Source organism: Macaca thibetana, chromosome X (genome assembly GCF_024542745.1).
Source record: "Macaca thibetana thibetana isolate TM-01 chromosome X, ASM2454274v1, whole genome shotgun sequence".
Classification (NCBI taxonomy): domain Eukaryota; kingdom Metazoa; phylum Chordata; class Mammalia; order Primates; family Cercopithecidae; genus Macaca; species Macaca thibetana.
Window position 1 is genome coordinate 111,610,801 of NC_065598.1, and position 72,089 is coordinate 111,682,889.

The 72,089-nt window shown below is 35.7% G+C and overlaps 2 protein-coding genes across 2 annotated transcripts; one reads left to right on the plus strand and one right to left on the minus strand.

Annotated features, from left to right (window-relative positions):
- Positions 1–14,976: 14,976 nt before the first annotated feature.
- Positions 14,977–39,806, plus strand: SLC6A14 (solute carrier family 6 member 14). The gene is made up of 14 exons (XM_050777175.1): positions 14,977–15,240; positions 16,273–16,438; positions 19,449–19,580; positions 21,182–21,343; positions 22,138–22,285; positions 23,416–23,548; positions 25,258–25,398; positions 29,807–30,035; positions 31,384–31,509; positions 32,689–32,807; positions 33,345–33,444; positions 33,721–33,830; positions 35,979–36,146; positions 37,170–39,806. The coding sequence occupies exons 1-14, from the start codon at positions 15,193–15,195 to the stop codon at positions 37,314–37,316; spliced, it is 1,929 nt and encodes a 642-aa protein (XP_050633132.1). The 5' UTR covers positions 14,977–15,192; the 3' UTR covers positions 37,317–39,806.
- Positions 39,807–40,036: 230 nt separating this feature from the next.
- On the minus strand, positions 40,037–41,400 carry CT83 (cancer/testis antigen 83). The gene is made up of 2 exons (XM_050777190.1): positions 41,135–41,400; positions 40,037–40,359 (listed from the first exon to the last, which is right to left on the minus strand). The coding sequence occupies exons 1-2, from the start codon at positions 41,210–41,212 to the stop codon at positions 40,093–40,095; spliced, it is 345 nt and encodes a 114-aa protein (XP_050633147.1). The 5' UTR covers positions 41,213–41,400; the 3' UTR covers positions 40,037–40,092.
- Positions 41,401–72,089: the final 30,689 nt, after the last annotated feature.

The window sequence follows — 72,089 nt, forward strand, 5'->3', positions numbered from 1 at the left end:
CTCCCACCCTCTATCCTCAAGTAGTCCCCAGTGTCTATTGTTTCCTTCTTTGTGTCCATGCGTACACAATGTTTAGCTCCCACTTATAGGTTTTCTGTTCCTGTGTTAATTCGTGTGGAATAATGGCCTCCAGCTCCAACCACGTTGGGACCACTGGGTATAAGTCATTTTGCCTTACAATAAAACTTTAATATAATATATTTTATATAGGTGCATAGGGTCATCAGGTGGTTTTTATTTAGACTTCTAATGTGCTCTGCGGTTACATATTGGTTTATTTTCAGAATGTTCCTGGGGTATTAGTGGTTCATGGCAGGTTGTTGGCTGGCTATAGAATCAAACATAGTATGAGGTGTTGGGGGAAAATGAAAATGATTGATCATAAGAGATGATATCTCTGTTTCAATTTAATCTTTCAAAATTTCATGTTGTGAAGTGGAAAGAGCTCTAGCTGTGGTGCCAGATAAACCTCAATCTCCCCTGTGGCTCTGCAGTTTTCTAGTCATTGCAGTAAAGTTACTTAGCCTTCCTAAGCCACGCTTTCCTCATCAGTAAAACAACATATTGAGAATTTCCACCTAAGAGCTTTGTGAGGACTAAATGGGACTCTGCATGTAAAGTGAGAAGCACACATTCTCTTGCACATGTTAACATTCAAGAAGTGTTAGTTTTCTCCCACATAATCTTCACAGGAGTTGCTGGAAGTTATGAAACCTAATGCAAAACATTATGGAATTAACTTTAAGTTTATTTGGTGGTCTCTGTGACTATCTGAAATAACAAGAGCAGCTTGTAAAGACTTTCACATAGATACTTGTTCTGTAATTTTTATTACTTTCTGATGAGATTTACAATATAGGTAGAATTATAGGGTTATGTACCTAAGAGATATCAGAAAACAAAGCCACTAATTTGACTTAATGGCTGTATCAAAAAGTCATTTTCAATAAAGGTCTGTAGAAACGCACAGAGAATCTTTCTGATAACAGGTAGTAAATTACGGTAAATGTAGGATGCGAATAAATAGGTAAGACCCTTGTATATTTGGGACAGGGTTAGAGTTTCTAAGCCATACTGAAAATACTGCCCCACAGTTGTCACATACCAAGAATTGCTCAGCCAGTTTGAGGTAGAGTAAATTGGCATAATTTTGGATGGTAATTTAGCAATGTTTCTTAAATATTAAAATAATCATTCCTTTTTTTCTCTAATCACACATATAGAAATCCAACCTGAAGAAATAATTCTTGGCAATTTTTAGACAAAGATGCTCATTTAACCATGACTTATAACAATGAAAACCTAAAAAAATTATAAATCACCAAGAATAGGTCAAATAAATTGTGCTATACCTGTGTGATAAGATGCTATGTGGCCATTTTTAAAGACGTTGGCAAGAGAAAATGTTTAAAATATAATATCACATACAAAAGAAGGGATCAAAAAATCATTTACAACATAAATTCAATTTGATTTTGTTCATATATTTAAAGCATATATTCAAGCAGCAGCAGTTGTATCTGGGTGGAAGAATTGTAAGGGACTTTTGTTTTTACTTTATAATTTTATTTTATAAAAAAATTTAACAGAAACACTTTTTATTAGTAGTAGAAAAAATAAATACTGTATGCTATATAGTTTTGGAATACTTAAAAAGGTACAGTTTTATATTAGCCCTGAGTAGTGGGCTACCTTGTCTGTCAGGACAGGGGAGAGCCAAATGTGTGAGCTGTCCAGCATTGGAGAAAAATCTAAAGCAACAGCATCTTTAAGAGCCTAATTAATAAGTCAGTTGTGTCTAGCTAATTTAAACAATAAGCTGTGTACCTGCAATTTAACTAATCTGTGTATAGTTTATACCCTGAAATTGCTACACTCTGTTGCAATTTTGCAGTCCAACTAGTTAACAGAGCACTAGTGAGCAGTAGACATAGAGCAGAGAGGGAGACAAGGGAGAAAGAAAGGGAAAAGGCTACGGGCCGTAGGTCATGGAGTTCAGCAAAGAACCGCCCTTCTCTCTGCTACCCAGCCATTACCTTAGATGACATCAGCAGGAAACTGCCTGCTTGAGGTTAGTAGCCCTATTTTCTAATACTCCCAATTATTGAGAAGTATGGAGGAAGTATATAATAATGCACAAAGTTTCTAGATTCTTTGTTTCATTTGTTGCTTTAAAGTTTGGACCAACTTTAAGGGTAGGACACAGAAGAATAAAAGTTTAGACTGGGATTCCGGGAGATTCTCAGGCTTACAGGTGCATACACCATCCTCTTTCCTCCCTGTAACATTAGAAAACACAGAGCCATATGATTTGAACATTTTCTTTCTTTATTTTTTGTGTTTGCCTGTTTTTTTTTTTGTTTGTTTGTTTGTTTTTTTCTGTTGTTATTTGCATGGACAGCCCAATGGAGGCAAGAACATTAATATGAAGGAGGAATTTGTCAGACTACTACAGGAATAGGCTTAAATACCCAGACATGGTCCTTAAATACCTACTGATATATTCCTCAATTACACTAACTTCTTTATCAATCATTTCCATTTCTCTGTCTGCTTTCATTTTTTGCCTGTATGGAAAGGATGAGAAGATAAGATCAAATGTAGACTAAAAAAATAAACTCAAAGTTTCTCTCTGACTATAAAACACATACATGATGATTGGAAATATAAATTACTAAATATCTCACCACCTGAAGAAAACTGTTTCATATTTTGGCATAATTTCTTCTAGACTTTTTCCAAAGTATTTATATATGGGTTTGCATTTTTTTCCATATCATTATGTATTCTTCTACAACAGACATTTTATCGGGTGAAAAATACAAAGTTTACTTAAACATTCACAAAATGTGTAGACATTCAGAGTGTTACTAGTTTTTATTGATTCCAAATACCACTATAATGAATAGCCTTCCAGCTAATTTTTTGTCAACATCTTTGTTTATTTAGGGATAGATTCCTAACATTACGATGTACCAGGTCAAATGGTATAAACATTCTTCAGGTTTTAAATTTACGTTGTCAAATTGCCCTCCAGAAGTGTATGCTGACTTGAGGTCCCATCAACTATGCAAATAAATACAAATCAGGATTTTCAAACCACAAGAAATAACACAAATACTGGAATAAAATTCAATTCTGACAGCCAAATAAATAGAAATGAGTTTCACTTTTGTCATTCTTCAGCCTTATTTCATGTGCTGGGACTGCAATTTAACCCTTACCTATTATGAGATATCCTCAGATAGAATAAGGGTGTGGAATGAACACTGAATAAAAAATAAAATTCAAAATAATGCCAAATGTACCTTGGAAAATTCTCAAATGATTGTGTTTGTGATAGCTCTGAAGGCTCCCTCCTACCTACAGCATGATGTTTAGATTCAGGTGTTTCTAGTCTCAGGCTCAGCAAGCAACAAATATGTATTGAGCCTGCTATGCTCCAGAACTTTTTCAAGGCAATGATGATACTGTGTTGTACAAGACAAAGTCCTTCCTATCTGAAGTTGCAGTCTGGTAATTCTACTGCAATGAGCCAACCATTTCTTTTATTCCCACTCCCACCACAAAATCTTGTGCTCTAATCAGATCTGTATTGTGCTGCTTTATAATCATTCTTACTTAATTACAGTTATCTTGTCCCATAAGCCCTAATCCTTTCAGTCAGGGCTTATCTGAAGTCTCCTGTGAAGCTCCCCCCCAGCTATTACAATAGTCTAAACACTTAAATCTGTACTTACACTTTAGAACTTGATTATTCAATGTCCTGAATAATAGCAAAGACTTGGAACCAACCCAAATGCCCATCAATGATAGACTGTGTCAAGAAAATGTGGCACATATACACAATGGAATACTATGCAGCCATAAAAAAGGATGAGTTCATGTCCTTTGCACGGACATGGATGAAGCTGGAAACCATCATTCTCAGCAAAATAACAGAGGAACAGTAAACCAAACACCACATGTTCTCACTCATACGTGAGAGTTGAACAATGGGAACCCATGGACACAGGGAGGGGAACATCACATACTGTGGCCTGTAGGGGGCTGGGGGGCTAGGGGAGGGATAGCATTAGGAGAAAAATCTAATGTAGATGCAGATTGATGGGTGCAGTAAATCACCATGGCACGTGTATACCTATGTAACAGAACTGCACGTTCTGCACATGTACCCCAGAACTTAAAGCATAAAAAAACAAGTTACACTCATGAAGTGTTATAGATTCCCACTTTCCTCTTAAAGAGGGAGAGGACTTATTAAGGGTAAAGAGTAAAGGTAAAAGGGACTCCAAGATAACTGCTTGCCATAAATTGCAGGGCCTGGCAAAAAGGGGGCACTGGCTTTTTGTTTTGCTTTGTTTTAACTTCTGCTTATCTGGTGGACCATCTTATTTGTCCTTTATGACTGAGCACCAGGAGAAAACAGCAGAAAAGAGATATTAGTGGAACAGTCTGAACTCCCAGGTTGTCACAGAAAGTACATAGGTGTTTCCCTTTGATCAAAAGGATGACACCAGAGGTAGCCAGGCTTGAGTCTTTCTTCCAATATGCTACCCAAGTTGGCTATCAATTGATGAAGCTGTCCCCAACAGCCAAAGGCTTTGAGGTGTCCTGCCAGAGGCAGGAGCTGAGGGAAGCTTTGAAGAGGTTGAAACTCATTGTCAGATTAACAGTGTGAGGGGGGAGTCACTCATTTACATAGCTCCAGAAGACCTCACATTCACCCATTATTTGGATACCTGACATGCAGAGGGCATTGATGACCAACCATTCATAGCCAGAGAAGCAGTGACAGCTGAGTTTAGATTATACCAGTGGTGCCTTCTAACTCCAACCCTGCAGAGTAGAAAGGAACTCTGAAGAAAGAGGAGGAAAGTTCAGGTGGTATTCAATCACCACCCCAAGTCTCTTGCGTTGAAGTTTGGCCATTACTGAGAGAAGGGAAGAAGTAAACTGGCAATGAATTGAAATTTTACAATGGGTTACAATTTTTAAAATGGGTTGGACTTTTTAATAACTAAAAGTGATAAAAAAAAAAAAAAAAAAAAAGCTAGGGGATATGCCTGAGGTGTTTTTAGGGGTCAGGAAATGCAGATTGAACACATCATGGTTAAAGGTAGTAATCAGAAAAAAATAACATATTTGTACCTATCACAATTCAACAAACTGAGTATCAATACATATATATATTTTTTTAATTCCTAAAGGTACCCTAGTCAGAATAGGCAATAGGATTTAGTACCTATGTCACAAAACGTTGCTATTTTTTGTCTGTATCTACACCTTTTTTTTTTTTTTTTGCATCAAGAAGTTATGTAACAACAATGTGTGTTTTCTTCTGAACTACTTAACAAAAAGGACTAGGACACACTGTACCTATTTCACTTGTTATACCTGATTATAAGTAGCAATTCAAGCTGGTAAAATGATTAAATGGAAAGGTACTAGGTAAGAGGTACTGTTTAAATTTTTTTCTACATTTTTCATTACTTCCTAGTACGTTTTAATCACATAGCTCCCTTCATTTCTAGACAAAAATGATCTAAACAAATGAGTCAGACTGTAACCCACACTGAGGCATTAGCTGGTGTTGTGTAATTACAAGACAGGTGTATCACCACTCCTAAGCCTGAAAACAACAGTATTCCAATAACACAGGTCATGGGCCTGACCACCTGTAACTGATTGCTGCACCCCACTGATGTTAACAACTATAATAATACTGATTATACAGCTGGACTCCACTTCATTGTTTATGAGTCCTCCCTTCCATGGATATTGGTGGAGGTCCTGGTGCTGGTTTCATAAACTGATTTCTGATTGTCAGTTGAAAAGTCTATGTAACTGATCCAATTGACTTATGCACAGAATCGACCCTCCTTTCTTCAGCAGTCTCCTGAGAGGGATCCTCAGTTTGGAGCAGTGAGATATCTATCCGGTGTTAAGGTGTTATCTGTTCAGGCTGGTAATTAATACTAATTAGCCCTTTGTTTGTGTTTTGTTTGTTTGTTTGTTTGTGTTTTAAGGAGAAACCGGATAAGAGGGGAAAGGTGGAAGGAAGGAAGACTTCCAACAAAAAGGAAAAGAGTTTGGAAGGACTGGGTGAAGCATGACATGGGGTAGAGGAAGGAGAAATAGAAGTAACCAAGAGGGAGGAATACTAAGAGGGAAGACAATTTAATGTAATAATTGAGAAAGGCTGAGGTGGAAAGGAGAAGCTCTGTAGCAAAATTACTGGGAAAAACTCAGGTTTTGTTAATACATCTGGGTTTGAATACCAGCCCCTATATAGTCCAGCCCTATGACCTTGGACAAGTTATTTCACCTATCTCTGTCTATTTGTTAATATGTAAAAATGGCGATAGCAGTAGTACTTGCTTGGTAGAGTTGTGAAGATTAGAAATAACAAACATAAAGTACACGGCATATGGTAGCTACTCAAAGAAAAGGGTAGCTGATATTGTGGTAATAGTGGTTATTGTTATTGGTAGAGGCAGTCACATTATTATTGTTACTGACAATATTAATTGTCAGTATGAAAGCACAAATTAATTAGTTGCCATGACATTCAGCAAAAAAAAAAGAAAGTGCGTCAATGAAGGATGCCTCAGATAGCCCTCCATATGTCAGTTTTAGAAAGAAGCTAGAACGTTGCTATGTATGGTGAAGGAAAAAAGAATTGCATTGTATTATTCACATATTAGACATCACTTTTACATTAAAGAACTTCAGGCAAGCAAGAAAAAGTAAATGTTATACTTTATGACTAGTTCTGCTTGCAGCACCTCCTTTTTCAGTTCTTTAGAATATGTAGTGATGCAATTTAAACTTTATTAATTAGAAAAACATATTGAAAATGCCTGCACATGAACACAGATAATATTAATATAACTATTCTTTAATTTTTTTTATCTCTTCAAAGAACTCAGGTAGGTTAGGGTTCATAATAAATTATACTTTATGTTTGTTTTTATTTAATAAGTTAACAAGAACAATTATTCTGGAGATCTTGTGAAGCAAATAATTTCCTGAGGTAAGAAAGTAAGAGTAGGCATTTGGCTGTTTGAAAGGCCTTGGATTTAAGAACTAAGATACATAGTTTTGATAAAGTTTATTTTTGTAAATGAAAACCGGCAGCAAGCATACCTTGCAGCAATGCATTTAAAAGGAGGAATACCAGTATACCAAAGGTGAAGTCTAAGTACAGGCATAGCTCATTTTATTGAACTTCACTTTTATTGTGCTTTGCAGATACTGCACTTTTTTACAAATTAAGCGTTTATGGCAACCCTGGTTTGAGCAAGTCTATTGGTGCCATTTTTCCAACAGCATGTGTTCACTTTGTGTCTGTGTGTCACATGTGGCTAATTCTCACAATATTTCAAACTTTTTCATTATTCTTATGTCTTATGGTAATCTATGGTCATGTTTGATGTTGACATTTTAATTATTTTGAGGTGCCATGAACTATGTTCATATAAGATGGCAAACTGTTGTGTGTATTCTGACTGCTCCATTGGCCAGCTGTTTCCCATCTCTTTCCTTCTCCTTGGGCCTCCCTATTTCCTGAAACACAACAGTATTGAAATTTGGCCAATTAGTAACCCCGAAATGGCCTACAAATGTTCAAGTGAAAGGAGCAGTCTCACGTCTCTCACTTTAAATTTAAAAAGCCAGTAATGATTGAGCTCACTGAGGAAGGATTGTCGAAAGCTGAGAGAGGCTGAATGCTAGGCATCTTGTGCCAAATAGCCAAGTTGTGAATGCAAAAGAAAAGTTCTTGAAGGAAATTAAAAGTGTTATTCCAATGAACACATGAATGATAAGAAAGTGAAACAGCCTTATGACTGACATGGAGAAAGTTTTAGTGGTCTGGATAGCAGACAAAACAAACCACAACACTCCCAATAACGCTCCCAATAACGCTGATGTACAAGGAGATTAATGTTCTCTTCATGCCTGCTAACACAGCATCCATTCTGCAGCTCATAAATCAAGGAGTGATTTTGACTTTCAAGTCTTATTATTTAAGAAATATATTTTGTAAAATTATAAGTGCCATAGATAGTGATTCCTCTGATGAATCTAGACAAATTAAAGTGAAAAACTTCAGGGAAGGATTCACCATTCTAGATGACATTAAGAACAGTCATGATTCATGGGATAAGTTCAAAATGCCAACATTAACAGGAGTCTGAAAGAAGTTGATTCCAACCCTCATGGATGACTTTGAAGGATTCAAGATGGCAGGGATGGAAGAAACTGCAAATATGGTGGAAATAGCAAGAGAACTCGAATAAGAAGTACAGCCTGAAGAGGTAACTGAATTGTTGCAATCTCATGATAAAACTTGAATGAATAAGGAGTTATGTCTTATGCATGAACAAGGAGGGTTTTTTTGTTTGTTTTTTGTTTGTTTGTTTGTTTTTAGATGGAGTTTTGCTCTTGTTACCCAGGCTGAAGTGCAGTGGCACGATCTCGGCTCACTGCAACCTCCACCTCCCAGGTTCAAGCAATACTCTTGCCTCAGCCTCCCAAGTAGTTGGGATGACAGGCATTTGCCACCACGCCTGGCTAATTTTTAGTAGAGACGGGGTTTTGCCATGTTGGCCAGGCTGGTCTTGAACTCCTGATCTCAGGTGATCCACCTGCATCGGCCTCCCAAAGTGCTGGGATTACAGGCGTGAGCCACCACGCATGGCCAGAATTTTCTTAAGATGGCATCTACTCCTGGTGAAGATGCTGTGAATATTGTGGAAATGACAACAAATTATTTAGAATATGACATAAATTTAGTTGATAAAACAGTGACAGGATTTGAGAAGACTGACTCCGATTTTGAAAGTTTTGCTGTCAAACAGCATCACATGCTACAGAAAAATCTTTCGTGAAAGGAAGAGTCCGTTTATGTGGCAAGTTTCATTGTTATCTTAAGAAATTGCCAAAACCACCACAACCTTCAGCAACAACCACCTCTATCAGCCAGCAGCCATCAATATCAAGGCAAGGCCGTCCAGTAGCAAAAAGATTGTGACTTGCTGAAAACTCAGATGATTGTTACCATTTTTAGCAATAAAGAATTTTTAAATTCAGACATACACATTGTTTTCTAAACAATCCTATTGCACACTTAATGGACTATAGTATGGTGCAAACATAACTTTTATATGCATTAGGAAACCAAAAAATATGTGTAACTTGCTTTATTGCAATATTTGCTTTGTCGTGGTGGTCTGGAACTGAGACTGCAGTATCTCTAAAGTATCTCTGTACCTCCCTCCTTTAATGCATCGTTACAATAGTATCAGGTAACTAGGTCATGTTAAAATGTTTATTCATTGTTTGTTTAAAAAGATAGTCAAACAGCCACACTAGCTCCATTGCCCAGCTGATTTAGGTGTGCTTTATATTAAGGATTTGGCTTGGTTAAATGTATTTAGGAAAAAGGGTGCATTGCATGGGTTGGTTAGTGAAGCACCCAAGTGTTCCAGAGTCTCCGAACCTATTTGCTTGTTATACCTTAGAGAACAATATATGTCTATATTTGTTTCTGAGCCATAGCTACTGAAATCCAGCCCTCACCTTGAGCACCTAGCACTGATTGTCCTCACTGTGGATCCAAACTTCTTGCAGGTGACACTTGTAAATTGACAATGTGAGACTCAGCTGGAAAGGAGGCACAAATGTTTAAGTTGTGACCTCTTCAAGGAGGAAATATAAATAAATGTGTTCAGTCTAACTGAAGTGGATATTAAACAGAGTTTCATCTATGTGTGGTGCTCTATTAGATATGGAGGGTCAAGTGATGCCTAATTATTCCATGTTATCTTAAATGTTGGTGGATTACAGCAGGGATTCAACAAACAGAATTTTCTAACATGTTACCGTATTTTCTTATAGTAAAATAGTTTGAGAACATAGGCTGTAGAGTCAGATCATTTGGGCTCGAATATCAGATCTTTCACTTACTAGTTGTGTTATTTTGAGCAAGTCACTTAACTTCTCTGAGCCTTAGTTTCTTCATTAGTAAAATGAGAATTATACTTTTTCCTACCTCAAAGGGGTTCTGTGAGAATTAAATTAGAGAATAAATGTAGATCGCTTAACACAGTACCTGGCTCAGTAAATAATGGTTTTCTTTTCTCATCAGGCACTCACTTTCTTCTACCTTCTTTCTTCTCTTGCCACAGCCCATTCCATGCCATGGGGCCTTTAAAGGTTTATGTTATAGTGCTGATGCTGATGGAAACATACATTGGAAAACTATTGGGTAACATATATTAAAGCTGAATTTATTATACCCCGTGATCAGAAATTCTACTCCAGGTCTATACCTAACAGAAATACATAAAGAAGAAATGTTAAAAGAAAGTTCATAGCAGGAATATTCAAAATAGCTCTAATCTGGAAACAGCTCAACTGTTCATCAGTGAAATGGTTAAGTGAATTTAGTATGTATTGTATAGTAGCATATTCATACATTGTAATGTGATACAGAATGATAATAGATGAACTACAGGTCCATGTAACAGTATGAAAGACCCTCTAAAACATAAGGTTGAGTCAAAGATGTCAGACACAAAAGTGTATATACTACAATATTCCATTTGTTAAAAGTTCAAACACTGGCAAAACTAACTTACGGTGGTCAAACTCAAGATAGTGGCTAATCTTGGGGAGGGTAATAAGAGGCCTTTTGAGGTTCTGCTAATGTTGTTTCTTGAACTTACTGCTAGTTGCATGGGAGTGTTAAGTTTGTGAAAACTCATCAAGCTTTATATCTATAATTTGTCCAATTTTGGTATACATGTTACACTTCAATATAAAGTTTATACTAAAAGCTCTATGTTATGCTAAAGGCAATGTAACAAAAACATGAAATTTAACAAATTCACCTTCCCTATTTGGAAAGAACCAATATGAAATTACACATCAGGAGCTATTATTTTCTTTAAAGATTCTATGGCATGTTATCCTTTATATTCTGTAGAAAGCAAGATTCATGTTCTCTGTCAATTCACTAGTTGTTAATACTGCTAGAGAATCATTACTTCTTTGGCTGACAACAAAATTTTCTTTCTTAAATAAGTCTTGCTTCTTAGAATTATAGGAACCTTTTCTAGAAAAACTTACTAATGTTTTGACTATGGGTAGAGTCTGATTTTTAGTAAAGTGGTTAATGTCTGAAACCATAAACTTCAAATGCTTAATTCATGTATACACATTTACTAAAATAGGAATTTATATTATTTATTTTTACTGTAGACCAGCTAGTCTTTCTTCTTCATTCTTTCACACTTTCAGATGGTGAAGTTTAAAAGAGTTCTTTCAGGAGACGTCTAAAAAACAATGTGGTTGCTCAATAAGGCATTGGGTTTCATGAAAGTGTTCAAATGCCTTCTTTTTTATTTTTATTTTTTAAATTATATATTTGATGTATATATTTTGGAGGTACTTGTGATGGATAATTTGATATATTCATATAATCAAATCAGGGTAATTGGGATATCCGTCATCTTAAATAAGAGACTGAAGACAACTTCCATGGTTAATGACATAATCTTAGTGAGAAAGAAGAAGAATATGGGATGTAACTATTGGATCAATTTTTATTTTAACTTGTTTCCTGGACAAAATCACAATTATAAGCTGATTTTTAGTTGCTAGGGACTTATTACTAACTAAATATTTTGGTTGCTCTATTAGTCTGTTTTCACACTGCTATAAAGATACTACCTGAGACTGGGTAATTCATAACTAAAAGATGTTTAATTGACTCACAGTTCCACATGGCTGGGGAGGTCGCAGGAAACTTATGGAGGTAGGAGAAGGATAAACAAGCACCTTCTTCACAAAGTGGCAAGAGAGAAAGAGTGCAGGGGAAACTGCCTCTTTTTTAAACCATCAGACCTCATGAGAACTCCCTATCACCAGAACAGCATTGGGGAAACTGCCTCCATGATCTAATCACCTCCCATCAGGTCCCTCCATTGACATGCAGGGATCACAATTAGAGATGAGATTTGGGTGGGAACACAGAGGCAAACCATCTCAATTGCTGACGGTGCTTTTTGTGTGTATGTGTGTGAAAAAAAAAAAAATAGCAAATCAGATTCATGGCTATTGTGTATGTCCTAGCTGGGATGGCCCATGTTTAAAAATCCCCCACTGAACAACATAGTGCATGTGGGTCATTAATTATAATGTTGAGGTGTTTTTGCACAACTAAAACAGAGCTTGCCATGTGTCATGCCCAAGTTAACAATCACTTTACTACTGCCTTTCAGACTGTGGCTTAGGCCTAGATTGCAAGGCAGATGAGTGGTTACACTTTCTCTCTTTCTACTTATTTTTTGTTACTCCAATAATGAAGTCTTCTCCTGTTTTCCCACACCATGCTCATTCATATCCCTGTGATTGAGTTTACGTAGTTCCCTCTTTCTTTCACACATTCAACTTCCATGCTTCTTTCAAATTCCAAATCAATAATTCATAAACATGATTTGTTCATTAGTTAATAAATCAGGACCCAAAGAAAAGAAAATATGCTCTTGGATCTCTTGAGTCTTCGAAAGTGAATTATAGACCAGGTGTCCTTTCCCTTTTTTGGCAACAAAGTCATTAAATTACTTGTCTGAGTCAATTTTTCTAACAAATATTTACTGAGTGACTACTCTGCATCAGGTTTTGTGCTAGATGTGTGGAATACAAGAAGAATTAACACAGTCTCCCTGCCTTCAAAGAACTGGTAGTCTAGTGGATGATAAACAAGTAATTTCACACAATATAAAAAGAATACAGGGTGCATAGGAACACAGAGGAGAGACATCTAAATCTAGTTCCCTGTAATAGAGGAGGAAATATTGTGAAAATACCTGAAGGAGGACACCTAAGCAGAGTTTTAAAGGATGAGTAGTAGCCAAATGAAGAGGAGGGTGGGAATTTCCAGAAGAAGCAATAGCATGAGCAAAGGCACTGAGGTGAGAAACATCATATTTGTGCATCTACAGAAAAGGACATACACACTAAGCATTTGAGACAATAAATGGAAAGAGATGATACTAAAAAGGTAGGCAGGAGCCAGGTCATGAAAAGCAAAGCATGGTAATGGGAATAATCCTACCCCCCCCCCAACAAACAGAAGTATATTATCTAAAATCAATCTCACATGTTATGTGTTAAATGCTCCAACTCTCAAAGGTAATAGAAACCTTACTGTGTAACAGGCAGGGAGAGTTGGTCTCCCTGTATAACAGATACCCTTTCCTTGTGATATGGTTGGGCTTTGTGTCCCTACCCAAATTTTATCATAAAATGTAGTTCCCATGATCCCCACGCGTGGTGGAAGGGACCCGGTGGGATGCCATTGAAACATGAGGTGGTTACCCCCACGTTGTTCTCGTGATAGTGAGTAAATTCTCAGAAGATCTGATGGTTATATAAGGGACTTTTCTCCCTTTGCTTGGCACTTCTTTCTCCTGCTGCCATGTGAAGAAGGACGTGTTTGCTTTCCCTTCCACCATGATTGTAAGTTTCCCAAGGCCTCTCCAGCCACGTGGAACTGTGAATCAATTAAACCTCTTTCCTTTATAAATTACCTAGTCTCAAGTAGTTCTTCATAGCAGCATGAGAATGAACTAACACACCTTGTGAGTCCCATAATCTCTCTATCCTTAGGATTCTTGTTTTCTGTCTATTCCTTTGGTTACCAATTGTTTGAAGGGCCCCACGGTTGGCTCCTTTCATTTATATGGGACTTTGATAGTTTAGTAAATGCTATTGGATTTGCTTTTTAGCTCATCCTCTTATAAGGAGGTTTATAAGCCCTTCTTGCTCCTCTCCCTTCTATGTTTCATCTTAACCTTTAGGTCATACCAGTAGTGTATAGTACTAATAGGCACACACTCATGCATTAGCACTCTCCCTCCCCTAATGTCCCATTGATACATGCACATGTGCACACACACACACACACACACTAGCCTTTGTTACGTTCAAGACAAAGTTAAATAAAACTTATTGATACTTTCCTTACTACCACCCTACATCTTTCATGGACTTTTCTCTACCTTACCTGCCAAGATTCCCCAGGGCATATTTCTATTGCAAATGGAAAATTCTTTCAGTCAGTGGAGACAAAGGAGCTGTACATAGGGTACAGAATTTGCCTATTTGTTCATTCCTCTGTGTGCATGAATTTGTGCTTTGCTTCATAGAACCACCGTCACTATCTCTTACCTGGGCAGACTGAGTTTAAATCCTTTGAGTTTCCTGATGAAAAGGCATTCCACTGGTAAACAGCATTATAATAATTATTTCCTCCCTGGTCAAGCTGGGATGTTTCCTCATAGTTTACTTTCTAGGCCTCATCTTTCTTACAGAGAGTGCTCCTTTGTTAAGGTTAGAATTTCCCATAAACCTGCTCAATAATTTGTTTGTGTTTGGCTTCTTTGAAATACTATACAAAGCAATCCCTGTAAAAGGCAAAGCTGTCCTGAAGGCTGAGAAAGGAGCCTGAGACATAGGCTCCAGGTTGCTTTTTTCAGGCAGAGCCAGGTGGGTAATCTTATCTCAGATGGCTGCTTTTCAAGGTGCCCAATTCAGGGGCTTTTCCTCTGGGAGCAGCATTTGCCCCAGGGAATCAAGTGCTTTCTAGTCAGGGGCAAAAATTTGGGAAATCTGAGGACCCAGGGTGGTATGGTCTGTTAGGGAGAATTTTGGGGAACAGAATGGCCCCCTTCTCCCTCCAGCACATGTGCAGATCAGCACTTGGCCCCAGAACAGAGACCAGATTGAGAGGCGAGGTTAGGAGGAAACAGGGGACCCAGGAAAGGAGGCTAGATTGCAAACGCACCTACACAGCTCTGAGTCAAAGGCTGTCAGTCATCTCGACTCAGACTGCTCTGCTCTCCAGCAGCCCAGCCCTTTCCCAGGGCTGGGGCAGGAGATTGCTACATGTAGGCTTATCTGGGGAAAAAACAGAGCCTCACTTTAGTCCCTTCCGGTAATTGACACTACTGGACACCCAGGAGGGGGAGGAGAGAGCTTCTCTTCATAAATGGTCCCACCCCTGGGCAAGGTGGCTCACTCACTCTGGCAGGTAGGAACAGGGGAGTGTGCACCTGCCACCAGTCAAGCTCAGCCAGACTGCAAGAGGAGGCGAGGCGGAGCCAGCCGAGGGAGTGAACCATGGACAAGTTGAAATGCTCGAGTTTCTTCAAGTGCAGGGGGAAGGAGGTAGGGGTCTGGGAGCTGCGGGAGGTGTAGAGGACCTGAGAGTGGAAAACTTAAGGGGGGTTGCTAGTCTGTTTTTGCTTTCTGTGGCTGTTCTTTGTGCTCCACATTTCTGTTCAACTATTAGGTGTGCCTGAGACATACCTATAGAGTAGAGAAGAAAGAAAAGCTCTTACTCTCATAGCTAGAAGACTTAGGGCCACCTCATCCTCTGCCTTGGGGGTACCCACAAAATCCTGTTCTCTGTCCGTCTCCTAACTGTGTCCATATGCTAGAGGAAAGTACAAAAGTACACACGGTTCTTAATTGACCCAAGGAACCCTCCATACCCCAGAGAAGTGAGCAGGTTGGGAGAGAACCCCTGTCCCTTCTCTCCCTCCCAAGTGGAGACAGAGCTACTTCCTCTGCTGAGACAGGACTATTTGTCTCTGCATATTATTCTGTGGCTTTTAGAAAGGCACTGATTTTAATCTGTAAGACAGAGAAAAGTTAAACTACCCTTAACTTGATACATCCAATACTATCAAACCATAAGAAAAGTTTATAGATTCTTGCTTTTTCTTCCAGCAGACACTACATTTGATCCTGCTCAAAGATCTGCTACAATATCAATAGTAATGACTTTATCTAATTCATCTTTAAGACTTTTGTATTTGAAACCTGATTTGTCTAGTTTCATTTTCCCCTCACACTGGTGTGACAAACACCTTTGTATTTCAAACCTGATTTGTCTGCTTTCATTTGTGTCTCACACTGGTGTCACATTTAACATTTTTACCAAAATTTGGATAATCTCAACTGATGGAGTATTAAACATATCTACTTACAGAACTTTGCTCATTTTAAGGGGTAAATGGTGTAAAGTACAAGCAGCTATCAGCAGAAATCTTCCCAACTTTGTAAAGCATTCCCCTGAGCTATGGTTTTCAGGGTTTCTTCCCCCCATTTTCTGTTGCTCTATGGATTTGTGAAATTATGCTTCTGTGGAATTTGTAATGGTAGAAAGGCAAGCTGTTGATATTTTTTCTTCCCCAGAAAGTGTCGGCTTCATCAGAGAATTTCCATGTTGGTGAAAATGATGAGAATCAGGACCGTGGTAACTGGTCCAAAAAATCGGATTATCTTCTATCTATGGTTGGATATGCAGTGGGATTAGGAAATGTGTGGAGATTTCCATATCTGACGTACAACAATGGTGGAGGTATTCTATTTCACCCCCACCCCCACCCCCGCTTTTCCCTTCAGTTTTAAGTGTGGTGCTGTATGGCCTCTGAGGATGTTTTACGAGTTGAAGGAAGGCATATGATAGTTGATGGTCTGGGTTAGTGGGAGAATGAGAAATAAGCATATTGAATTTATTATTAGTCTGAGCTACTAGCTCAAGTTAGAAAGCTAGTTTCACAAAATCCTCAGACATAAACTTGATAAAAGCTTTATTTTTAGCACTTCTAAGCTTCTGATTTGAGATCTCACGTAATCTTCAACTATGACATACTTTTCCAAATTTATGCATGTTTCTGTGATAATCTGTTCAAACTCAAGTTGTGCTTTGCTTAATTTATAGCTGAATCAGAAAGAAACAGAAAAATAAGTTCTATTAAGAAGCTCAAATAAATTATTTGCTTAACTAAATGCATTACATTTTGGTGATTTAAGTGTGGAAAAAGATGATTAAAAAGTAATTAAAGTTTTAGTATTTTAAGCTGCAATATTGAGTTACATGTATTCCAAATTGGACTGACTATGTGGAAGATCCTTCTAAAATGAAATAACTTAGTTCAAGAATTGATGTTTTAGTCCTGAAAAAAAAAAAAAAAAAAACATTGTGTATACCTTGTAGATCATTAGAGTAGACTCAATTAGAAAAAGGAGAGAAAAATAACTTTGAGGTGACACACAAAGGGAAATAAAATGAATTGCACAATTCTCTAGTAATGTCCAAACAACTTTTCACTTACACCATATTTTATTTACTTGTAATTACAGGTTCTATTAGAAGTATAGAGGTGGCATGCCCTTATATTTCATAACTGGGTACCAGTGAGACTGTGCCACTATAATTATTTTTCTTAGTATAATAGGATTTTGTGTGGTGATATTTCAATCACATTTCATGTTAACTGATTACATTCAAATATTCACAGTGGTCTTCAGAGACTTAAGAAAGGAACTCCGTTTATTAAACACTTTAAGTGTCAGTAGCATGAATTCCCCTATCTAGAAGCTGGGTCATTTAGTCGTCTTGGTATCGAATATTAGCTGGAAAATGCATCAGAAATCACAATTTTATTTCTGTCTGTGTCGTAAGGTCCAGTGTGATAAAGAGAAGCATTCTGGATCATTTTGAGCCTCTTGTAACTCATGTTTAGAATAAGAAATTCCCTGTGCCTTGACATCATACATAAGCCCAGTAATTGCCATGAATTTTTAGGAACTATATTAAACTAGTTTTAATAGAAACTTTGAAAATATAGTCAAAAATAATATTAATTGTATGCTATTATATTTTTCACTATTTCCTCTGAAATTTAATATGCCATATTGGCTTTCAATTTTTTATAATAACATCATTTGGGTAATAGATGATCTAGACACTCTCAGTCCTTCTTCTTTTATCCAAGAGTGGAAGAGGAAAATGAAATTAAAATTTGTTAAATGCGAATTAGGTTTAAAAATATAGTCAGGTTTGAAAAGTTATTTCTAAAGTCTGGAAATATTTTTATCTGTATATTCTTTTTAACAGTTTATTAAAGAGAAATGTCATACCACTTTAAGGTCTAGGTCTGTAGTATTGACAATTTGTGGCCACTATATTAACAATTTATCATCTATGGATAGTATTAATAATAAAATAATATAATAGGTGAAAAGTCAGGTATAACACTGAAGAAAATAATCTTTTTTAAAGAAAAATACCTGTTCACACTCAGCTGGTAAAGCTTGTTTATTGTTGTAGTTAAATAGGGATATTCCGAATTTTTTTTCTTCATATTTGTCATTCATAGGACTTAAACTTCTATTAGTCGTAGTAAAGATGGTATGTGCATTGCAACATCTATACAAACATATTTTTCCCTGTGGTCTAGTGACTTCCAGGGTTAGTGTTAAAGTAAACCACTTACCTATGAATAAATAACAAGTACTTTATAGACTCATTTTTAGTAGAATGCATTTTGAGAGTTGAAAAAATGTTATTCCTAGGTATGATGTTACAGTATCATAATATGAAAAATACTTGAGGCAAAACTGTAACGTGAGTAAATAAAATGTATATAATCTGAAAACCCATTTTTATCCACTGATCCCCACATTCTTTATTAAACTTTGCCAATACTTCTGGAATGTTTTATTAGTAAGCTTAATATTCTGCCCTTGCTTCAACCCATAATTTGGCATGGTTTCTAATGAAAAATACCATGCCCCAAAAGTGGAAAGAAAGAAAAAGGAAAATGATAAATGGTTAAAAGTATGGGCGAGGTGAATTGTCTAGTGTGGGAGAATTATTCCTTATGAAATTGAAAGTTAACTACAAGTATTTCTCAAAAGTTCAGAGTCTTCAAACAAAACCAATACATTTTGTACTAATACTGAGTGAAGAACCTTGTGACTCTTTGGAGAATAATAAACTTAATTGCAGTAACTTATACTCTGAGCCACATTAGCAGTTTTACCCCAAGTCTTAAAAATATACCGTTTATCTTTAAAGGAGAAAGGAGGAAAACCAATGTTGAACATGGGCCATGTGCCTGGCATTTTAGCAAGTGTTTTCACATAGACCCTGTATTTGAACCCTTACCACAAAGTGAGTTGGCATTGTTCTCCCCTTTTATAAGGAATCGAAGGTTCAGACATTAGACAAATTGCTGGAGGTCACATAACTGGTAAATGGTCTAGCCAGGATTTCAACCTAGGTCTATCTGGTTCCAATGCCTGGGATCGCTCAATTCCTCTGGCTTACTTTTTATACTCTACACTTTTTAGTAATCACAACAGCCTCATTTGGTAATACTAGCATCCCCATTTCGTAGACGAGAAATCCAAGGTTTAAAAAATCAACTACTTATTCATAGAAAGTAGTGAATTTTAGGCCCAAACCCAGCACTCTCTGATTCCACTGTATCAGGATGCTTTTAAAATGTTATGCTGGTTGTCAAAGTGCCATCAAGACTCTGAGCTATAATAGTGCTTTGATTCTTTCTCATCCTTTTTAGGCGCCTTCTTGATACCTTATGCAATTATGCTAGCATTGGCTGGTTTACCTTTGTTCTTTCTTGAGTGTTCACTGGGACAATTTGCTAGCTTAGGTCCAGTTTCAGTTTGGAGGATTCTTCCATTGTTTCAAGGTTGGTAATAAAGCATTTTCTTCACCATGGTTATTTGTATATTTGTGCATATAGCTACCTTCACTGTGAGGAACAAAAAATTGCTTAAAATTCTGACAATTTAAGGCAAAGAAAACATACATTATTGTTGTTTCGCTGTACAGTATGCCACTGCAGAATTTAAAAAATCAAATGTTTTTATTTCTGTTTATCATGGGCTGCAGAAATGGGAAGGGTTAGAAAGCACACCAAGAACGGTTAGAAGGGTGTCATTATTTTACCATTTTCACCTGGTGAATTCTTTTACCACATAGTCTTGTGCTCTAGTTTAAAGGCTCTAACTTTTTTCTACTTCATATGTAGTCTGTGTCTTACTGCCTTTGCATATCTTTTACAATGCCTCATTCAGAAAAGTTGAAGGGTAGGTCACTATTTTTTCTTGGATGCTCTTAATAGAATAGGACGCTGATAAAGCTTAAAAATGCCTTGTTATTAAACATCAAACTACCTCTTTTGACTGAAGATTAAATATCATTTTGGTATGTGCTAGCTGCTGAAAATTATTTGTTTTCAATGCAACATCAAAAATAAATTCATAGTGAGGTAAATAGAATATTGTTCTGGAAGAGCGGAGAAACTACCTTAAAAGCTAGTTTTAAGCATAGGCGTTATATTCAGCATGCTAAACTGCATTTTGAAACTGCTTAGTTAAGGAAACTTTGGATATTTAAATTCAGATTGTTACTGAATTATTTAATTTTCTTTACACATGGTTGTAGATATATGTACACCATCCCTCCAGGTCATTATTTTAGAGGCTTCATTTTCTACTTTTCAAAATGTTGATGTCTAGATGAATATTGTATTGGTCAGTGAGTAAATAAGATATGAGCTTTGAATTTTTTTTTTTTTTTTTGTCTAAAGATGTCGACTTTGCATGATCTGACAAGAATTTGCAGGCTTAATAAGAAAATGTAATAGACATGGGTTTTTGTTTATGTGAATTTGATGTGCTTACAACAAGTCTTCTGGCCTTGGCCTTAATACGCTTTCTAATCAACTGAGAAACTGCATCAGAAAGCCAATCATAAAAATAAATTTAAATTTAGAAGAAAATTACTCAGATAACATTAGCCCCTACTCTCCCAGAAAGAAAAAGGAAAAAAGTCATTTAAAACAGTCTTTATTTATTTATCTATCTATCTATCTATTTATTTATTTATTTTTGAGACACAGTCTCACTCTGATGCCCAGGGAGGAGTGCAGTGGTGGATCTCGGCTCACAGCAACCTCCACCTCCCAAGGTCAAGCAATTCACCTGCCTCAGCCTCCCGAGTAGCTGGAACTACAGGCATGCACCACCACGCCTGGCTGATTTTTGTATTTTCAGTAGAGACAGGGTTTCACCATGTTAACCGTCTTGAACTCCTGACCTCAAGTGATCTGCCCTCCTCAGCCTTGAAAAGTACTAGGATTATAGGCATGAGTCACCGCACCCTGCCTGAAATAGTCTTTTTTATTTTAAAATAGATTTTGTGGTAATTGAGATCAGCTTTTTTATAAATTAGCAAAATAAATTTCACTTGAGTTTGGTTTTTATTTTAATTGTTCTTTCTTTCCAGGTGTGGGAATTACAATGGTCCTGATATCCATTTTTGTGACAATCTATTACAATGTCATAATTGCCTATAGTCTTTACTACATGTTTGCTTCTTTTCAAAGTGAACTACCATGGAAAAATTGTTCTTCGTGGTCAGATAAAAACTGTAGCAGATCACCAATAGGTAAAATTTGTCAACCACCAAATAGTTCTTTTATATATTTTTTATAAGCTTGAAGGGTCAAATCATTCTCTAAGCAACTTAGGTACGATTTTAAATGGTCCAAAGGTCACTGGTGAAAGCAGAAGATAGCATATATAATCGGAAAAATGATTAATACAATGTGTTAATCCCTGAGAGCAGCCAGGAAGGCTAAATCATGCCTAAGAGTACTTCTTCCAGGCCTATGTCCTGGGCAGGAGAGGAGAAACTGAGAAAATGATAAAGGGAGAAAAGTACTATCCAGGATAGTTGTGTGTGTCTCAGGAGACAGTAGGTGTTGTTCATGTCATATGTTGCTAATCTTTGGGATAATGTACCATCCATGTCGTAGGCTATTACCATTTTAATTCCCTATGTACATCAGAGGATAAATTTATAAATATTTAATGCTACTGAGAAGTTTAAAGGCCTTAATTTGTCTATATGCATAGGTTGGATAGGTAAATCTACACACAAAAGTTTGTTAGCGCACTAAACCTCAACTGAAACAATTGTTACTCTATACCTGTTGTTACTGTAAATACAATCACAGCTTAAAAGGGTAGACAGTTTTGTAATCCCTCCTAGTTTAGTAGAAAAGATTTTAAGATGCTGAATGTACATAGCTTATTCCATCTGTAAGGTTTCTACTCCACTTTTTTCAAGTAACAATTTTGATGATAATTTAAATATTTTACCATTAAAACTTTTTTTCTAGGAAAGCAATCTTCTAAAACTAAGTACATGTCTGTGTCTATATTTTTTATTATCTTTAGTAACTCACTGTAATGTGAGTACAGTGAATAAAGGAATACAGGAGATCGTCCAAATGAATAAAAGCTGGGTAGACATCAACAATTTTATCTGCATCAATGGCAGTGAAATTTATCAGCCAGGGCAGCTTCCCAGTGAACAATATTGGAAGTAAGTATACTAGATGATTTACTTTTAAGCAGATGTTATCTTAAAATTTATATAAAACAACAAAATATTAATCAAACCCCCTTGCTTAACACATAAAAAGGAAAATCAGGACAAATTATATTTCATTTAACTCAAATGTCTACCTATCCCAGGTGACTAGTAGCTACCTGCAAAATTAGCTCATAGTCAGCAATGTGTCTTTTATAAATTAGTTATTAAATGGTCACAACACTGTAATGATTTATTAAGCACTTATTAGCTATGAGTTAGGAAATTGCTTTGAAGAAAACACATACAAAGTTTAGACTACAATGATCAAGTTGTAATGATAAATCGTTGGGTGATGAATAATATTGCTTTTTAAAAAAGTGTAATTCTTCAGTAGTTTTGTTTACTGTTGTCATTATATGGTAAGAATAGATATGTAGTGTTATATTTACTTTCATTAATTTCAAATGATCTCTCTTTACTTACTCTATATCTATCCATTACCCTTACCTAATATTGTTGACTCTACTGCTAAATGACCTCTTCTTCATTCACTGTTAATGACCTTTGTAACTCTGTTAAACTTTGGATCTTCAAATGTTCTCAAATTTCAAGCTTAGAAATAAGATCCTAGATTCATGCATGTACCTGGTGAGAATCTTGGAATTTTACAGAAAGTCTGTGGAAAAAGTGTGAATAACAGGATCATTTGAGTTTGATGATATCTATAAGTATGGAATGAGGAAATATTTAATATAATTTTAAATGTTTTCCTCATTATTTTAACATGAGAAAATACTATAATAGTAAAATAAAATAATCTGACATAAAGTCAATTTCTTTATATAAAAGATCTTGAAATAGAGGAAAGTAATAGCTAAAAGAATCAGTAGATCTTTTATTCTATGGTTTGAAACTTTGGATTGGCTGTGGTTAACTGAATTCAGAGCTTGGCCATTTAATGAACTATCTGTGCCTCTTCATATTGATAGTATCTATCAATAAAGGCTCACCGAACTTCGACATATTAATAAGATACAATATTCATGAAACTTCCACCTGGGTAAATGGTATTACAAAATTCAATGTATTTTCTTTAAGTCAAGTGATTCTGTGATCATAAAATGACTTATGTATTTCAGTAAAGTGGCGCTCCAACGGTCAAGTGGAATGAATGAGACTGGAGTAATTGTGTGGTATTTAGCACTTTGTCTTCTTCTGGCTTGGCTCATAGTTGGAGCAGCACTATTTAAAGGAATCAAGTCTTCTGGCAAGGTAACTGGAAAAACACATTAGATAGTGATATAGCAGCTTTCCAATGTCATTGTAGTTCAATATCAAACATTATCAAAAACATGTTTTTTTCCTTCTATAATGGAGCATTCAAATGTGTGAAAAGCTTTCTAAATAGTTATTTTAAGCTCTAAGTAAACACATAGGATCTCTGTTATTGCTAAATACAAAACAAACAAACAAAATAAAAACTAGTACTAGAGGTGCACATTTCCTAAAAACATGGACTCTTTTAGCTGATAGAGCATTCTGAGGTTTAAGAGTATATTATTAAATTTTCTATCCTACTATATAAAGAAGCATCTTGAATGGAATCATATATTGCAATATATGGTTTGGAAAGTCTAGATTCTTGTTCTGTATAGAGTAATAGTATCAGGAATCCCCCAGTTGGTGGGGGGGGGGGAGAGAGAGAGAGAGAGAGAGAAATGTGTGTGTTTGTGTGCATGTGTGTGTGTCTGTGTGTCTGTGTGTGTGTATATATATATGTATATGTATATATACACACACAAACTATGTATTCATTCTCTTAAAGATTGCCAAAATGGACACAGAACTTTTTCTCTCAGTGAAAGGGCCTCTTCTGAAAAACATTCTGTTATATTTTCTCACTTCATTGTTTACTTTTATAAACTTTCAGAGAGAATAATGGTAATTTAAGAGAACAACATGAAATTTTCTCTGTGAACAGTTACACAATACCCAGAAAAAAAAATGTTTATGTGTTTTTAACTAGTCAATGGATATTTCCTCAAAGGTGGAGGACAGGAATCACTGGGGATATTGTCTTTGTATTCTCAGTACAATATTTAGCACATTCAGTTAATGTTAAGTTGTGATGAGACATGCTGTTACATTACAAAAATACTGTGAATATCACAAATCAAGTGAAAACTTTCCAAAATGTTTTAGTTCCACATTTTTTAAACCCTTGGTTTCCTTTTGATGCTAATATTGAAAGAGTCCATTAAAGTCCATTTACCCAGGTAATTAATTTTTATTGGTCTCTGGATGACTTGTTTAAATCGTCTCCTTGGATGTATTATAAAACACAGGACATCTACGGATCAAGGAAATCATCCACATTAAGGCAAAGCTGGTCTCAAAGGCAATCTGCTCATCTGGAACCATGTGTTATCTAGTACAGAAGCAGTGCACTTGTATGTGTGTTATCAAACTTTCTTAATGGGAGCTGTAAGGATAACAGTAACAGGTGTCCAGTATTCACTTCAATATGCTTTTCTGGGATTTGAACATCTGCTAGGAAATATTTTCCTTTTCTTTGAAGACTGAATATATATTAATCAATGCAGGGTTTAAATCATTTCTCTCCTCACCTCAATGCAGTAATTTACTGAGAGAAGACATTCAGTCTCCTCAGACATGTATAAGGATGTATTTATGAGAGCAGTCCATTTAGATCCCAAGTTATCACTGCTGATGTATTAAATATTTACAGCATAAACCTGGGAAATGTGGATTAATACATCAAAGTATTTTTGAAATGAATCACTTGAGAGTAGTGAGGACTAAAATAAGAAATTATGCTAACTTTGGTATATCATCAGACCCTATGAAATCCCCTGTATTTTATTTAATTAATCTCAACTGGCTAATAATTTTACTTGTATAAAATTATACATCATGATTTAAAAAATAATTTACTAATTTTTGGTTACTTTTCTTGGTAGGTGGTATATTTTACAGCTCTTTTCCCCTATGTGGTCCTACTCATCCTGTTAGTACGAGGTGCAACTCTGGAGGGTGCTTCAAAAGGCATTTCATACTATATTGGAGCACAGTCAAATTTTACAAAACTTAGGGAAGCTGAGGTGAGTCTTAATTTGGATTTCAAATTATCTGAGGAGGTAAATCTTAAAAGCAAATGCCAAACATTTTTGGCTCCATATGAATATAGTAATGTAATAGCTTGCAAAAGAATGTACAGTTAAATTTGTTAGTTTGTATCCACTAGGATGTCTGACTTAGCTAATATTTAACATGCCATTAATATTCTTTTATTGATAGTGAGATAATTTTTAGAAATAGGATTTTAAAAGTAATTTTTATTCATATAAACTGATTCTACTTGACCAATAAAATTCCAGGCTTATTAATCTGAAAAACAATATTTCATGCATAAATATCTGCAAGTTGATTACTAGGGCTATGTGATTTATTGGATAAGCTCAGAGTAGCTTTAGAGATTACTGTTGAAAGTTTAATGGTCTAATATACATTTTAATTTTCTTCAAAATTTAATATCCCCAAAATATTATCAAATTTTGTCTAGTGAATTGTGAAGTTAAAACATAAATTTGACATGGAGTAAGCATTCCATAACCAAAATTGTTACTTATACGAAAAACTTAAACATGTGCGATGAATAAGAATTGGGTAACCCTGTTTCAACTTTACCTTCAGATAATGGCTGAATGTATCACTGGCATATAACATCTTTTAAAATTTGACTGCTGAGAGTATTAACAGTAAGTGTACTACAGATAGTATGCTTCTATTAGTATGGCCTAGAATACTTTCCCCCTTTTTTTTTTTTTTTTTTTTTTAAGACAGAGTCTTGCTCTGTTGCCCAGGCTGGAGTGCAATGGCATAATCTCTGCTCACTGCAACCTCTGCCTCCCAGGTTCAAGCAATTCTCCTGACTCAGCCGCCCAAGTAGCTGGGATTACAGGCGTGTGCCACCACGCCTGGCTAATTTTTTTGTATTTTTAGTAGAGATGGGGTTTCATCATGTTGGCCAGCCTGGTCTCAAACTCCTGACCTCAGGCGATCCAGCCGCATTGGCCTCCCAAAGTGCTGGGATTCGAGGTGTGAGCCACCGCACCCGGCCCTTTCACTTTTTTACTAGTCACATCACATTCTTAGCACACATTAAGCTTCTGTTCAACTAAAAACCTGTAATTTTATGTTGAAGTCAAGAGAGATTATGTTAATATTATCTGCCATGCTAGTAGTACTATTCAAAATGGATATTAGTTTTACTTTGCTATAGTATTCTTCATGGAACTCATGCTAATTTCCAACCATTGCCATCTTCTCTAAATGCTTACAAGAAGATGTGTAATTATTTCTTGTAAATTTGTTTTGTAAGCTGTGCCAAATGTATTAGCTTTTAGTTGTGGAAATCTGTCCTTAATTTACAATTACCGTTCTGAAAACTGAAATGCCAATCTTTGGTCTTTGATTACCTTTTTTGGTGCTCAACAATTTCCACTCAATGATTAATCACATAGCTTTAACTTATTTTAGATCTATGGAATTTTATTATTGTTGTCTTGGAGATTAGTATACGTTGATGTGTCCACAGGACATCTAATTTGCTTCTTCATTTATCTTGGGCCTCACTCTTTTTATCCCTGTTGGTTAATCTCTTCCTAATTTGAAGACCATTTTGGATGGTGAATAAGAAACAAATAAAATGGAACTTAGCATTCATCACCTTCTCCACGCTAGGCTATTGAACAAGATAAATTATGTTAATGCACTTGGAAATAGTAAGCTTTTATATAAATATGAGCTAATGTACAATTGTTTCAATTATTTCTGTTATATTATACTATCTTGTTAGAGTTGCAGCATTTTCCCTAAGAATTAGATTCACCATTTTCTTTGAAACTCATGACTTTGAGCCTAGTTAAAAATCCCCTTTGATATTCTTTTAGTGGCTTTTGCAAGCCTAAGATATCTGGGTTTTGTAGTTTCTTGAAATCATTCTGAAAAATTTATATGACACTTTTATATTGGTCTGTGTTTCAGTGACTCTAACATCTTTAAAAAATCAGAGTGAAACCTAAAGCTCCTTGTGAGACAAACAATTTAATCTTCTCACCCCTCTACTCTCCAACACAACATGACCCAACTCCTTCTTTTTGGGGTTTGCTGGCAATGACAATTGTTTTTCTTAGATTTCTTAAAATTCCTCACAATATATATTCTAAACATGGAATCATAATCAGGTGTCTTTCCTTTCCTTTAAATATCTGAACTTCATTTAGATCTCCAGGAGAGTAGAGAACCACACAAATTTATAGATAGAGGAGTCTTCAGCAATGCGAAGATTATTTTTCTAACTCCCTCATTTTACAGTGATGAAACTAAGACTTACATAGATTCAATTTTAGCCAATTGAACACAACCAATTCATAAAATTTGAATTACGATTTCCTGATCCCTAATGTAATAATCTTGTATATTGGTATGAGATTAATAGATACGGAGATTAAAACTATGTTTGGAATTTCTCTTCACTTTTGTCTACAACCTAGGTACACATCATGGTATTCAGTAGCATTTTTACACAACACAAGACTGCCACACCCACTTCCAGCTCCCCCTGTCTATCCCAAAAGGGTTTTCTATGGAACTTGAAAACTGATCTAAATTTTATTTGAAAAAGAAAAAGGCCAAAACCCCAAGGTGTATCTGAAGTGAAGAGGACTTGTCCTATCAGATATGAAACAATATTTAAAATGCTATACTAATTAAAATTGTGAGGTGTTAGCATAGGTAAAAACATATAGACCAGTGGAACAGGATAATAGTCTCAGAAATAAATTCAAAAACAAATGGAACTTGGTATGTGGCAGAGGTGGCAATGCAGATCAATAAGTGATGATAATCCAATTGATAGAATTGATATCTAATTGATTTAATTGATAATATCAATTATCCTTGAAAAATTGATATCCCACTTAGGAAACAACATCAGTTGGAAATTTCACATATCATTCACATATCACACATATTGATATGCACAATATCAATACTGGGTGAATTGAAAAGTTAACAATATAGGCAAAACTTGAATTCCTTTAGAAGAAAATGTAGAATAGTACCTTTATAACCTTGGGCTAAGCTGTTTTTTAAAAGTAATAGAGATCAAAGATAATACATATAGTCAAAGATGGATACCTTCAGCTACAGTAAACCAACAACAAAAACTTTGGTTCATCAAAGGACACAATGTTAAAAGGTAAACAAAATTAACTCACAAATTTGGGAGGAAAAAAAATCAACATATATAATAGTCAAAAGATTAGAATCCAAATTACATCAAGAATTTTAGAAACGGAGTAAGACAGCCCAAACCAAAAACTGGCAAAAGACATGACCAGGAATTTCACAGAAAAAAACAAATCATATGGAAAATGAAGTGTTTGCAAGTAGGTGGAGGAATGGGAACCCTCACAGCCAGCTGGTGGGAGTACAAAATGGTACAACCCTTTAAAGAACAATTTGGCAAGATTTAGTAGAAGGGAGGAATGCATATACTTTTCGGCATCACAGTTCCACACCTACGTATGGGGAATGTACAAGAATGTTTACAGCTCCATAATAGCAACATACTGAATGACCTAAATGTCCATCAACAGGAGAAAGGATAAATTGTGACATATGCAGTGTGGCAATAAAGATGTGGAAAAGGGCCAGGCGCGGTTGCTCACGCCTGTAATCCTAGCACTTTGGGAGGCCAAGGCGGTCAGATCACCTGAGGTCAGGAGTTCCAGACCAGTCTGGCCAACATGGTGAAACCCCATCTCTACTAAAAATACAAAAAATTTAGCCGGGTGTGGTGGTGCATGCTTGTAATCCCAGCTACTTGGGAGGCTGAGGCACAAGAATTGCTTGAACCTGTCAGGCGGAGATTACAGTGAGCCAAGATTTCACCACTTCACTATAGCCTGGATGACAAGGAGAGACTCTGTCTCGAAAACAAAAACAAACAAACAAAAACAAACAAAAAAGAAGTGGAAAAGAATGATTAAAACTACGTATATTTAATTTAGCCAAATGAATTTGCTTATATTCTTTCACTTTTGAATTACAAAGTGGACATTTTATATAGTTCAACTTGATGATGGATAAATCTCACAATACCTAATAAAAAATGGCATGTTGTATATGTTTACATGCATTAAGATAACTTTTCTATAAATTCCAAAACAAAGCATTCAAACTTAAATGTAAAGAAGAACAAAGAAATTATGAACACAAAAGTCAGGATAGCAACTACCACTGGTGGGTAGAAGGGTGATAATGATAAGGAAGGGGTACAAAAAGGATTTAAAAGACTGTAACATTTTATTTCTTAAGCTGAGTAGTGGGCATTTGGGTGTTCATTTCATTGTTATTAATAATATATTCTTTGCTTATGTGAAGTATTTACACAAATAAAAATTGAGTATATGTTTTAAAATATTAAATTATTTTCTCTTATAGGTCTGGAAAGATGCTGCCACTCAGATATTTTACTCCCTTTCAGTGGCTTGGGGTGGCTTAGTTGCTCTATCATCTTACAATAAGTTCAAAAACAACTGCTTCTCTGATGCCATTGTAGTTTGTTTGACAAACTGTCTCACTAGTGTGTTTGCTGGATTTGCTATTTTTTCTATATTGGGACACATGGCCCATATATCTGGAAAGGAAGTTTCTCAAGTTGTAAAATCAGGTATATAATACTATATATTATCAAGTTTGATTAATTCAACGTATCTCACTTATGAAACTCCACTAGAATTTATAGAAATTTACTTAACACAGTTATGATTTAGAATATTGAATTTTCTTCCTCATTTCATCTTATATAATTTTGTTGCTGTAACAATATAACAATTCTTAGATTATCCATGTAAACAAGAGTATATTAGGGAAATATTGCTGAAGAAGATAGGATGTTTAATTTTGTTTAGTCCTTGCTAAGCACTTCCCACGCATTATAAAAGAAACAAAATGTATATACAAATTCCCTCTGTGCAATTATATTACTGGGTTTGAATTTTTAAAACACATGAACATCATATAGGTGAGAGAGTCAAGTGACTTTGAGTTTCCAGTTGTGTCTAGCTTTAAAGGAATCTTAGTGAACTCCCTAATTTTACAGATATTAGCTAGGGATGCTTAATTATATGGCTACAGATTCCTGGGGAAAAAATACTAGGGTTGTTTTAAGTAGGGATGCTTCATTAAAATTTTGTTTATAGTTAGTATCATATGATGGAAAGACTGGTGATTCATAATGGAATGTCAGGGATCTTGTAGATTATCTAGTGTCTAGCTCCTCATTTACAGAGAAGAGGATTGATGCACAGAAATGTCATATATGTCTAGCAGAAGGTCAAATATTTAGGAAGTGATAGTGCCTAGACTAAAAGCTAATTTTCATGAATCCTAAGTTAGTCCTCTGGGAGGTCGAAGAAACTTAAAAATACTTAAAACTGAGAATCACATAATTAATATAACTGGCACAAAATTAAAAAGCATGTTAAAGGTAACATCAAATGGAAAACAAGATTTAATTTATAGTTTCATTACATATGATTTTGCATATATGCATATAGTGATTCTGGGTAAACATTTGGAGAGAAGGTTAAAAACAAAAGTTAGTCCCTAAATATATCTTTCTTTAATAGTGCAATTCTTTTAGAGTATCTAGGCTAAGAAAACGTGAACTAATTTATGTTTCTGGAATTTAAGACAGCTTTTATTCTTTGTCAATCTTAAAAAATAAGATAAGTTAAATAAAACTATTAAAACAAACTTTCTTATGTAAGGAATGTACCATTTACATTGCAGTCTATTTGCTAACTTAATTCATGTCACATGTTCACATTATCATATCACAAAACAACCAAATTAAATATTGTAAAAAGGGAATGTGAAATAGTTGGTAAAAAAAAAATTATGTCATGGATTGTGTTGCCAAATAAGATGAGATTTTTCTAATATCTTATGTTTTAAATGTTTAAATATGTGAATATTCTTGATAACTAATTTAAAATATCATACATTTTTCGTAGGTTTTGATTTGGCATTCATTGCCTATCCAGAGGCTCTAGCCCAACTCCCAGGTGGTCCATTTTGGTCCATATTATTTTTTTTCATGCTTTTAACTTTGGGTCTCGATTCTCAGTTTGCTTCAATTGGTAAGTAATACTTCCAGAGGTAACATATTCCTCTTATATTTCTTTTGCATTTCCTCTATTTGAAAACGTGCTTTTATTACCCCTATTACCCCCTCTAGCTGTTAATCTCAGAATGATCTTTCTGAAAGTTGTTTTAAATGAAATTTAAATACAGAAAAATACTTGACACTCAAAAGGAATACACAATAATATTTTATCATACTTGTTTCAGATATTTTAAGAAAATAAACTGTTACAGGTGAATATGAAGTCCTCTGTCTTTCTTTTCCTAATACAAGTCAAATTTTTTTTCTAGAAGCAACTCTTACCATAGATTGTGTATGTTATTCTGTCCATGTTTATATACATGTTATACGTGTCCGTACATAGCATATACATTTTCAAATTTGCACATAAATGTGAAGTTTCATAGCATACATATGACTCTGAAAGTTGTTTTTGCATTGATTATGAATCCCATTGATACAAAGGCATATAGATCTAATTAAATCACAATCTCTTTGTTGACATAATAATGGGCATATGAATGATATACAATTTTTTAAAAATTACACACACTGCTGCAATGATCATCCTTGCACATACTTCTATGAACACATAAGGATTTACCTAGGTTACAATACTAGAGAAATTCTGAAACAATTTTCATCCTACCACTCTCTCACATACAATATTTTCAGTTTACTCTATTTATAGGATAAAATCCAGACTTTTCTGGTTGACTTTCAAAGTCCTTGAAAATTTCAAACATATTCTCTGATATTTTCATTCTCACATCCTTCTACTCTTAGCCAGTTCCCTATTTCATGAACACATTTATTTCTAAACCTAGAATCCTTTCTGTTTCCACACCACTTATTCAAATATTTACCTTATTTAAAAGTCCTACTAGAATTCATCCTTTTAGACTAATTCAGCTCACAGGGGACTGTTACCTTACACTTGCTATCAATGAAAAATCATATAAAGCAGATTAAAAACAACAAATAGAGCTGCATTTGATTTTCAAGTGGTGACTGCCAAAAGAAATAACCCTGTGGGTTTTTAAAAGCAAGGAACAGGGCTCAGAGTCTATTTTCAACATATATTTGTAAATTTGATTAACATACATTGAATTCTGTGATTAACAGTATTGGCAAATAAGTTGACATATAACACGTCATTTCTCCCCCTCTGAAGAAACGATCACAACAACAATTCAAGATTTATTTCCCAAAGTGATGAAGAAAATGAGGGTTCCCATAACTTTGGGCTGCTGCTTGGTTTTGTTTCTCCTTGGTCTCGTCTGTGTGACTCAGGTATACTATAGCATTTTTTTTTTCATAGAAACATATTAGTTGTAACATACTTTATAACCTAACTAAAGAAACCAAAGCTTAAGATGATGCTTAGTGACAAGTCCACGTCTGACTTGGGTCAAGGTTTTCTGGGTTTTAGCCCGTTTTTCTCCATTCCTACTTTTATGGTAAGTCTATTTTGCAGATGAGGAGGCCGAATAATGGACAGTTACCTCAGTTACAATAAGATTATAGACTTTAAACACAAACTACATTTCTCACAGCCACTTCAGAACATACAGACATTGCATACCATTCTGATAATCAACAAATTTAAGTACTTATTTTCTTTCCAGTGACTCAGTATAGATGGAAAGATTTTTGAGATATTTAAAGTCACATTTGGGTTTACATTTGAAACATTGCTTTTCACATTTTAGCAGAAGGGAAATTGAAGGAGCATATGTCAAGATCAAATTAATAGATTCAATTTGAACATCCCATCAATCATAAAAACAATTAAAATATACTTAGAAGTAATTAATATTTTTTTGGTAGGCTGGAATTTACTGGGTTCATCTGATTGACCACTTCTGTGCTGGATGGGGCATTTTAATTGCAGCTATACTGGAGATAGTTGGAATCATCTGGATTTATGGTAAATAGTAACTATACAATTATTTTCCAGTTTTATTAGAATAGTTTAGTTTGATTCATTTTCATTATGTTTACCTAATTATACTATTAATTTTTATACTATTATAACAGCAAAGTACAATATACTGGACAAAATTATGTTATGAAAAAATAATTACAGGTGTATGATTCATTGTTGTCGTACAGAAAAATGTTTAGACACAGAAAGATAATTGATGCCACAATGGTTACTGGAAGATAATAAGCAAGGACTCAATGTACTCTTTGTTTTCTTTAGGAGGGAACAGATTCATTGAGGATATAGAAATGATGATTGGCGCAAAGAGGTGGATATTCTGGCTATGGTGGAGAGCTTGCTGGTTTGTCATTACGCCTATCCTTTTGATTGTAAGTAATAATATACCATGAACTTGGTTTCAATAATACATACATTCCAAGATGAACTTAATAATTCACATTGAAGACAAAATGCAAATTAATTTTATAAATGAATGATTTTCAAATTTTGCAGTATTTATGGCTGGTGCCTCCAAGTTGCCTAAATTAAAAATGCCTTTGCAGTATTATTCTGAGGCCATCAGTTTAAACATTTACCATTTGAGAACATAAACAGGTTCATATGGATGTAAAAGTTATCAATAATTTAAAATTTATCAATAGAAAAAATGAAAATAAAACATGTATTTGCTCATTCCCTAAAAAAATATGTTGAGCCATCAATAATATTCCTAACCTCTCTGCCAGGTGCAGAAAAAACAAAGATGCATAAGGCCCAGATCCTCCCTTAAAGAATTCAGTTTAAATATACTGACTGCTGAGAAACAACAGTCCTATTTTAATCCATGTTTTATCTCTTAATGAGGGAGGTATTTGACAGATGAAAGCAGTAAAAGAAACTTACCTGTGTCAATAGGGGCAATGGTTTATGTTAATAAATTCAATAATTATTACTATTTAGGAGCTGAGGTAAAGCAAAAGTATGTCTTACTCGAGAGACATAACTTATCAACTTAAAATCTTCAAATAACATCTCAGGACAGTAAATGGCTGAGCACCAAAATAAACACTACACTGGATGGAGAATGATTATGGACTAGAAATAATGGTGGTGGGGTGAGGCAGTGTCAAAGCTTCATAGATTTATTTTGGTTCTCATTGCCTTCATGCTTCAAAGGTTTTCCTAGAAAAGGCCATTAAGTAATTATATCCAGGATTTCCTTCAAATCTAAAGTATCACATTTGTTTGTAGAGAGGATTACATTTTTTAACATTATGAGATCACTTTCAAAAGGTGAGCAGTTTGGAACGAGATAATGCTGAATTAAAATATTTGGATACTCCATATTTTTGCTAAAAGATTTTGAAAATGATGCTAAATATTTTTATTTCACAGGTCTCCATAATAAAATAACCCCCCTTGTAAACTTAGAAGGTTTAGCTGGATCTCTTAACAAGCTAATATTCAATGATTACATAAGTTTGACACCTGAATTTAATTTAAAATGCAAAAGTATTACATATGAAATGATTTAAATTGCCATCTATATTCTATAAAGTCATGTGTATTGGACTCCACTATCCCTCATCCATTCTTTTGTAGTTATGTACATTTATAGTAACTGTGAAATATATTTAAATTACTGTAATTAAATTAATGGAGCTAAGCCATTTAATTTTAAAATTAAACTTATAGGTCTATTTATTGTTTTCTCACTGATTTTAGTAAAACAAAGACAGCTAAATTTAAGGAAACTCTTTGATAATTATTGGGTTTTGTTTTGTTTTGCTTTACCAATTTCTAATTAATTAGTTTTAATGCTTCAACATTTCAGATTTATTTTAACTTGGCCTTAAAATGTGTTCATCTTTAACATTCAGATTTGACTGTATTTCCTAAACATATATTGAGGATTTTTGTTTGTTTGTTTGTTTTTTGTTTTTCCCTGAGTAAGATGCTGAAAGTGAAATGTGCTTTGGTAAATGCTCATCAATAGTGTGTGTAAATGCATATGTGTTTTTGATGTGTCAAAAGGGCAGCTTTGTGCAATGGGAAAGAATAGAAGCAATTCCTAAGCAAGGAGAAAAGCATGCCCACTAAAGTGTACTTCACATTCTCATTGTATTAATCTATATGCTGGCATGTAGATTTAATCTATGGCATAGAATAAAATCATGCTATTATAAATCAAAGTGAAAAGCTCAGTAACAGAAAATTTCAGATATTATTTTACTTTCAATCTGATATATGGTCAAGTATTTTATTGAAATATATGTTGAACAAGTATTTGGATTTATAAATATATGATGGTGTTAATTTTGGAAAAATTTATTCGAAGTAAAAATAAAAGTTACTTATTTTGGTTCATTCCATATTGTTATCTTCTGGTTTGTTACCTGATTATTTCAACTATTTGAATGTATTTTCATATTAATTATTTTTGATAAATCACATCTGAGGAACAGAATCAAATTGCTAATCATCAGTGCAATAACGTCTAATCTTTAGCTTTGTCTTTGCATATTTAACTTTGACAGGCGATATTTATTTGGTCACTGGTGCGATTTCATAGACCTAATTATGGCACAATTCCATACCCTGACTGGGGAGTTGCTCTAGGCTGGTGTATGATTATTTTCTGCATTATTTGGATTCCAATTATGGCTATCATAAAAATAATTCAGGCTAAAGGAAACATCTTTCAAGTGAGTGCATTAAAATTGTTTATACTTTATACAAAGTAGTTATGATCAAAATGGAGGTTAATTTACTCACATGGTGGTAATATGAAATTATATGAAATACAATTAATTACTCCTTCCTCTTGGCTACTTCTATACCTGACACAGTCATCCGTTACTAGTGCACAATATGGTATTATATTATTTATATATTTGCTGTGCTTCTCTATGCTAGACTATAAGCTCATTGTGGGGAAAGTCTGGTAGTATTTGTTGCTGTATCCTCTGGCCTTGCTACAGTGCTTAGCATATGACAGCTATGATATCTATACCTATGTTGAGTTGTCCCTGAAGATGTCACAAAGCAAATGACCTGTTTGCTTTATATCCATAGTCACTACTTTTAAACCTCATCTGGCTATAATATACATCCTAATAGTGTTTTTATACTGGAATAAGCCTGGTAAATATCTTGAACCCAATCTAGAGCCTGAGTCATCCCTCTTCCATGGGGGTCTAGGGGTATGAAGTTCATCATGACATCTCAGTAGGACAATGACAAAGTAGGCTCAGCAGTCTTAGATTTAAATAAATTTCTAAGTCCATACAACGATGGATCCAAATCAATGGTTTGATCCTGGAACTCCCATTTCCTTTGTTCTTGAAACACATCCCAGCTATACACTGGTTTAGATCCTCAGCTTGTCCTCATCCTAAGGCCAGGATAGAAATATCTGATTCAGTGAAGGTACAGAGTAGTCACTCTGTTACTCTAATGGGTTCACACACCTTGTTTTGAAATCATTTACATGCTCAGTTATTTTGGTTTAGTAGTTAATATACTTCTATTAACAACTAGCAACATTTGATTATACCTTTTTCTTGGTAAACTGTGCATTAAGAATTTAGATGATCACTTTTTAGTTTTCTATGATTCTTATTTTTAGTAAAGAAATAATTTAAATGAAAGTACAGTTCAATATTAGATTGTTTATAGATTGTAGCACTTAAATTCTAAGACAATGATTTTTTGTTTTTGCATTTCAGCGCCTTATAAGTTGCTGCAGACCAGCTTCTAACTGGGGTCCATACCTGGAACAACATCGTGGGGAGAGATATAAAGGCATGGTAGATCCCAAAACAGAGGCTGACCATGAAATACCTACTGTTAGTGGCAGCGGAAAACCAGAATGAGATCTCATTGAAAAAAATATAGGATTGTATAATGTGATTTTTTTTAGAATGGGGGAAACTTATTTATTTGTATGTTAACTGAATAGGAAAATGTACTTACTATGTTCATGATGGTGTGATTTTTTTCACATTTAAGCAGGAATGCAATATAAAAATGTGAATCTCTTAATGCTCAGCCATGTGCTTATTATATTTCTTTTTAGATAATGTATCTGTATAACACACACACACACATAACTGTCTCTATTTCACAATTATATCTTTGTAAATAGTATATGCTTTTTTAATACATCGGAGGCTTTATTTTGAGCTAATTTCTTAGAGAATAGTTATATTTTCTATTACACAAGTTTAAAAATATTATTTACTTGTATTTTCTTAATATACAATCTTTCTTTTCCACAAATATGGGTGGGAAATAAATCAGTACATTTAAAAGAAACTGTTAAAACTGACGGCCTCACTTAATTAGAAACGTGACAAATATATGGACAAATGGACTATATATACTACAAGAGGACTGTAGTTTAATACTTTCTATCCAAATATGTTTAAAAACTTCGTGCATTTGTTATAGCTCATGTTTTCTATATGAACTTCGTCATTAATGTTCGTTATAAAAAGTGAAATAAGATGGAAAAATAAGGATCCTACAGCCCGTAAGTGATAAATCTAGAAAATTGAGTTTTGAGTACCTCTTTTCCCATACACAATCTTCCTTCCTTAGGTAATCTGGAAGAAAACTATGACCCATTTAATTTCTATTGTGTTTCACAAAATTAAGAGTTGTTCATTATACTCTCTGAAATATAGGTTTAATTTCAAATAGCATATGGACTTAAATGTTAATGAGAAAATGGCTTTAATCAATTCTAGCATTTTATGATTGTAATACACGGCTGATAGAGTGATTTTTGTCTTGCATGAATAAGTTACTACTTACAGGTGATAACTTACATACTATTGGAAGATAAACTTGTCAAACTTGCCAAGAATTAGCAAAGCCAAATTAGAAAATCCTGTGTCCTACTTTTCTTACCAAGGATAATTAAATATATCACTAAGAGCTTTATCTATTATATATTGTTGACAACTGGTTTAAGCATCATAGCCTATGATGATAAACACTGCCTATATATGTAAAGAACTTTTCATCAATTCTTAAATTTCTTAACCTAGGCTTCAGGAAACATATGAAACCAAAATCATATGGAACATTTTCTGTGTGTACATGTACATGCATTTTTCTAGGGAGAGAGTCCATAGGTTTACCAGAATATCAAGGAAACCTGTGACCCAAAGAAGTTTAAGAACCACATACACTGCTGCTAGCTTTTTGTGCTTGGCAAATGAGTGACAATAGAAGAAATAATTTTTCTTACACATTTTAAAACATTTTATCTTCCTTGTGATTGAAGATGAAAGGAGTAAGAAATTAAGGCCTTTGTTTAATTTATACTGGTAATTTATTTAGGGGGAGGGGACATGAAGGTAGGTAAACAGGTAGGCCTCTAATTGAACCACCTCTGTAAGTTATGTATGAATGTATAAGCTGAAATTGTGTTTCACATTCTGAGGGTTTTCTTTTTCTTTTTCCTTTATTTTTCGGTGGGAGACTGGGGGTCAGAGTCTCATTCTGTTGCCCAGGCTGGAGTGCAGTGGCATGATCTCAGCTCACTGCAACCTCTGCCTTCTGGATTCAAGTGATTCTCCTGTCTCCGCCTCCTGAGTAGCTGGGACTATAGGTGCCCGCCACCACACCAGCTAATTTTTGTATTTTTAGTAGAGATAGGGTTTCCCCATGTTGGCCAGGCTGGTCTCGAACTCACAACCTCAAATGATCTGTCTACCTCGGCCACCCAAAGTGCTGAGATTATAGGTGTGAGCCACCGTGCCCAGCCCATTCTGAGGGTTTTCTTTGAAGACAGGTCAAATGCTATTAGTAAACTTCAAGAGATTGTTAATTCCTTAGTTATACCAGATTTTATAATATTTGAAAATAGATGGCTAACAAGAGGTTAGAAATACTTTTCCTTAAGTTTAATCCACATTATGTTACATGCATTCTACCACTACATTTTGGTGCTATTTAAGGTGTGCAATTTTCTATAGGTGACTTTTGAAATTCAGGGAAGATTTAGGCATTTTTAATGAAAGAATATCTAACTGGGGGAAGTGTGAAGGGAAAGAAATCCTTTTCAAAAGCTGACCACAAAGAGTAGTTAAAAGTTTTTGTCACTGTCTTCACAAGTGTGTAAAGCACAGATCTTAATAGAGTGCTTGGCATATTGTAGGATGCTCAGTGGTGGTTTTTATTATTATTACTCATATTCAACAGTGGCAAGAAATATCGTTCCACATAATGGAAAACATTTCCATCAAATCCCACTTACTTTAATGCAAACTTGGAGATAATTTATGGTATTGTATTGTGAACCATTAATGAAAACTTTTTCACAGTTGAGTGAAATTAAAATCACTATATCTCAACTATAGTTTGTTTACTGTCACTTTTTTATTGTTAAGAAACTTTTGAACTGTTTTTCTTTCACTATTGTGCTTCCATTCCTTCCCCAGTAAGTATATTTTAGCCATATGCAATCAATTACTTAAAGTATAAATAAGAAATTTGGGAAGTATCTGGATTTTTTTGTATCTGACTTGGCATCCACTCCCTCTTAAAAAAATAATTCATTTAGTATAAACACACAATCAAATGAATCTACTCAAAGTGTCTTTAATGATTTCCACCACTGGCATTACATCCTGTACGCTTTTAGGTGGATTTCCGGTGAGCTGATGCACTTCTGAAACCCTTGCTGACTAGAATATGTTCCAGTTCAACCAGCTTGTTTTCCACCGTAGTGAGGTTTACCAATATGCGCTTCTGCATGGCTATTGAGTGTGGGAAATTATTTAAAATATCCCGAGAGAGGTCGTAGACTGAAAGATTGTTGTCTGTATTGCTGTTAATTAACCCAGTAGAAGAGGGTCTTACTAGTGCAAGAGCAGTTGAATTTGATGACATTTCACCAGTGTTTCTCTGTAAAGGAAGGGAATTATACATATGTGGTTTATTGAATTAAGCAATTTCCAAACTACCGAAAAACAACTTGTTTAATCTTGGTTACCAAAAATAAACTGATTTCCCCTAATATGTAGAGATTAAAAATGTATTGAATTGCTACATTAATTTAAAAATACATTCTTCCAAAAACAGAAAAAAAAAAAAAAAACAAAAAAAAAAACGAAAGTAGTCGTTAGTGCCAAAGTTCCATATCCTTTCCTTACATTTCCTGCGCACCCTAGAAGGTAAACATATGAACCCTGTCTTTGACTCTTATCTAAGAGCACCTCACTTGTGACTTTAACACCAGGAAATCCACATTGACACTCGAATTATTTGTGAATGCCCGGAAAGCGCCGTAAATAAAGATGGCGAGATCAGCAAACAGACACGTGGGGGAGGAGAAGCAAAAGAAGAAAGAGAATCTTACGATTCTTAAAGTGGGAGATGGTGGTGGGGAATGGGCACGGACAACTGCACTTTCCTCTCCAATGAGTGAAAAGCTGACCACATTACTTAGGGACTTGGGGCTTTTTAGAAGAGACCACAACTGTCGAATCACTGGTCAGAATACAGGAATTGCGGGAGTGAGGGGGTAAAAGTCTGGGGCTCCTTTGAGCGAAAAAGAGAAATGAGGTGATCTCCCCTTACCTCTCATTTTACTATATTTTACTGTCTTACATATACACTCCCCAGTCCATATACTCATCTAGCTTCATCTAATTCAAATCTCCCTTACATTCGCCATTACCTGAAAGCGGCGATATTTCCAGAAGACAGTCATCAAGGCACACAGAATGCCGCTCGCTAGGAGTAAATAGACGTTCATGGTTCCTTTTCGGCCTCTTCTCCCTTCTCGGGACTGACCCACTCTGCTGGAAGTTGGAAAGCAGTGGGCCTCTAGCCACCCGGAGTTGGGAAACTTCGGGCCAGGATGCCTGGTGCAACTGGGATGCTCTGTGTTGTCCCGCTTTATGTACTGCTGAGGGCGCGAGACCTCACAGTAGGGCACACACGTGGCAGTGCTGCGCCACAATAAGATGATGTAAAAACCGGCCCTGCAGGAAACCATGCGGCTCACCTGGTTACTGTCAGGTCCTTAGAGAGGAGAGTGAAAGACAGTGAGGAAGTTTGGGATTTCTGGGAAGCTGAAACGTAGTACAAGGACAGGCTTTAAAGAGATTGGTTAAATAGAATATTTAAAGTGCTCCTACCTTTTAAAAAATATGTCTTTGCTACAACCACTCCTTTATTCACTTTAAAAACAAGACAAAAATGCACTGTAAAAAGCAGTTACCCACAAATTATCTTTGCCAGAAACTACCTCCTCCACACCCACCTTGCTATTTTAGCATTTACTGCAACCCTAGTCACATTGGAATAATTATGTACATGTGTATCATTTTACAGTTTAAGAAATAATTTGGGGGACATTTTCACTTATAAATCTCACAACAAATTTGTACTAAAATTATTTTTTTTAATTTTAAGTTTATACCATGACATTTATTTTTCTTTTATTTTTTATCAACTTTTAAGTTCCGGGATACATGTGCGGGATGTGCATGTCTGTTACATATGTGAATGTGTGCCATGGTGGCCTGCTGTATAGATCAATCTATCACCCAGGTATTAATTAAGCCCAGCACGTATTAGCCCAACACCCATTAGCTGTTCTTCCTGATGCTCTTCCTCCACACCGATCCTGCCCCACCTCACAGGCCACAGTGCGTTTTGTTACCCCTTACTATGTTTCATGTGTTCTCATCATTTAGTTCTCACCAGCTCCCACTTATAAGTGAAAACATATGGTGTTTGGTTCTCCAGAGCCAAGGTATTTTTACTACTGTGTCTATTTTTGCAAATGTGGAAACAGATTCAGGTGTTAAATTCATTTGAAACTAATAGCAAAAGCAGGACTTGAATCCATGGAGTTTGAGCTCTAAGATAAACTCCCCCATTCTTGTCATTATCCACATGATCCCCACCTCCACTCTGACTTGTGAGCATCAAGTATTTTATATTCTTCTACCAAGGTACTGAACATTGTAGTTGGAGTTGTATTAATGGGAGGTAACACATACAGGAATGATTGCACTAGACAAGTTACAAATGTTCAGGAAATTCAATTAAATGTAGACTATGACACTGACCTAAAGACCCGAAACTAAAAATAATACCCACAGTAATCTCAAGGTGAGTGTCCAACTGCAACCCAGTAACTCTGCTAGGTAAACAACCCTCATCTTCATATAGATGGGACAGGGAGAAATTACATTTTTAAGTTTTTTAATATCACATCATTTCCTGGTTATGAGTACAAAGCTTAAAGTTTTATTGATTTCAATGAATATTTATTAAACCCTTATATACTAGACACTGTTCTGTATTTTAAGAATCTGATTATAAGCAAAAATAAAGTATTTCTCCACCTGAAATGTGCAGTCTAGTTTAAGAGACAGACATTCATCAAATACAGAAATGTATGTGAAAGTGCTGAGATAAATGGTACCAAAAAGTACCTGGTGGTGTGGGAGCTCATAATAGAATATAGGATCTAAAGAGGAGTGAAGTTCCTGGCTTTATGGCTTACTCAATTGGATGAATAGGAGATTAAAAAGTACGGAGTTGCTGGTCATGAATTTAGTCTTGGACAAATCCGGTTTCAGGTGGCTTTGAGACATGAAATAAATGCTCACAGGGAGATAAGTGAAGACATAAATTTGTGAGTCATCTACATATAAATCATAATTGACACTCTAGACGTAAAAGAAATTTCTTCATGTCAGTCTAGGGAGTACAAATGAAGAGAAATTTGAATAGAGCATTGAAAGATTTTAATATTTAATAACTGGGCAATAACACTTCTATTAGTATGTGATTGTGGGCTTCCTGACATCTAAATTTTCTGTTTCACTGAATAACATTGAGTGCAGCACATTAACCTTATCTCTAACGATAGGATTTTGAATTTTGATCCCACTGGTATTTAAGTGAAAACTTCAGAAATATTTGAAAATATTCTCATCAAACACATTAGAGTACTCTTGCTAACCACTGATTTTTTTATTTTTTATTGTAAAACATATATGACATAGAATTTAACATTTTAATTGTTTTTAATTGTATAGTTTTGTGGCAATAAGTACAATCACATGGTTGTAAAACATTAGCCATCCATCACCAGAACTTTTTCATCTTCCCCAACTGAAACTCTATATTTATGAAACATTAACTTCCCATTTTCCCCTTTCCCTAGTCCTTGACAACCCCCCTTCTATTTTCTGTCTCTATTAACTTGACTACATTAGATACCTCATGTAAGTGGAATTACACAATATTTGTCCTGTTCTGAATGGCTTATTTCAATGAGCATAATATACTCAAGTTTCATCCATGTTGTAGCATGTGTCATAATTTCCTTTTTTTTCAGGAAGAGCAGGCTGAATAATATTCCACTGTATGTGTATACCATGTTTGGCTTTTCCATTTTTCTTTTGATAAACTCTTGTGCTGTTATCATGTTTTAGTATTGTGCATAATGCTGCTTTGAACATGGATGTACAAATATATCTTCAAGACCCTGCTTTTAATTCCTTTGGGTATATACCCAGAAATGGAATTGCTGGATGATATAGTAATTATATTTTTAATTTTTCAGGAACTTCATGATATTTTCCACAGCAGCTACACCATTTTATATTTCCATGAACAGTGCACAAGGTTTCCAATTGCTCCATATCCTCCTCAACACTTGTTATTTTCTGTTTTCTTGCTTTTGTTTATATAGTAGCCATCTTAAATGTTATGAAAGGTATTTCACTGTGACTTTCATTTGCATTTATGATTAGTGATATTGAATGTCTTACGTGCTTATATCTTCTTTGGAGAAACCTCTATTCAAGTCCTTTCCTGGTTTTTAATTTGTTTGTTTGTTTTCTGTTGTTATTGAGTTGTAAAAGTTCTTTATATACTCTGGATACCAATCTCTTATCAGACATTTGCATTGCAAATATTTTATTTCTTCCTGTGAGTTGCTTTTTCACTGTTTTAATAATGTCCTGCAAGGCACAAAGCTTTTAATTTTGATGAAGTCCACTTTACCTACTTTTTCTTTTGTTGCCTGTAATTTTGGTGTCATATCTTGAAAATCACTGCCAAATCTAACATCATGAAGCATTTCTCAAATGTTCCTTCTAAGAGTGTTATTGTCGTACCCCTTAAGTTTAGGTATTTGATCCCCTTGAGTTAATTTTTGCATATTGTCTAAAGGGTCCAACTTTATTCTTTAGCATATGGAGATCAGTTTTCCCAGCACCATTTATGGAAAAGACTACTTATTCCTCATTGAATAGTCTGGGCATCCTTGTTGACAATCAATTGACCGTACATTCAAGGATTTATTTCTGTGCTCTCTGTTTTGTTCTGTTGGCTCATGTGTGTCTTTATGTTAAGCAGCACATTTTTTTTTTTTTTTAATTTATTTATTATTATTATACTTTAAGTTGTAGGGTACATGTGCATAACGTGCAGGTTTGTTACATATGTATACTTGTGCCATGTTGCTGTGCTGCACCCATCAACTCGTCATTTACATCAGGTATAACTCCCAATGCAATCCCTCCCCCCTCCCCCCTCCCCATGATAGGCCCGGTGTGTGATGTTCCCCTTCCTGAGTCCGAGTGATCTCATTGTTCAGTTCCCACCTATGAGTGAGAACATGCGGTGTTTGGTTTTCTGTTCTTGTGATAGTTTGCTAAGAATGATGGATTCCAGCTGCATCCAAGTCCCTACAAAGGACTCAAACTCATCCTTTTTTATGGCTGCATAGTATTCCATGGTGTATATGTGCCACATTTTCTTAATCCAATCTGTCACTGATGGACATTTGGGTTGATTCCAAGTCTTTGCTATTGTGAATAGTGCTGCAATAAACATACGTGTGCATGTGTCTTTATAGCAGCATAATTTATAATCCTTTGGGTATATACCCAGTAATGGGATGGCTGGGTCATACGGTACATCTAGTTCTAGATCCTTGAGGAATCGCCATACTGTTTTCCATAATGGTTGAACTAGTTTACAATCCCACCAACAGTGTAAAAGCGTTCCTATTTCTCCACATCCTCTCCAGCACCTGTTGTTTCCTGACTTTTTAATGATTGCCATTCTAACTGGTGTGAGATGGTATCTCATTGTGGTTTTGATTTGCATTTCTCTGATGGCCAGTGATGATGAGCATTTTTTCATGTGTCTGTTGGCTGTATGAATGTCTTCTTTTGAGAAATGTCTGTTCATGTCCTTTGCCCACTTTTTGATGGGGTTGTTTGTTTTTTTCTTGTAAATTTGTTTGAGTTCTTTGTAGGTTCTGGATATTAGCCCTTTGTCAGATGAGTAGATTGCAAAAATTTTCTCCCATTCTGTAGGTTGCCTGTTCACTCTGATGGTAGTGTCTTTTGCTGTGCAGAAGCTCTTTAGTTTAATGAGATCCCATTTGTCAATTTTGGCTTTTGCTGCCGTTGCTTTTGGTATTTTAGACATGAAATCTTTGCCCATGCCTATGTCCTGAATGGTACTACCTAGGTTTTCCTCTAGGATTTTTATGGTATTAGGTCTAACATTTAAGTCTCTAATCCATCTTGAATTAATTTTCGTATAAGGAGTAAGGAAAGGATCCAGTTTCAGCTTTCTACTTATGGCTAGCCAATTTTCCCAGCACCATTTATTAAATAGGGAATCCTTTCCCCATTTCTTGTTTCTCTCAGGTTTGTCAAAGATCAAATGGCTGTAGATGTGTGGTATTATTTCTGAGGACTCTGTTCTGTTCCATTGGTCTATATCTCTGTTTTGGTACCAGTACCATGCTGTTTTGGTTACTGTAGCCTTGTAGTATAGTTTGAAGTCAGGTAGCGTGATGCCTCCAGCTTTGTTCTTTTGACTTAGGATTGTCTTGGAGATGCGGGCTCTTTTTTGGTTCCATATGAACTTTAAAGCAGTTTTTTCCAATTCTGTGAAGAAACTCATTGGTAGCTTGATGGGGATGGCATTGAATCTATAAATTACCTTGGGCAGTATGGCCATTTTCACAATATTGATTCTTCCTATCCATGAGCATGGTATGTTCTTCCATTTGTTTGTGTCCTCTTTGATTTCACTGAGCAGTGGTTTGTAGTTCTCCTTGAACAGGTCCTTTACATCCCTTGTAAGTTGGATTCCTAGGTATTTGATTCTCTTTGAAGCAATTGTGAATGGAAGTTCATTCCTGATTTGGCTCTCTGTTTGTCTGTTACTGGTGTATAAGAATGCTTGTGATTTTTGCACATTAATTTTGTATCCTGAGACTTTGCTGAAGTTGCTTATCAGCTTAAGGAGATTTTGGGCTGAGACAATGGGGTTTTCTAAATATACAATCATGTCATCTGCAAACAGGGACAATTTGACTTCTTCTTTTCCTAACTGAATACCCTTGATTTCTTTCTCTTGCCTGATTGCCCTAGCCAGAACTTCCAACACTATGTTGAATAGGAGTGGTGAGAGAGGGCATCCCTGTCTTGTGCCAGTTTTCAAAGGGAATTTTTCCAGTTTTTGCCCATTCAGTATGATATTGGCTGTGGGTTTGTCATAAATAGCTCTTATTATTTTGAGGTACGTTCCATCAATACCGAATTTATTGAGCGTTTTTTTTTAGCATGAAGGGCTGTTGAATTTTGTCAAAAGCCTTTTCTGCATCTATTGAGATAATCATGTGGTTCTTGTCTGTGGTTCTGTTTATATGCTGGATTATGTTTATTGATTTGCGAATGTTGAACCAGCCTTGCATCCCAGGGATGAAGCCCACTTGATCATGGTGGATAAGCTTTTTGATGTGTTGCTGAATCCGGTTTGCCAGTATTTTATTGAGGATTTTTGCATCGATGTTCATCAGGGATATTGGTCTAAAATTCTCTTTTTTTGTTGTGTCTCTGCCAGGCTTTGGTATCAGGATGATGTTGGCCTTATAAAATGAGTTAGGGAGGATTCCCTCTTTTTCTATTGATTGGAATAGTTTCAGAAGGAATGGTACCAACTCCTCTTTGTACCTCTGGTAGAATTCAGCTGTGAATCCATCTGGTCCTGGACTTTTTTTGGTTGGTAGGCTATTAATTGTTGCCTCAATTTCAGAGCCTGCTATTGGTCTATTCAGGGATTCAACTTCTTCCTGGTTTAGTCTTGGAAGAGTGTAAGTGTCCAGGAAATTATCCATTTCTTCTAGATTTTCCAGTTTATTTGCGTAGAGGTGTTTATAGTATTCTCTGATGGTAGTTTGTATTTCTGTGGGGTCGGTGGTGATATCCCCTTTATCATTTTTAATTGCGTCGATTTGATTCTTCTCTCTTTTCTTCTTTATTAGTCTTGCTAGTGGTCTGTCAATTTTGTTGATCTTTTCAAAAAAACCAACTCCTGGATTCATTGATTTTTTTGGAGGGTTTTTTGTGTCTCTATCTCCTTCAGTTCTGCTCTGATCTTAGTTATTTCTTGCCTTCTGCTAGCTTTCGAATGTGTTTGCTCTTGCTTCTCTAGTTCTTTTAATTGCGATGTTAGAGTGTCAATTTTACATCTTTCCTGCTTTCTCTTGTGGGCATTTAGTGCTATAAATTTCCCTCTACACACTGCTTTAAATGTGTCCCAGAGATTCTGGTATGTTGTATCTTTGTTCTCATTGGTTTCAAAGAACATCTTTATTTCTGCCTTCATTTCGTTATGTACCCAGTAGTCATTCAGGAGCAGGTTGTTCAGTTTCCATGTAGTTGAGCGGTTTTGAGTGAGTTTCTTAGTCCTGAGTTCTAGTTTGATTGCACTGTGGTCTGAGAGACAGTTTGTTATAATTTCTGTTCTTGTACATTTGCTGAGGAGTGCTTTACTTCCAATTACGTGGTCAATTTTGGAGTAAGTATGATGTGGTGCTGAGAAGAATGTATATTCTGTTGATTTGGGGTGGAGAGTTCTATAGATGTCTATTAGGTCTGCTTGTTGCAGAGATGAGTTCAATTCCTGGATATCCTTGTTAACTTTCTGTCTCGTTGATCTGTCTAATGTTGACAGTGGAGTGTTGAAGTCTCCCATTATTATTGTATGGGAGTCTAAGTCTCTTTGTAAGTCTCTAAGGACTTGCTTTATGAATCTGGGTGCTCCTGTATTGGGTGCATATATATTTAGGATAGTTAGCTCTTCCTGTTGAATTGATCCCTTTACCATTATGTAATGGCCTTCTTTGTCTCTTTTGATCTTTGATGGTTTAAAGTCTGTTTTATCAGAGACTAGTATTGCAACCCCTGCTTTTTTTTGTTCTCCATTTGCTTGGTAAATCTTCCTCCATCCCTTTATTTTGAGCCTATGTATGTCTCTGCGTGTGAGATGGGTCTCCTGAATACAGCAGACTGATGGGTCTTGACTCTTTATCCAGTTTGCCAGTCTGTGTCTTTTAATTGGAGCATTTAGTCCATTTACATTTAAGGTTAATATTGTTATGTGTGAACTTGATCCTGCCATTATGATATTAACTGGTTATTTTGCTCATTAGTTGATGCAGTTTCTTCCTAGCCTCAATGGTCTTTACATTTTGGCATGTTTTTGCAATGGCTGGTACCGGTTGTTCCTTTCCATGTTTAGTGCTTCCTTCAGGATCTCTTGTAAGGCAGGCCTAGTGGTGACAAAATCTCTAAGCATTTGCTTATCTGTAAAGGATTTTATTTCTCCTTCACTTATGAAACTTAGTTTGGCTGGATATGAAATTCTGGGTTGAAAATTCTTTTCTTTAAGAATGTTGAATATTGGCCCCCACTCTCTTCTGGCTTGTAGAGTTTCTGCCGAGAGATCTGCTGTTAGTCTGATGGGCTTCCCTTTATGGGTAACCCGACCTTTCTCTCTGGCTGCCCTTAAGATTTTTTCCTTCATTTCAACTTTGGTGAATCTGGCAATTATGTGTCTTGGAGTTGCTCTTCTCGAGGAGTATCTTTGTGGCGTTCTCTGTATTTCCTGGATTTGAATGTTGGCCTGCTCTACTAGGTTGGGGAAGTTCTCCTGGATGATATCCTGAAGAGTGTTTTCCAATTTGGTTCCATTTTCCCCCTCACTTTCAGGCACCCCAATCAGACGTAGATTTGGTCTTTTTACATAATCCCATACTTCTTGCAGGCTTTGTTCGTTTCTTTTTCTTCTTTTTTCTTTTGGTTTCTCTTCTCGCTTCATTTCATTCATTTGATCCTCAATCGCTGATACTCTTTCTTCCAGTTGATCGAGTCGGTTACTGAAGCTTGTGCATTTGTCACGTATTTCTCGTGTCATGGTTTTCATCTCTTTCATTTCGTTTAGGACCTTCTCTGCATTAATTACTCTAGCCATCAATTCTTCCACTTTTTTTTCAAGATTTTTAGTTTCTTTGTGCTGGGTATGTAATTCCTCCTTTAGCTCTGAGAAATTTGATGGACTGAAGCCTTCTTCTCTCATCTCGTCAAAGTCATTCTCCGTCCAGCTTTGATCCGTTGCTGGCGACGAGCTGCGCTCCTTTGCCGGGGGAGATGCGCTCTTATTTTTTGAATTTCCAGCTTTTCTGCCCTGCTTTTTCCCCATCTTTGTGGTTTTATCTGCCTCTGGTCTTTGATGATGGTGATGTACTGATGGGGTTTTGGTGTAGGTGTCCTTCCTGTTTGATAGTTTTCCTTCTAACAGTCAGGACCCTCAGCTGTAGGTCTGTTGGAGATTGCTTGAGGTCCACTCCAGACCCTGTTTGCCTGGGTATCAGCAGCAGAGGCTGCAGAAGATAGAATATTTCTGAACAGCGAGTGTACCTGTCTGATTCTTGCTTTGGAAGCTTCCTCTCAGGGGTATACTCCTCCCTGTGAGGTGTGGGGTGTCAGACTGCCCCTAGTGGGGGATGTCTCCCAGTTAGGCTACTCAGGGGTCAGGGACCCGCTTGAGCAGGGAGTCTGTCCCTTCTCAGATCTCAGCCTCCGTGTTGGGAGATCCACTGCTCTCTTCAAAGCTGTCAGACAGAGTCGTTTGCGTCTGTGCAGAGGTGTCTGTGTGTCTTAGTTTACTGTGCCCTGTCCCCAGAGGTGGAGTCTACAGAGACAGGCAGGTTTCCTTGAGCTGCTGTGAGCTCCACCCAGTTCGAGCTTCCCAGCAGCTTTGTTTACCTACTTAAGCCTCAGCAATGGCGGGCGCCCCTCCCCCAGCCTCGCTGCTGCCTTGCCGGTAGATCACAGACTGCTGCGCTAGCAACGAGGGAGGCTCCGTGGGTGTGGGACCCTCCCGGCCAGGTGTGGGATATGATCTCCTGGTGTGCCTGTTTCCTAAAGCGCAGTATTGGGGTGGGAGTTACCCGATTTTCCAGGTGTTGTGTGTCTCAGTTCCCCTGGCTAGGAAAAGGGACTCCCTTCCCCCTTGCGCTTCCCAGGTGAGGCAATGCCTCACCCTGCTTCAGCTCTCGCTGGTCGGGCTGCAGCAGCTGACCAGCACCGATCGTCCGGCACTCCCCAGTGAGATGAACCCAGTACCTCAGTTGAAAATGCAGAAATCACCGGTCTTCTGTGTCGCTCGCGCTGGGAGTTGGAGACTGGAGCTGCTCCTATTCGGCCATCTTGCTCCGCCCCCCTAGAGTAAGTATTGCAGCACATTTTTTTTGATTACCATCGCTTTGTGATGAGTTTTGAAATCAACAAATGTGTGTCCTCTAACTTTATTCTTATTTCTCAAGATAGTTTTGGCCATTTGCTGTCTCTTGTGTTTCCAAGTAAATTTTAGCATGGATTTTGATATTTCTGCAAAAATCATCTTTGGGATTTTCATAAGTCTTGCTTTGACTCTGTAGATCCCTTTGGGTAGTATTGACATTTTAAGATTATTAACACTTTCACTCCAATGTTACAGTATATATTTTCATCTATTTGTATCTTCTTTAAATTACTTCAGCCATGTTTTGTAGTTTCTAGTGTACAAGTAATTCGCCTCCTTTGTTAAGTGCATTTCTGTGTTTTACAGTTTTTGAAACTATTGAAAATGGACTTGTTTTCTGAATTTTCTTTTCAGATTTTATTGTTAGTGGACAAAAGTGCAAGTGATTTTTGAGTGTGGATTTTACATCTTGCAACTTTGCTGCATCCTTTTATTAGTTCTAATGTTGAGTGTGTGTGTCAAGGCATTTGTGTATGTACTGGTGTGTGTGTGTATGTGTGTTTGCAATATTTAGGGCTTACTAAATATCATGTTATTTGCAAACAGAGATCATTTTACTTCTTTCTTTTCTATTTGGAGATTTTTTGTTTCTTTTTTCTTTTTTAATTGCTCTGGCAAGGACTTTTAGTACCATGTTAAGCACAACTGGAAAAAGAGGGCATACTTGCCCTTTTCCATGTCCTGCAAGAAAAGCTTTTAGCCTTTTATCACTGAGAGGCTGTTTGATTCCTAGTCTGTCGAGGGTTTTCATCTTGAAGGCCGTTAAATTTTGTCAAATATTTTTCTGCATCAATTCACATGATTGTGTGCTTATTTCCTTTTAATTTTGTTAATTTGATGCATTACGCTGACTGATTTTTATATATTGAACTATCTTTGCTTTCCAGGAATAAATTCTACTTGGTTATGGTGTATATTTTTTTATGTATTCTGTTGACTTCCGTTAGCTACCAGTTAAAAATATGCAATTTTAGAGAAGCTTCAGATCCACAGAAAAATTGAGCAGGAAGTTCAGATGTTTACCATATGCCTCCAGCCCTCACACATGCATGGTCTCCCCGACTTTCAACATCCCATGATCAGAGTGGTAAATTTGTCACAACTGATGAATCTAAATTAACACCTATTTATCATACAGAGTCCATAATTTATATTAGGATTCACTTGAGCGTTTTACATTCTATGGGTTTGACAAATTTATAATGACATGTATCCACCATTATTGTATTGTACAAAGTAGTTTCACTGACCTAAAAATCCTATGTGCTCTACCTATTTACACCTCCCTCACCTCAACCCTTGTAAACCACTGATCATATTACTGTATCCATGGTTTTGCCTTTTCCCGAATATCATATAGTTGGAATCATACAGTTTGTAGCCTTTACTAATTGGGTTATTTTTCTTACTAATATGCACTTATGTTTCCTCCAAGTCTTTACATGGATTCATAGCTCATTTCTTTTTAGTCCTATCTGGATGTACAAGAGTTTATCTATTAACCTACTCAAAGACATCTTCATTGCTTCCAAGTATTTGCAACTATGAAAAGAGCTGCTATAACCATCCATGTGCAGCTTTGTGTGTGGACATAGTTTTTAACTTTTTTGAGTAAATATCAAGGAATATGACAGATGGATTATATGGTAAAGGTTTACTTCGCTTTGTAAAAAACAACCGTCTTCCAAAGTGGTTATAACATTTTGCTTTCCACCAGCATTAAATGAGAGCTCCTGTTGCTCCACATTCTTGACAAAATTTGGTGTCAGTGTTCTGGATTTTGGCAACCCTAATAGATGCATAGTAATATCTCATTCTTGTTTTAATTTGGATTGTTCAGATGATATCTGATGCTTGGCATGTTTTTTATGCTTATTTGCCAACTGTATATTTCTTTTATTTTTATTTTTTTATTTTTTATTTTTTTATTATACTTTAAGTTCTAGGGTACATGTGCACAACGTGCAGGTTTGTTACATATGTATACACATGCCATGTTGGTGTGCTGCACCCATCGACTCGTCATTTACATTAGGTATATCTCCTATTGCTATCCCTCCCCCCTCGCCACTCCCCACAATAGGACCCAGTGTGTAATGTTCCCCTTCCTGTGTTCAAGTGATCTCATTGTTCAATTCCCACCTATGAGTGAGAACATGTGGTATTTGGTTTTCGGTTCTTGTGATAGTTTGCTGAGAATGATGGTTTCCAGCTGCATCCATGTCCCTACAAAAGACACGAACTCATCCTTTTTTATGGCTGCATAGTATTCTGTGGTGTATATGTGCCACATTTTCTTAATCCAGTCTGTCACTGATGGACATTTGGGTTGATTCCAAGTCTTTGCTATTGTGAATAGTGCCGCAATAAACATACGTGTGCATGTGTCTTTATAGCAGCATGACTTATAATCCTTTGGGTATATCCCCAGTAATGGGATGGCTGGGTCAAATGATATTTCTAGTTCTAGATCCTTAAGGAATTGCCACACTGTTTTCCACAATGGTTGAACTACTTCACAGTCTCACCAACAGTGTAAAAGTGTTCCTATTCCTCCACATCCTCTCCAGCACCTGTTGTTTCCTGATTTTTTAATGATTGCCATTCTAATTGGTGTGAGATGGTATCTCATTGTGGTTTTGATGTGCATTTCTCTGATGGCGAGTGATGACGAGCATTTTTTCATGTGTCTGTTGGCTGTATGAATGTCTTCTTTTGAGAAGTGTCTGTTCATATCCTTTGCCCACTTTTTGATGGGGTTGTTTGTTTTTTTCTTGTAAATTTGATTGAGTTCTTTATAGGTTCTAGATATTAGCCCTTTGTCAGATGAGTAGATTGCAAAAATTTTCTCCCATTCTGTAGGTTGCCTGTTCACTCTGATGGTAGTTTCTTTTCCTGTGCAGATGCTCTTTAGTTTAATTAGATCCCATTTGTCAATTTTGGCTATTGTCGCCATTGCTTTTGGTGTTTTAGACATGAAGTCCTTGCCCATGCCTATGTCCTGAATGGCATTACCTAGGTTTTCTTCTAGGGTTTCTACGGTTTTAGGTCTAACATTTAAGTCTCTAATCCATCTTGAATTAATTTTCGTATAAGGAGTAAGGAAAGGATCCAGTTTCAGCTTTCTACTTATAGCTAGCCAATTTTCCCAGCACCATTTATTAAATAGTGAATCCTTCCCCCATTTCTTGTTTTTGTCAGGTTTGTCAAAGATCATATGGCTGTAGATGTGTGGTATTATATCTGAGGGCTCTGTTCTGTTCCATCGGTCTATATCTCTGTTTTGGTACCAGTACCATGCTGTTTTGGTTACTGTAGCCTTGTATATAGTTTGAAGTCAGGTAGCGTGATGCCTCCAGCTTTGTTCTTTTGGCTTAGGATTGTCTTGGCAAAACGGGCTCTTTTTTGGTTCCATATGAACTTTAAAGCAGTTTTTTCCAATTCTGTGAAGAAAGTCATTGGTAGCTTAATAGGGATGGCATTGAATCTATAAATTACCTTGGGCAGTATGTCCATTTTCACAATATTGATTCTTCCTATCCATGATTATGGTATGTTCTTCCATTTGTTTGTGTCCTCTTTTATTTCACTGAGCAGTGGTTTGTAGTTCTTGAAGATGTCCTTTACATCCTTTGTAAGTTGGATTCCTAGGTATTTTATTCTATTTGAAGCAATTGTGAATGGGAGTTCATTCATGATTTGGCTCTCTGTTTGTCTGTAACTGATGTATAAGAATGCTTGTGATTTTTGCACATTGATTTTGTATTCTGAGACTTTGTTGAAGTTGCTTATCAGCTTAAGGAGATTTTGGGCTGAGACAATGGGGTTTTCTAAATATACAATCATGTCATCTGCAAACAGGGACAATTTGACTTCTTCTTTTCCTAACTGAATACCCTTGATTTCTTTCTCTTGCCTGATTGCCCTAGCCAGAACTTCCAACACTATGTTGAATAGGAGTGGTGAGAGAGGGCATCCCTGTCTTGTGCCAGACTTCAAAGGGAATGCTTCCAGTTTTTGCCCATTCAGTATGATATTGGCTGTGGGTTTGTCATAAATAGCTCTTATTATTTTGAAATACGTTCCATCAATACCGAATTTATTGAGAGTTTCTAGCATGAAGGGCTGTTGAATTTTGTCAAAGGCCTTTTCTGCATCTATTGAGATAATCATGTGGTTCTTGTCTTTGGTTCTGTTTATATGCTGGATTACATTTATTGATTTGTGTATGTTGAACCAGCCTTTCATCCCAGGGATGAAGCCCACTTGATCATGGTGGATAAGCTTTTTGATGTGCTGCTGGGTTCAGTTTGCCAGTATTTTATTGAGGATTTTTGCATCAATGTTCATCAGGGATATTGGTCTAAAATTCGCTTTTTTTGTTGTATCTCTGTCAGGCTTTGGTATCAGGATGATGTTGGTCTCGTAAAATGAGTTAGGGAGGATTCCCTCTTTTTCTATTGATTGGAATAGTTTCAGAAGGAATGGTACCAACTCCTCCTTGTACCTCTGGTAGAATTCAGCTGTGAATCCATCTGGTCCTGGACTTTTTTTGGTTGGTAGGCTATTAATTATTGCCTCAATTTCAGAGCCTGCTATTGGTCTATTCAGGGATTCAACTTCTTCCTGGTTTAGTCTTGGAAGAGTGTAAGTGTCCAGGAAATTATCCATTTCTTCTAGATTTTCCAGTTTATTTGCGTAGAGGTGCTTATAGTATTCTCTGATGGTAGTTTGTATTTCTGTGGGGTCGGTGGTGATATCCCCTTTATCATTTTTAATTGCGTCGATTTGATTCTTCTCTCTTTTCTTCTTTATTAGTCTTGCTAGTGGTCTGTCAATTTTGTTGATCTTTTCAAAAAACCAACTCCTGGATTCATTGATTTTTTGGAGGGTTTTTTGTGTCTCTATCTCCTTCAGTTCTGCTCTGATCTTAGTTATTTCTTGCCTTCTGCTAGCTTTCGAATGTGTTTGCTCTTGCTTCTCTAGTTCTTTTAATTGCGATGTTAGAGTGTCAATTTTAGATCTTTCCTGCTTTCTCTTGTGGGCATTTAGTGCTATAAATTTCCCTCTACACACTGCTTTAAATGTGTCCCAGAGATTCTGGTATGTTGTATCTTTGTTCTCATTGGTTTCAAAGAACATCTTTATTTCTGCCTTCATTTCGTTATGTACCCAGTAGTCATTCAGGAGCAGGTTGTTCAGTTTCCATGTAGTTGAGCGGTTTTGATTGAGTTTCTTAGTCCTGAGTTCTAGTTTGATTGCACTGTGGTCTGAGAGACAGTTTGTTATAATTTCTGTTCTTGTACATTTGCTGAGGAGTGCTTTACTTCCAATTACGTGGTCAATTTTGGAGTAAGTACGATGTGGTGCTGAGAAGAATGTATATTCTGTTGATTTGGGGTGGAGAGTTCTATAGATGTCTATTAGGTCTGCTTGCTGCAGAGATGAGTTCAATTCCTGGATATCCTTGTTAACTTTCTGTCTCGTTGATCTGTCTAATGTTGACAGTGGAGTGTTGAAGTCTCCCATTATTATTGTATGGGAGTCTAAGTCTCTTTGTAAGTCTCTAAGGACTTGCTTGATGAATCTGGGTGCTCCCGTATTGGGTGCATATATATTTAGGATAGTTAGCTCTTCCTGTTGAATTGATCCCTTTACCATTATGTAATGGCCTTCTTTGTCTCTTTTGATCTTTGATGGTTTAAAGTCTGTTTTATCAGAGACTAGTATTGCAACCCCTGCTTTTTTTTGTTCTCCATTTGCTTGGTAAATCTTCCTCCATCCCTTTATTTTGAGCCTATGTATGTCTCTGCGTGTGAGATGGGTCTCCTGAATACAGAAGACTGATGGGTCTTGACTCTTTATCCAGTCTGCCAGTCTGTGTCTTTTAATTGGAGCATTTAGTCCATTTACATTTAAGGTTAAGATTGTTATGTGTGAACTTGATCCTGCCATTATGATATTAACTGGGTTATTTTGCTCGTTAGTTGATGCAGTTTCTTCCTAGCCTCGATGGTCTTTACATTTTGGCATGTTTTTGCCATGGCTGGTACCGGTTGTTCCTTTCCATGTTTAGTGCTTCCTTCAGGGTCTCTTGTAAGGCAGGCCTAGTGGTGACAAAATCTCTAAGCATTTGCTTATCTGTAAAGGAATTTATTTCTCCTTCACTTATGAAACTTAGTTTGGCTGGATATGAAATTCTGGGTTTAAAATTCTTTTCTTTAAGAATGTTGAATATTGGCCCCCACTCTCTTCTGGCTTGTAGAGTTTCTGCCGAGAGATCTGCTGTTAGTCTGATGGGCTTCCCTTTGTGGGTAACCCGACCTTTCTCTCTGGCTGCCCTTAAGATTTTTTCCTTCATTTCAACTTTGGTGAATCTGGCAATTATGTGTCTTGGAGTTGCTCTTCTCGAGGAGTATCTTTGTGGCGTTCTCTGTATTTCCCGGATTTGAATGTTGGCCTGCCCTACTAGGTTGGGGAAGTTCTCCTGGATGATATCCTGAAGAGTGTTTTCCATCTTGGTTCCATTTTCCCCCTCACTTTCAGGCACCCCAATCAGACGTAGATTTGGTCTTTTTACATAATCCCATACTTCTTGCAGGCTTTGTTCATTTCTTTTTCTTCTTTTTTCTTTTGGTTTCTCTTCTTGCTTCATTTCATTCATTTGATCCTCAATCACTGATACTCTTTCTTCCAGTTGATCGAGTCGGTTACTGAAGCTTGTGCATTTGTCACGTATTTCTCGTGTCATGGTTTTCATCTCTTTCATTTCGTTTAAGACCTTCTCTGCATTAATTACTCTAGCCATCAATTCTTCCACTTTTTTTTCAAGATTTTTAGTTTCTTTGCGCTGGGTACGTAATTCCTCCTGTAGCTCTGAGAAATTTGATGGACTGAAGCCTTCTTCTCTCATCTCGTCAAAGTCATTCTCCGTCCAGCTTTGATCCGTTGCTGGCGATGAGCTGCGCTCCTTTCCCGGGGGAGATGCGCTCTTATTTTTTGAATTTCCAGCTTTTCTGCCCTGCTTTTTCCCCATCTTTGTGGTTTTATCTGCCTCTGGTCTTTGATGATGGTGATGTACTGATGGGGTTTTGGTGTAGGTGTCCTTCCTGTTTGATAGTTTTCCTTCTAACAGTCAGGACCCTCAGCTGTGGGTCTGTTGGAGATTGCTTGAGGTCCACTCCAGACCCTGTTTGCCTGGGTATCAGCAGCAGAGGCTGCAGAAGATAGAATATTTCTGAACAGCGAGTGTACCTGTCTGATTCTTGCTTTGGAAGCTTCCTCTCAGGGGTGTACTCCTCCCTGTGAGGTGTGGGGTGTCAGACTGCCCCTAGTGGGGGATGTCTCCCAGTTAGGCTACTCAGGGGTCAGGGACCCACTTGAGCAGGGAGTCTGTCCCTTCTCAGATCTCAACCTCCGTGTTGGGAGATCCACTGCTCTCTTCAAAGCTGTCAGACAGAGTCGTTTGCGTCTGCAAAGGTTTCTGCTGCTTTTTTTTTTTTTTTTTTTTGGTTGTTGTTGTTTAGCTGAGCCCTGTCCCCAGAGGTGGAGTCTACAGAGGCAGGCAGGTTTCCTTGAGCTGCTGTGAGCTCCACCCAGTTCGAGCTTCCCAGCAGCTTTGTTTACCTACTTAAGCCTCAGCAATGGCGGGCGCCCCTCCCCCAGCCTTGCTGCTGCCTTGCCGGTAGATCACAGACTGCTGTGCTAGCAATGAGGGAGGCTCCGTGGGTGTGGGACCCTCCCGACCAGGTGTGGGATATGATCTCCTGGTGTGCCTGTTTGCTTAAAGCGCAGTATTGGGGTGGGAGTTACCCGATTTTCCAGGTGTTGCGTGTCTCAGTTCCCCTGGCTAGGAAAAGGGATTCCCTTCCCCCTCGCGCTTCCCAGGTGAGGCAATGCCTCGCCCTGCTTCAGCTCTCGCTGGTCGGGCTGCAGCAGCTGACCAGCACCGATCGTCCGGCACTCCCCAGTGAGATGAATCCAGTACCCCAGTTGAAAATGCAGAAATCACCGGTCTTCTGTGTCGCTGGCGCTGGGAGTTGGAGACTGGAGCTGTTCCTATTCGGCCATCTTGCTCCGCCCCCTCTTTATCATTTTTTATTGCATCTATTTGATTCTTCTCTCTTTTCTTCTTTGTTAGTCTTGCTAGGGGTCTATCAATTTTGTTGATCTTTTCAAAAAACCAGCTCCTGGATTCATTGATTTTTTGGAAGGTTTTTTGTTTCTCTATCTCCTTCAGTTCTGCTCTGATCTTAGTTATTTCTTCCCTTCTATTAGCTTTTGAATGTGTTTGCTCTTGCTTCTCTAGTTCTTTTAATTGTGATGTTAGGGTGTCAATTAGATCTTTCCAGCTTTCTCTTATGGGCATTTAGTGCTATAAATTTCCCTCTACACACTGCTTTAAATGTGTTCCAGAGAATCTGGTATGTTGTATCTTTGTTCTCATTGGTTTCAAATGACATCTTTATTTCTGCCTTCATTTCGTTATGTACCCAGTAGTCATTCAGGAGCAGGTTGTTCAGTTTCCATGTAGTTGAGCGGTTTGGATTGAGTTTCATATTCACGGATTGGAAGAATTTATATTGTTAAAATGCCCATGCTTTCCAAAGTAATCTAGAGATTTAATGCAACCCCTATAAAAATACAGCTGACACTCTTCACAGAAATACAATAAATAATCCTAAAATTTGTATAGGACCACAAAAGACCCAGAACAGTCAAAACTATCCTTAGCAAATAGAACAAAAATGGAGGAATCACATTGTGTGACCTTTAATTTTTCTACAAAGCTGTTGTAACGAAAACAGCATGGTACTGGAATAAAAAAAAACAGAATCATAGATCAAGGAAACAGAATAGAAAACCCAGAAACATATCCATTTACCTACACTAAAGTCATTTTTGACAAAGGTGCCAAAAACATACACTAAGGAAAATACAGTCTCTTCAATAAATGGTGCCAGTAAAACTGGATATCCATTTCCAGAAGAGTAAAACTAGAGCACTATCTCTTGCTATATACAAAAAATCAAATGAAAATGAATTTAAAACTTAGATCTAAGACCTCAAACTGTAAACCTACTGCAAGAAAACTTTGGGAAGAATCTCAAGTACATTGTTCTGTGCAAAAATATCTTGAGTAATGCCCCACAATCACAGGCAACCAAACCAAGAAGGGACATATGGAATCCAATCAACTTAGAAAGCTCCTGGACAGCAAAGGAAACAATCAAAGTAAAGAGACAACCCACAGAATGGGAGAAAATATTTGCAAACTACCCATCTCACCAGAATATATAAAATGCTCAAACAACTCTATAGGAAAAAAAATAATAATCCAATCAGAAAATGAACTCTATATTTGAATGAGTATTTCTCAAAAGAAGATATACAAATGGCAAACAGGTTTATGAAAAGGTGTTCATCATTGATCATCAGATAAACACAAATCAAAACTACAATGAAATATCATCTCGCCCCAATGAAAATGGCTTACATTCAAAAGACAGGCAATAACAAATGCTGGTGGAGAAAACGGAAGCCGTGTACACTGTTGATGGGAATGTAAGTTACTACAACCACTATGGAGAACAGTTTGGAGAATCCAGTAATTCTGCTTTTCATTATCTACCTAAATAAAGTAAATGAGTATATTGAAAAGGTATCTGCACTTACGTGTTTGTTCCAGCACTATTCCTAATGGTCGTAATTTAAAAGCAACCTATGTATCTATCAACAGATGAATGGATAAAGAAAATCTGATCCATATATACAATGAATTACTCTTGTAAAAATAATGAGATTCTGTTATTTGCAATAATATGGATCAAAATGGTCATCATTATGTTAAGTAAAATAAGTCAGGCACAGAAAAACAAATATCGTATGTTTCCACTTATTTGTAGTATCTAAAATTAAAAGCAATTGAGCTCATTGACATAGTGAGTAGATGAATTGTTACCAAAAGATGCAAAAGCTAGTAGAGGAATTGGGGGGCGGGGGTTGGGGATGCTTAATGGGCACAAAAAATAAAAAGAATGAGTAAGACCTATGATTTCATAGCACAACAGCGTGATATCGCCAATAATAATTTAATTGTACATTTTTAAATAACTTAAAAAGTATAATTGAACTGTTTTTAACACAAAGAATGAATGCTTGAGGGGATGGAAACCCCATTCACCATAATGTGATTATTTCATATTTCACGCCTGTATCAAACTCTCTCATGTACCTACATAAAACAAAGAATCAAAACATAGAACTGAAATCAGTTATTCTTTCACGTCAAGTTCAGATTCATTTCAATAAAATAAATATTTAAAAAATTAAAAGATATTTAGGAGCAAGTTTAACTAAGGGGATGAACGATCTATATACTGAAAACTATAAGATATTGATAAAAAATTGAAATCAAATAAATATAAAGATATTCCATGTTTATGAATTGAAATGCTTAATATTAATAAAATACCTACATTATGCAAAAGTATGTTCAGATTCAACACAATTCCTACAAAAGTCTCAAGGGTATTTTTCACAGACAAAGAGAAAACAATCCCCATGTTTGTATGGAACAACAAAAGACCCCAAATAACCAAAGAAGTCTTGAGAAAGGAAAACAAAGCTAGAAGCCTCACATTTCTTGATTTCGAACTTTATTACAATCCTATTGTAATAAAAGGAATATGATACTTTCAGTGAAAAAAAGACACAGAAATCAATGAAACAGAATTGATTGTCCAAAACTAAACCCATGTATATACGGTCAACTAATCTTCAAGGGTTTCAGGAACACACAGTAAGGAAGTGATAGTCTCTTCAAAAAATGGTGTTTCTAAAACTGGATATCTACATGCAAAAGCATAAACTGAACCGTTGTCTTATACCATATACAATAATTAACTCAAATATATCAAAGACCTAAATGTAAGATGTGAAGCAATAAAATTTGTAGGAGAAATCATAGAGGGAAAGCTCCTTAACAATGAGTTTGAAAATGTTTATTTGGATACGACACAAAAAGCACAGGCAACAAGAGCCCCTCGCCCCCCCCCCCCAAAAAATTCCAAAACAAAAAACAAGTGAGATTACATCAAACTAAAAAATCTTCTGCACAGCAAAGGAAATAATCAACAGAATAAAGAGGCAACCTATGGAATGGGAGAAAATGTTTGCCAACCATAAACTATCTCCTATGAGGTTAATGTCCAAAATATTTAAGGAGCTCATGCAATTAAATAGAAAAAAAAAAACAAAAATAACCTGATTAAAATATGGGCAAAGGACATGGATAAACATGTTTCCAAAGGAGACATACAAATGATTAACCAATATATGAAAAGGTGCTCAATGTCACTAATCATCAGAGAGATGAAAATCAAAACCACAATGAAATATCACCTCATGCATGTTAGGATGGCTATTAACAAAAAGACCAGAGATAACAAGTGTTGGCAAGAGTATAAAAAAAGGGATCCTGTATACAGTTGGCAGCAATGGAAATTAGTACAGCCATTATGCCAAAAAATTAAAAATAGAACTATCTTATGATCCAGGATTCTAATTTCCAGGTACATATACAATTGATATCTCAAAGAGTTATCTGCACTTCTATGTTTATTGCAGCACTATTCACAATAGACAAGATATGAAAACAACCTAAGTGTCCATCAATGTATGATACTTAGGTTCAAGAAAATATGGTGTATGGTATATATATACACATGCATACACACACACATATATATACATATACACTATATACACAGGCACACACACACTGGAATATTATTCAGCCATAAAAAGAAGGAAATCTTACCATCAACAAGAACATAGAAATTTACTTATCTTATTTCTAAGATTTCATCTGAGACTATATAGATATTTACTTATTTCACTTAGCATAATAGACAATCTGGAGTGCCTTAAGAGGGTGGTTGCCAGGAATTGGGGATTAGGGAAAATGGGTAGATGTTAGGAAACACATTTTCAGTTATGAGATGAATAATTTCTGGGGATGTAATGTAAAACATTGTTACTATAATTAATGATACTGTATTGTTTACTTGAAATTACTAGGACAGCAGAGCTTAACTGTCCTTACTGCACACATACATACACACTTGTGGAAATAGTAACTGTGTGTGGTGAAGGATGTGTTAATTTGATTGTGGCAATTACTGCTCAATGCACATGTATATCATATCATGTTGTTATATATTTAATATATACAATTTTTTTGTCAGTCATACGTCAATAAACCTGGAAAAAACAACTTTAAATTTGAAAATACCTGATTCCTCAATCATTTGCATCTCACTGTTAAATATTGGTGGGCAACCTGATGAATATTTTCAAGCTGGTATTTGAATATATGTAATATTTATGTTACAGTTGAGCCCTTTACAGTGTTGTTTATGTTAACGAGAGTCAGATAAGTGTATTTGGTTACACGGACAATTTGTTTGTGAAAATTGTTTGCTACCTCCAGTAATCTGGACAGTAAGTTCATGCCCTTACATTTGTTTATTATTTCTATGCTTTAAAAAGCATCTTCATTTACATTATTTCATTAATTCTCCCAACAACCCTCTGTAGTAGGTAGAACAGGTGTAATTCCCATTTTGCAGTTGAGGAAGGTGATGTAGATTATTTAATTGCTTTGATTAAGGTCTCAGAATTAGTTAACTAGGAACCTGATCACCTGATTCCAGTTTCCCTCATTATACTGCCTCCATATATGTATATTCAAATAGCAGAGAATTGCTACTTATTAAATGGTTTTAGTTTTCTGTTTCTGTGAAGAGAAGGTGAATAAATGGAGACACCTTGGCAGCATTTTACAGACATCCTAAGTATGTTAATGTGTTCATAAGTAGTTGAAAAATGTAATTCTATAACTTCATAATGATTGATAGTGTCATTTTGTTCTTGTATACTTTTCAGTTTTTCAAGTACACGTAATAAGTAACAATCTTGGTTGGCTGTTTTATTGGGTACTCACATGCTGTTTGAGAGGACCCTACTCATAGTCTTTTTGAAAATTGTTACCCTAATAGTCCTTTTTTCATTTAGGTTTAAGTTTAGTTGTAGCAGAGATTCAAAATAGCAATAACTCAAAAAAAACAACATAGTTGATTATAAGACAGGCAGTCTGGCACATGGAGGAGAACTTCATAAATCTATTGGGGAATATAGATTTGTTGTACACAGTTTCTTTGCCATCCTCAATGTCTATCTTCAACTTCATTGTCCAAAATGTTTGCCGAACAGCTCTCACCTACGACACTTATGTAAAAAGTAAAGAAGGACATGCCTCCTCCCTTTTAAGGACATTTCCCAAACATTTTGTATGATGCCACTTTCATTTTGCTGGTGAGAGTATAGTTACATGGCCAAAGCTCACTGCAAAGGAAGCTAAGAAATATTTTATTTATTCTAAGTGTCCAATATGCTCAATCAAAATTTATGGTATACTACTAAGGAGAAAAGGAATAAAAGTATTGTGGGGATATAGTTCAATCTTTGTGGATATCTATCAACCTTCTTTAGAAGGGGACTTAGAGTTAGTTTCAGGATAGCAACTCCTATTTTTGCCAATAAATTGCAATGAACTTGCTCAATTGTGAGAACTTCGGCTGATATTTGAAAATTAGAGAAAAAGAGAAGGAGAATAGCAATCTGCTTTTTTTCAGAATACCACCTGTTTTCCTCTTCAAACACCTTCATTGAAATTGTCTATAAATAGTCCTTCTCTCTCTATTGTTATTCTCCCATAACAAGGCCAGACTACATCGTGCCTACTCAAGGCCATGCAACAGGATGTGCTGCATTAACCGTTAACGTTTTGACATTTGCCCTATTAATTTACATAATTTTGAACTGACCGATATAAAAACAGAACATAATTAAATTCAGACACAAAACTGAATTAAACTGAATTAAAAATGAAGAAACATAGTTGAAAATTTTCTTTCTGATCACATATTCTCTAGTTCACCAACAGAGAACATTGTAGGTTTATTTTATTTTTTGGTTGCTCTGTACTTTTCAATTACAGTTTCCTTACATTTGGAAGTACTGCATATTATCCAGGGTCAAATAAATAATTGGTCTATTGTATCTGCGAAATATACCATAGATCATTGATATCTAACACCAGAATCCTCAAGTCACTTGTGGATTAATATAATTAACATAGTATTTAATAGTTAATATAAATTAGCATGGTGTTTTGCTGAGGACATGCTGCTTAAAATTAATTATATGTAAAATTATGTATAAAATTAATTACATATATATATATATATTCTGGAAAATATTAAGAGACTCAGAAAAGAAATTGCTTTTAGCTTTTTTCCTCAGAATGAACTACATGTTCAGTTTAAATTGAGACTTTAACAATTCATTATGTCTATCACTGAAACATTGAAATGCTAACTTGAAAATTTTCTTAAAATATAATTTTCAGCCTAGTCATAACTTTTAAGAATAGAAAACATAACATTTTAAAAATTGTTCTTTATATCAGTTGGAAATTTAAGTAAAATATATGGTTTTTCTAGTAGCATCTATACTTGATTTTTCTAAAAATAATTTTTTACATTCAAGAAATTTATTTATTTTTATGAATACATAGTAGTTTTATATGTGATATTTTGATACAAGCATACAATGTATAATGATCAAATCAAGGAAAGCAGAAAAGCTATCACCTCAAGCATTTATCACTTCTTTGTGTTAGGAACATCCTGATTTCACTCTCCTAGATATTTTGAAATATACGGAACGTTATTGTTATCTACACTCACCCTATTGTTCTACCACACACTGTATCTTACTTTTTCAATCTAACTGTACTTTTGTACTCATTAACCAGTCCCTCTTTATTCCCCCTTACCCACTACCCTTCCCAGCCTCTGGTAACCATCCTTCTACTTTCTATTGGATCAATACTTTTTTGACTTCCACACATGAGTGAGGACATGCAATATTTGTTTTTCTGTGCCTGGCTTATTTTAATTAACACAATTTCCTCTAGTTTCATCCATTCTGCTGCAAATAATAGGTTTTAATTTATTTTTAAGGCTGAATCCTATTGTGTATGTGTACCATATTTTTTAATCCATTCATCCATTGATGAGCACTTAGGTTGATTCCATATCTTGGCTATTGTGAATAGACCTGCAGTAAACATGGGAGTGCAGATATCTATTTGACACACTAGTTTCCTTTATTTTGGATATATTATATCCAGCAGTGGGATTGCTGGATCATATGATAGTTCTATTTTTAGTTGTTTTAAGGAATATCTATACTGTTTTCTATAGTAGCTGAACTAATTAGCATACCTACCAACAGTGTACAAAGGTTCCCCTTTCTCCACCTCCTCTCCAGTATTTATTACTGCCTGTCTTTAAAAAATTGCAGGTACATAATAGGGATATATATATATATGTATATATATACACACACATATACGTATATATATGTATATACAATTTGTATATATACACATATATATACTCAAAGTATCTAATGTAACCAATATATACACATATATATATATATATGGGTTACATTAGATACTTTGATAAAGACATGCAATGCATAATAATCACATCAGGGTAAATGGGGTATTCATCACCTTAAGCATTTATCCTTTGTATTACAAAAAACCCAATGTATTCCTTTAGTTATTGCCTCTCTTTTTGATAAAAGCCACTCTAACTGGAATTAGATAATATTACATTTTGGTTTTAAATTGCATTTCCCCAATGATTGGTGATGTTGAACATTTTTCCATATACCTGTTGTCTAATTTTATGTCTTATTTTGAAAAATGTTTATTAAGATCTTTTGCCCATTTTTAATAGAATTATTTATTATTTTGCTATGGAGTTTTAGCTCCTTATATATTACAGTTATTAATCCCTTGTGGGGATATTTTCTTCCTGTGGGTTGTCTCTTTACTTTGTTGATTGCTTCCATTACTGTGCAGAAGCTTTTTAGCTTGATGTAATCCCATTTGTAAAAAATAGGTTTTTTTGAGGTAAGTATGTGCGTGTGTGTGTATGTGTGTGTGTGTGTGTGTGTGAGAGAGAGAGAGCACGCATGTGTGTGTCTATGTGATGCCTTTGTAAAGCAAAGTATGAGATAAACTGGAACAAAAAGAAACTTTCCAAACAATTCCAAGAAATGTCTGGGGAGTCTGTTCATTACTTTACATCCATTCAATAAATATTTACTGAATATTTACCCTGCAGCAGATATCTAGTTTATCACTAGATAGTAGTGATAAACTAGTAAAGAAAACAGACAAAAATCCTTTTTGCAGTTTATATTCTATTGGGACACTATGTACAAATTCCCTGACATTATTTATGTTTTTTTAGATTTTCAAAGGGTACATAAATATCCAATTTAAAAAAATCATGGAATGCTTTCTTGAAGCTAATAGAACCCTGATATAAAATCTTGCCAAATATAGCACAGGTAATTTAAGGACTGATTCATTTAAAATAAGAAAGTCCCAAATAAATTACTAGGCAAATAAAATATGGAAAAATAAAATGATGATAATATCACCAATATAACTGATTTCAATAATATCAAAATGACTGCATTAGAAAGTCTCTTATTATATCACATCTATAGGTCAAAAGAAAACTAAGTTATACGGTTATCCCAATAGATGTCCATAGAGGCATTTTCTGAATTTCAGCACCCATTTCTGATGAAAAAGACAAAAAATTGGTTTTTTAAAAGACTGGGCATGAAAGAATAGGTCCTTATTATTTTATTCAAATAAAAACAATAACCAATATCATCCATAACAGTGAAACATTAGAGACATTATAATAAAATCAGTAACAAGATAAGCATGCTACATCAGTATAATTGTTTAATACTGGTGTAGAAATCCAATACATGTAAAAAGAAATACCCACATAGATTTTAGAAAATCTAAAAAGTTCTACACAAAACATTAGAATTAATGAAAAAGTTCAGTAAAGTGCCTGTATGCAAAATACATGGACAGACTAAAGAGATTTCCTAAAAACTGATAGTAAGTAGGTAGAAAATAGTGTAGGCAAAAAAGATTAACTTACAAGGCAATATAATACACAAAATACTTGGAAACAATAAAAAAAGCTGAACAAAATTACAAAACTTTACTGGGAGAGGTACAAGATTTACGTAAATGTAGAAGAATAACATGTTCTGGAATAGGAAGACTAAATACCATGAACATGCCAAGATTTTCAAAACTCAGATGTAAGTTTACTGTAATTCAGATTGAAATCCCAACAGGATTTTTAAAGCTTGGGAAAATAATTTTAACATTCATCTGGAAGTTTTTAAACATGAGACAGCCAAGAAATTTTTGAATTAGAAAAATAGAGGATGCTTGCTTATATAAAAATGTATCAAAGAAACATTTTCTAAAGCAGTGTGGTGTTGGAACAGGAATATGTGGAAATAGAAAAAGACTGAAAAACTCAGAAGAAAAATGAATATTCTAATAGAAAAGTGGTAATGACATGAAAAGAAAACAGTTTACACAGACATTGTAATCATGTCAAACTTAATGAGTAATCAAAGTAATGAAAATTGAAGTGAGATATATAGATATATATCTAGGTAGATATATATTTGACAGAGATTTTAAAAATAATAATCCTCAATGATGGTGAGTGTGGATACTCCTTCTGCTAATAGGAATGCCAATTGGCCTAAGTATTGTCAAAATCAATTTAGCAAAATATATACTAAAACCTTTAAAATATTTATATCTATCTTAGCAATTCCATACAAGGAATATATCCCAAGGAGCTATTCAGAGGTGGAGCTAAAGATGAACATCAGAAATGATCATTTTTTGGCATTGGCCAGTATTAAAATGCCTATATATCAATGTGCAAAACTGTAAGATGCAAATTAACTACAGGCACGCACACACACACACACACACACTCCCAGCGGGTAAGAGTACAAGGAAAAAACACAGAGAAACTAGAAAAAATGCATTGTAAGGTTAACAATGGTAAAATCTGGATGATGATATTATGAGAGATTTTATGTTCTATCTAATAATCTGGAACCTAAAAATAAACCATCCACTTTAACAGTTGTTATTTTTTTTCCATATTTGTTGAGTCTTTTTGAAGGAATAAAACAGGGATACAGTTGAAGCCTACTTTTTACCCATATGTTATCCCAATATGCTCATCCCTTTCAAAAAGTAACCGCTCTCCTAAATTTATTTTTTGTTTATGTCCTTATTTAATGTTCTTATTACATTTTTAATTTTTTAATTTTTAATTTTTGTGCTTACAGAGTAGATGTATGTATTTACAGGGTATACGAGATATTTTCATACAGTCATATAATACATAATAGTCACATCAGGGTAAATCAAGTATATATCCCCTCAAGTATTTATGCTTTGTTACAAAAAATTCAATTATACTCCTTTAGATATGTTTAAATGTACAATTAAATTATTGTTGATTATAGTTACTCTGTTGTACTACCAAATGCTAGGTGTTATTCATTTTTTTTTCTAACTTTTTTGTACCCATTAACCATCCCCACCTCCCCCCTACCACACCACTACCCTTGCCATCCTCTCGTCCCATCTTTCTACTCTCTATCTCCATGAGTTCAATTGTTTTGATGCTTAGATCCTACAAAAAAGTGAGCACATGCAATGTTTGTCTTTCTGTGACTGGCTTATTTTACTTGGCATAATGACCTCCAGTTTCATACATGTTGCAAATAACAGAATCTCATTCTTTTGTATAGTTGAATAGTCCTCCATTGTGTATAGGTACCACATTTTCATTATCTGTTCATCTGTTGATGGACAAAGGTTGTTTCCAAATCTTGGCTATTGTGAAAAGTGCTACAACAAACAGAGGAGTGCAGATAGCTCTTTAATATACTGATTTCCTTTTTTTTTAAGGTATAAACCCAGCAGTGGGATTCCTAGATCATATGATAGCTTTATTTTTAGTTTTTTAAGGAACCTCCAAACTGTTCTCAATGGTGGATGTACTAATTTCCATCCCCACTAACAGCATAGATGGTTCTTTTTTCCACATCCTCATCCGCATTTGCCTTTCTCTTGGAAGAAGCCATTTTAACTGGGGTGAGATGATATCTCATTGTAGTTCTGATTTGCAGTTATCTGATGATCTATGATGTTCACGACCTTTTCATATGCCTGCTTGCCATTTTTATGTCTTCTTTTGAGAAATGTCTATTCAAATCTTGTTCCTTTTTAGGGGAGAGGAGGGACAGGGTATCACTCTCTCACCCAGGCTGGAGTGTAGTGGCAGGATCTTGGCTCAGTACAGCGTCAACCTCCTGGGCTCAAGTTATCTTCCCACCTCAGCCTGCCGAGTAGCTGGGACAAGAGGCATGGGCCACCACACCTGGCTAGTGTGTGTGTGTGTGTGTGTGTGTGTGTGTGTATTTGTAGAGACAGGGTTTTGCCATGTTGCCTAGGCTAATCTCTATCTCCTGGGCTCAAGTTATTTCCCCACCTAAGCCTTCCAGGTGCTGGGATTGCAGGCATGAGTGACTGCACCTGGCCTTGTCTCATTGTTTTTTTTTTTTTTTTTTTTGCTCAGATTATTAGATTTTTTTCCTATAGAATTGTTAGAGCTTTTCATGTATTGTGGTCATTAACTCCTTGTCAAATGGGTAGTTTGGAAATAATTTTTTCCATTTTGTTGTCTCTTCATTGTGCTGATTGTTTCCTTTGCTGTGCAGAAGTTTTTGAACTTCATGTGATACTATCTGTCCATTTTTGCTTGGCTGCCTGTGCTTGTGGGGTGTTATTCCAGAAAGTTTTGCCCAGTACAATATCCTGAAGAGTTTCCCCAGCGTTTGCTTGTAGTAGTTTCATGGTCTGAGATCTTAGATTTAAGTCTTTAATCTGTTTTGATTTGATTTTTATATATGGCAAGAGACAGTGGTTGAGTTTGATTCTTCTGTGTATAGATATCTTGTTTCCCCAGCCCCATTTACTGAAGACACTGTCTTTTCCTTAGGATATGTTTTTGGCACCTTTGTTGAAAATGATTTCACTGTAGGTGTGTGAATTTCTTTCTGGGTTCTCTATTCTGTTCCATTGGTCTATGTGTCTGTTTTTATGCCACTGCCATGCTGTTTTGGTTACAATTTTTTTTTTTTTCATGTAATTTGAAGTCAGATAATGTGATTCCTCCATTGTTCTTTTTTGCTTAGGATAGCATTGGATAGTCTGGGTCTTTCGTGGTTCCATGGTTCAATTTTGGTATGCTATATGTGTCTAAGAATGTATCCATGTTCTCTAGATTTTCCAATTTATTGGCATATAGCAACTCATATTATCCACTAATCGTCCATTAAATTGCAGCTGTATCATTTGTAGTGTCTCCTTTTTCATCTCTGATTTTATTAATTGGCATCTTCTCTCTGTGTTTCCTTAATCTGGCTAAAGTTTTGTCAATTTTTAAAAATTTTTTAAAAAACAACTTTTTGGGGTTTTTTTGATCTTTTGTATTTTTTATTAGAATTGTATTTTTCTCTGTTCTGCTCTTGACTTTCTTTAACTGATTTTTGTTTTTGTTTGCTCTTGCTTTTTCTATTCCTTTAAGACGTGATGGTAACTTATTTATTTGGCATTTTTCTTCTTTATGATGTAGACACGTATAACAGCAAAATTCCCTCTTAGTACTGCTTTTACGGCATCCCATAGGTTTTGGCATGTTGTGTTTCTATTATCATTTGGTTCAATAATTTTTTTCAATTTCCCTTTTAATTTCTTCATTGACCCACTGATCATTCAGGAGCATGTTGTTTAATTTCCATGTGTTTGTATAGTTTTCAAACTTCCTGTTGTTATTGATTTGTAGTTTTCTTTTATTGTGGTCAGAGAAGACACTTGTTATTATTTAAATTTTTTTGAATGTTTGAAGACTTGTTTTGTGACCTAATGT

Excerpts from the sequence above, each read along its gene's own strand:
- CT83 (XM_050777190.1), bottom strand. The coding sequence starts at position 41,212 with ATGAACGTCTATTTACTCCTAGCGAGCGGCATTCTGTGTGCCTTGATG. Across the intron at positions 40,360-41,134 it reads GGAAATATCGCCGCTTTCAG|AGAAACACTGGTGAAATGTC; the intron begins GTAATGGCGAAT and ends CTTCCTTTACAG.
- SLC6A14 (XM_050777175.1), top strand. The coding sequence starts at position 15,193 with ATGGACAAGTTGAAATGCTCGAGTTTCTTCAAGTGCAGGGGGAAGGAG. Across the intron at positions 19,581-21,181 it reads GATTCTTCCATTGTTTCAAG|GTGTGGGAATTACAATGGTC; the intron begins GTTGGTAATAAA and ends CTTTCTTTCCAG. Across the intron at positions 23,549-25,257 it reads GAATCAAGTCTTCTGGCAAG|GTGGTATATTTTACAGCTCT; the intron begins GTAACTGGAAAA and ends TTTTCTTGGTAG.